The sequence below is a fragment of the Coregonus lavaretus genome (genome assembly GCF_964263955.1).
Source record: "Coregonus lavaretus genome assembly, chromosome: 29".
Taxonomy (NCBI): Eukaryota; Metazoa; Chordata; class Actinopteri; order Salmoniformes; family Salmonidae; genus Coregonus; species Coregonus lavaretus.
The window spans coordinates 33,857,857-33,918,804 of NC_140016.1; the positions used below are offsets into that span (position 1 = coordinate 33,857,857).

Consider the following 60,948-nt stretch of genomic DNA (forward strand, 5'->3'; position numbering starts at 1 on the left):
GGCCAAGGGAACCGCTCCCAATGACACAGAGTACAATATGAGCCACATGACTATGGGGGAACAAGTCCACCAATGACCCAATCATGCACTGTTCTATAGCCCCAGCCCTTAAGTTAGTCAAGAGTCAGATAGTGTTCTTGACTCACATGTAGGCTACATAATGACTGTCCATTTCTTTTCTAAATTCCTCAGTTGTAAACTGTAATTCAAAGTAAAGTGAATTTGGGGGACTCCACACCCTACACACTCCAGCCACGTCCCTCTTCCATGGTTTATAACCAGCGGGTTATGCCACGTGGGCAGGGTGGTGTTCTTAGCCATGTTTCCTATGGGGTGTAGAGATGTCGTGTGTTTTGTTGGCAGGGGTGAAATGAAGCATGAACCTGATGGCTGTAACATGAGGCAGTGACAAACGTGATGCGCCATGAGCCCAGATCCAAAACACCCTGTCAAGGGCTTTTAGTGACAGCCTTGTCATCAGTTTCACTCTCACAACAACTGAGTAGTCCTCTAACGTCAGTGGTTACAGAGATAGGCTGCCATGTCATGTGTCGCAACATGGTTTTAGATTGTCAGTGTTCTCTGAATATCACCCTCACAAGGAATTGAATTACCAAAACTAGTTTTCATTTCCCCCTAGTCTTCCGGATCGGCCTCACTCTCTGATGAAATTGCAGAAATTGAAATTGCTAGCTTCCAGTTTGTGCACATTTGATTTTAGATCCTAGTACTTTTCTCCTCCAAGCATGAGTTTTTGGCTTTCTGTCTCAAAAACCTTGCAGATTTTGCGAGCAGGCATTTCGGCATACCTCACAGCAAAACGACTCCACACAGTCTCTCAAGCTGGCAGTCGGCGATTGCATAATCTATTGGGAGGCTGGAATTCCCAGTACAATAACCATAAATGTTTTTCTCATAATTGTTTTGGATGGTGGCCTGGAGCCTTTGAATTAAAGTACATTTTATGAAAAATTGTCTGATTCATCTGGTAACATTTATGCACTTCAAATCAGATTGTTGGGGGGTTGATTCCAGTAAACAGCAACAAATATTTGAATAATTGACCACTATTCAATGTCCCAAATGTGTTAATTGTCTACTTTTATCGTGAGATCAGAACAGTCAAATCTGATGGTTTGGTGGGAAACGTTGTACTATTAGATACTACTACTAGCGGTGACATGGAGTTCAAGAAAATGTGAACAAATGCCCCCTTAGATTTATGATTTGTGTTCGCTCATAGATAAATAATTATGTGAAATACAATTCCTGCCATCGAAAGTCTAGTTGCTACGTAACTGAGAAAGGTCAGACAAACAGTTTTTTCACCAGAGAAGTCCATTTATCAAGTGCCGCTAACGTGCCAAACACACAAAGGACAACACATCATTTGCTGGCTTCATTTCCCTTTTTCTGTCTCTTTCTCTGCTATTTTCTTCTTTTGAACTCCATTGCAAAGGTTTCTTTAACACCTTAACTATCCCAACACAAAGATACAACCATATTTCTTCTTTGTGAGAAGCACATGGACTTTATTAGAGCACTAATATGTATATTTAGCTGTGATGAAAGAAGTTATTTAGGTCTGGTGTTTTCCTTTCTCTAGGAGAGACAACTTCCTACTGGGACTATCCTTCCTTTTCTACCAAACCAAACACGCTTTCAACTACTAGGCTAGTAGGCAGTTCTTAAACAAATGTAGCTGCTTTATATATTTAATTTCATTTAACTGCCATGAGGAACATTCAGGTTTCTCCATCTGTATTTCATTGAGGTACGAAATAAACTTTTCTTAATGGGTCCCTGAGCCCATGTTGAGAAATGCCATGAAACTATACTGCCGGAGGCAGGTGAAGACCGGAGTGGCACAACACAAAAATAAATGATTTATGATTGGGTTATCTGAAGCTCCAAGTTGGCCATGAAACATTATAGGTCATTAATGGAGTTGCCTTTTCATGCACGTTTCTCTTTCAGTTGATAACAATACGCAGCTGGGGAAAAAGTGTCACAAGACCTATTGGCTTTGACTTTATATGTGACAGAATATAAATTACTTTTATTACACGCCACATAGCAGAGAAAATGGTAAATTATGAAGTGTGAATTGTCATTATACTTCCCGAACGTGAGCGAAGATAATTATTTTAGAAAAGGTGACAGCACATCAAAGACAAATTTCACAACGACATGAGAGACAAAAAACACTGGGTTCAAAACACTGCCGGTCTGATGTGGCTTTTGTAGAGCCTGTTTATTTCCCACGGACTCAAGTCGAAAAGGGAACGTTTCCCATTTCATCCTACCGCTCCTTCTACCTCACGCCAAACTCAGACGAGAATCTCTGACCATGACACAGGGGGCACTCAAAGAAGCACAATGGCAAACCATCAACGAGCGTCTAAGTGGAGGGCGGTTTCAGTAGAAAGGAGGTAGTGAAAAAAAGGAGACCTCTTAAGTCAGCATAGCGCTCGCTAAACCCTTCTCTTTATTGACGCTTTTGTTCACCTTGGCCTGATTGCATCAGCGCCAGAATAACCTCTGCAGACACAGAGTATAGAAAAGAGAACAGCAGACACAGAGCGTTGGCTAAAGATGACATTTACAACACGACTCAATGAGGACAGGAAAAGGATCATTTAAAAAAGGGCCAAATCAGCTCACAATAACATGCTGGTTTTCATAATGGTTTTAAGGCTGCCCACTGAGCACAAACTGGTTGAATCCACATTGTTTCCATTTCAACAAAACATTTTATTGTGTTGACGAATCAACATGGAAAACGGATTGGATTTACAAAAAGTCATGAACTTTTACTCTAAATCCAATGAGATGGTTACATTTTGGCTGATTTCACTTTGAATTCACATTAGTTGACAACTCAATCAAATGTAAATAAAAACTAGAGGTTGAACTGACATCTGTGCCCAGTGGGTGCTGTTCAACAGGTAATTCTGCCAGCCTTAGATTACCATATTTTGGGACACGTTAGCCGAGTTTCATGCTCAGAACTGCCTTTATCCTTGAACTTTTCGGGAACTTGTATCAGAAAGGAAGAAGAAATTGTAAACAGCAAAAACTTCCAGTGAAAGGATGAGTGCGTAGAGAGACAGCAATCTTCAAGCTCTTATTAACTGATGGAGGCGCGGGCTTTGTGCACTTTCAAAAACCCATTCAGCAACACCTTACGCCTGTCTGCCTAGTCTGTCCTCTCCCTCAGAAAACCACCCTCTTATCTCTCATCTGTCAAGTCGCATCTCTCCGTCTTTCAATGTGTCAGAGAGACCAAGCCAGAGCACGCTCGGCCCTCCTCCCTCCAAACCCCCAGCACGTTAAATCCCCAGATCCATAAGAAACAAGCAGTCCGTTTCCAAACTGCGTGCCATGGGCGCTCAACTGATTGAAATCCTGATAAGCACAACAATATTGGGGGGGAAGAGAGCACTATTCGCTTTGGCTACTTCACTTCAACCGTTGAATTTGTTTTGACTCCATTTGATCTCCTGCTACAATAAAGGAACTGCGGATGATCAACATATCTTCTCTCCAGAAAGAGAGAGAAAATACTCTAAGCATGAAGCGCACTTCAAGTGCATGGATGCATGTGAAAATCTGGCAGCCTTTCACTCTCCACGAGGAGACACACCCATACACACAAGTACAGCAAAGTCAGGGGTGAGGATCAAACTCAAAGCTTTAGATGATTTCTCTGGCACCCTGATCACTTCGACAGGGCATTCAACACTGCCTGAGACATGCAGTACTGTGGGTGACGTCAGGAGCAGGGCTCCTCTTACCTGCCACCTGGAAGAAGAAAAAAACTTCAGAAGATCTAAGGTTTGATTAGAGGCAATGTAAAATAATTCAAAAGCCAGCCTTTGTTTGTCGTTTTAAGATATCTATAGAGAATCTCAATCTGACAGTCTTATGAGGGTGTGGAGCAGTTTTTATACATTCCCTTAGGGTTTGATCATGCCCCAGCTGCAGAATAGAGCAACACATGCACAGTACACGCACAGTACACGCATACTCATCGGCCAATGCTTACACTAGGCTTCTATGATGTCAGTGCATAGGAAAAAGAGACAAATCCTGCAGGTGCAACATCACAGGAGACAAACTCTGGTCCCTTTACCACAAATCAGCAGAGGCGGAAGTCACCCAACAGAAATATTACGATTTATAAAACTACCTAAAAGGCTCATAGCAGTACATAGCCGTGCACAGTTTCCCAGTGATAATTTCCATTCCCTCTGTCGTAGCGACCCTAAACTGTCAATTCCCATATCGGAGACTCAATTACTGCTCTGGGACTGATAGGCCGGATAGCCTGGATTATGGAGACAGCAGCTGTGGAGTCACGCAACACTGGAGCAAATGGTCATAGGGGATAATTGTCCCAGGGCGGCTTAAAGTGTGTGTTAGAAATTGGGTAGTGAGGGGAGACGTGAAACAAGCCCCATGTTATACCTTATGCATGATGGGATGAATGGCAAGTAGAAAAGCAAGAGATTCATTCATTATTTGGATGTTGGACATTTGCACCCGCCTGCTTCCTACGTCAACACTACTGAGGATGTTGTATGAATTTGTTACAATGGAAAGAGGAAGAGTAGGAAAAGGAAGAAGAACAAGATTAGGATGGAGAGTTGATATGTATTGTTGGGAATGCGGAAACGGTTGGGGACACGCTGAGTAACTGTGTGCATGATGTGTCTGTGATTACTCTTAAAGGGCTTTGTTACGAACCCCGTGGCTTTAAACGTCTAGGGTGGATGGACAAGAGACCCGTAACATAATTCATGCAAATTAGAATCGTGACATGGAACAGTGAGAACAAAAACTACACGACAACCATAAACTACCGTCAAACATAAAATGTTTATTTTTGAACACACGGTAAAGGTTTGGGAAAAAGGGCTGAGCAGGACCCAAGAAATGAAACAATAGTGTAAAAAAAACCTAAACTGATCTTGCCTGCCTCAAGAACCGCTGAGCTACTGCTAGTCATACAAAAATTACAGTGGGTAGTCCGCTCAGGTCTAACTAGTGTTTTTAGACAGTTTTCTTCGTACGGGTAATGTATGCCCAAGGGCAACTTGCTTAAATTCCCCTTTTCCCAGAAACACACAACAAAGTTACCAAACAGAGTAACCAGCAAATGAGTGAGTAAACAAAACACAGGACACCACAGTATCCATACTCACACACAGAAAACAGCCTTCCTCTACAAACACAACTGACCGGCTTTTAAACAATGGGATGTGTGATTGAAAAACCAGAAACAGGTGGTGCAATGCAGAGGAATGTCCACTGATTGGTCCACCTCAGCAATCAGCAGACACCCCAACGACCACCAATCAGGAACATACAGGACACCTGTGATTAGGGCAGAAGGAAAGGAAAAACACAAAAAGACACAGGATACCAAGCTTTGTGTGTATTTGTTCATGACCCCCCAGACTTACAAGATAAAACCCAGACATCTTGCCAGATAGAGACAGAAACAGAGAATCTCACCCATTTTTCATTCCGTTAGCACAGCAGACTAAACCAGACTAAACCAAAAGTATCTGCAATACATCTGTGAAGCTAGAACGATTTTGTTCTAAGTGTAAATTAATCTGGGAGATAATAGCCCATTACAGCCATTTCAAGACACCTCTGCCTGTTGCCTGTTGTACCAAGAAACCCTACATACTACTGCAGCAGTGATACTGTATACTGATGGTGACCTTATGGAAGAAATGGGACTGTGATTGTTCAGAGGCGAGGTGACTGAGTGAGAATCAAAGACTGGCAGAAAATTGCTGCCCTATCTTCCATCCAGGGCCTCGGGGAGCAGAGTACAGTTCTCAGTTGAATTTCAGAGCCACCGATAATGTTGCGATTAAAGGCAGATAAGTTAATCTGCCGGCCCTGTGATTCTTGACATTTGTGATATGAAGCACTGTGCAGCCTGAGGGGAGTATCGCGTTCGTTTAAAGTGTCTGTGAAGAAGCGGAGATCTCTGGCTCGGCTCCCTCAGATCATTTTAATAAGACACATACTCAAACAAGTCTTAATGAAGATGTCACAGTTCCCCCTTCGCATTACTGATCACAAGAGAACCACATCTTACTTACTGTCTTACTGGCAACTTGCATACAGTAGCAGGCTTTGTGCCTATGGTTGGTGAATGAGACTCCATCTTACTAGATCTCGATAGGTTCTCCATTTTACAGTAGGCTGATTATGATGGAGGCCTGGGGAATGTTGCCGTATGGTCAGGTATTCTCACCTCTGCACAACAACAATAACAAAAACAACAACAGCCCTCCGCTTCTGCTCATTCAATCATCGGGACAATTAAAACAAACATCCGCCCAATTAAGGTCAGACATTCTTTCAAGACAGGAGGTCTACCATAGGCATTTCCAGACTTTCAGACTTTTTAGAGTCTGATAGTAAACAGGAAACAAAATCTTGAATCAAGAAAATATTGCCAGAATTCTTCCACATAGATCGGTGACCTCATTTTATCTGTACATTAAAGAGCACTTGTTGATTTGTCCACAGTAACGATGGATAGAAATGGAAAAACATGCTTAAGAAGAAAAGTGCCTTTTTCCTCCACTTCTTCCAATTACACACATCAGAGGAATTATGGAATGCAAGTTTAACTATTAATAATACAAGTTAACAATCAGGAAAGTCATTTACAGACCACAAGGGCATCACCAGTGTCGTCATGGCTGACCAAATCCGGGCATTGATGGAATTCTTTTTATCAGATGGGTTTCCTGTCAACTTCCAAGTGCTTCCTGTGTCAGGGCAGATGTGGTTGTATTGCGGTGGTGTGACTCACTCCAGCTCCCGGGAGGTGCCCATCAGGCAGACCTCCACTGGCCCATCAGGCAGACCGTTACTGGCCGACACTCACGTCACCGCAACAGACCGCCTCCTGTGACTGCATTTTGGGTAAATCTCTCTCATTAGCTTTCCTTCACATTATAGCTTTTCTTCAAGTGAACATAATTAAAGACTCACACATTCTTATCTTAACTCAGGATGTTTTAACGATTTGTAAATCCACAAGCAGTCAGTTTCCGCAGCCAGATGCACCTGGATCACCGCAAGTATGCACAGCTCACTCAATACAAACAGACAAATCACTACTGATATCCGACAGTAGAAAAATGCATCTTAATACAGTCCTCCCAAAAGGCACAGAAATAAGTCCTAACATTTACATTTACATCATTTAGCAGGCGCTCTTATCCAGAGCGAATTACAAATTGGTGCATTCAACTTATGATAGCCAGTGGGACAACCACATTTATTTTTATTTATTTTATATATTTTTTTTATGGGGGGTGGGGGAAGAAGGATTACTTTATACTATTCCAGGTATTCCTTAAAGAGGTAGGGTTTCAAGTGTCTCCGGAAGGTGGTCAGTGACTCCGCTGTCCTGGCGTCGTGGGGGAGCTTGTTCCACCATTGGGGTGCCAGAGCAGCGAATAGCTTTGACTGGGCTGAGCGGGAACTGTGCTTCCGTAGAGGTAGGGGAGCTAGCAGTCCAGAGGTGGATGAACGTAGTGCCCTCGTTTGGGTGTAGGGTCTGATCAGAGCCTGAAGGTAAGGAGGTGCCGTTCCCCTCACAGCTCCGTAGGCAAGCACCATGGTCTTGTAGTAGATGCGAGCCTCAACTGGAAGCCAGTGGAGTGTGCGGAGGAGCGGGGTGACATGAGAGAACTTGGGAAGGTTGAACACCAGACGGGCTGCAGCGTTCTGGATAAGTTGTAGGGGTTTAATGGCACAGGCATTAAATCACGTAACAGGAAAAAAATGTACGCCCGACCCCAGACTGAGCAGGGAATAGACTATTTTACAAAATGTCAGTCATTGTGCAACTTCAGGGAAAAAACACCATGTTTTCTGTTAAAGTGATAATGAGAGCACCTACAGTGCATTCGGAAAGAATTCAGACACCTTTACTTTTTCCACATTTTGTTACATTACAGCCTTATTCTAAAATGTTTTTTTTTTTTTAATCCTCAGCGATCTACACACAATACCCCATAATGTCAAAGCGAAAACAGATTTTTAGAAATGTTTGCAAATTTATACAAAATAAAAAACAGAAATACCTTATTTACATAAGTATTCAGACCCTTTGCTATGAGGCTCGAAGTTGAGCTCAGGTGCATCCTGTTTCCATTGATCATCCTTGAGATGTTTCTACAACTTGATTGGAGTCCACCTGTGGTAAATTCAATTGATTGGACATGATTTGATAAGGCACACACCTGTCTATATAAGGTTCCACAGTTGACAGTGTATGTCAGAGCAAAAGTCGTAAGGTCGAAGGAATTGTCCGTAGAGCTCCGAGACAGGATTGTGTGGAGGCACAGATCTGGGGAAGGGTACCAAAACATTTCTGCAGCATTGAAGGTCCCCAAGAGCATGGTGGCCTCCATCATTCTTTAATGGAAGAAGTTTGGAACCACCAAGACTCTTCCTAGAGCTGGCCGCCCGGCCAAACTGAACAATCATGGGAGAAGGGCCTTGGTCAGGGATGTGACCAAGAACCCGATGGTCACTCTGACAGAGCTTTAGAGTTCATCTGTGGAGATGAGAGAACCTTCCAAAAGGACAACCATCTCTGCAGCACTCCCCCAATCAGGCCTTTATGGTAGAGTGGCCAGACGGAAGCCACTCCTCAGTAAAAGGCACATGACAGCCCGCTTGGAGTTTGCCAAAAGGCAGCTGAAGACTCTCAGACCACGAGAAACAAGATTCTCAGGTCTGATTAAACCAAGATTGAACTCTTTGGCCTGAATGCCAAGCGTCACGTCTGGAGGAAACCTGGCACCATCCCTACGGTGAAGCATGGTGATGGCAGCATCATGCTGTGGGGATGTTTTTCAGCGGCAGGGACTGGGAGACTAGTCAGGATCGAGGTAAAGATGAACAGAGCAAAGTACAGAGAGACCCTTCATGAAAACCTGCTCCAGAGTGCTCAGGACCTCAGACTGGGGCGAAGGTTCACCTTCCAACAGAACAACGACCCTAAGCACACAGCCAAGACAACGCAGGAGTGGCATCAGGACAAGTCTCTGAATGTCCTTGAGTGGCCCAGCCAGAGCCCGGACTTGAACCCGATCTAAAATCTCTGGAGAGACCTGAAAATAGCTGTGAAGCAACGCTCCCCATCCAACCTGACAGAGCTTGAGAAGATCTGCAGAGAAGAATGGGAGAAACTCCCCAAATACAGGTGTGCCAAGCTTGTAGCGTCATACCCAAGAAGACTCGAGGCTGTAATCGCTGCCAAAGGTGCTTCAACAAAGTACTGAGTAAAGGGTCTAAATACTTATGGAAATGTAATATTTCCGTTCTTTATTTTTAATAAATTAGCAAAAAATTATAAAAATCTGCTTTTACTTTGTCATTATGTGGTATTGTGTGTAGATAGATGAGGGGGAAAAAACAATTTAAACAATTTATGAATAAGGCTGTAACGTAACAAAATGTGGAAAACGTCAAGGGGTCTGAATACTTTCCGAATGCACTGTATATGGGATAATGCATGCCTTGGACTGATTCTTTGAATGAATTAACTCAAGGCAAAACAAAAAGGAAAGGCTGGTGGGAAAATATCCTTAGCCTGGGCCTCAGTCATCAGCCAGCCCCGAGGCTGAAGTGAATGTTTCAAGTGCTGTATGTAAAAATGGAAGGTGCTCCTGTTATTGGCTCTCAAGTGGGTGGCTCGGACATGCTGGCCCCTGGGACACGGGGGCTTCAAGAGGCAATGGCTGGGCTATGTGAGGTTTAGGGTTTGGGCCCTGGGGGCCATTCTCAGGTCTCTACAGAAGTAAAGTCACTTTTTTTTGTGACAGCACATAGAAAAGGTATCGTGGTTGTGACCAAGGGCAGACCGTCCATGATTTGTCACGGTTCCCCTTTAGTGACTCTCTAGCACTGTATGCCAGCCTCAGTTAGCTTATGTGAACCACCATATAGCAACCTACATATTATACCAAACATGGTTTGTCTTTGAATTATGGAATTGAAATGAAAAACAAAAACAGAATGTGTCCTGAGTAAAATGTAAAATAATGAGTTACGGTTTCCAATTTACGACATATGTTAACCATTTCCCTGTTTGATCGCTAACATTTATCATTCAGTAATATTTTGACTGCAGATTCTGTGTTCTGCTGAAAAGGGTGTACCTAAGAAAACACGTGCAAACCAAATGTAAAGGGGTTGGGTAAGGGTGAGATTTCGTAGATTTTCTGATCAGAACAAATATACGTATGTTTTTACCCAATAAATTATATATTCCTTTTTGAAAATCAACCAGCCGTATTTGTATTTGTATTTATTATGGATCCTCATTAACTGGTGCCAAGGCAGCAGCTACTCTTCCTGGGCTCCAGCAAAATTAAGGCAGTTATACCATTTTAAAAACATTACAATACATTCACAACAGATTTAACAAAACACATTAAGTGTGTGCCCTCAGGCCCCTACTCTACTACCACATATCTATAACACAAAATCCATGTGTACGTTTGTGTATAGTGCGTAGGTTATCGTGTGTGTGTATGCATGTGTCTCTGCCTATATTTGTGTTGTTTCACAGTCCCCGCTGTTCCATAAGATGTCATTTTATCAGTTTTTTAAATCAAATGTTACTGCTTGCATGAGTTATTGATGTGGAATAGATTTCCATGTAGTCATGGCTCTATGTAGTACTGGGCTTCCCATTGTCTGTTCTGGAATTGGGGACTGTGAAGAGACCTCTGGTGGCATGTCTTGTGGGGTACTTATTGCTCCAACAACGATAGCGAAACAGGTTGCCTTCAACATGATGTGACAAACTATTCCTCCTATCTATGGACAAAGCCGATAAGAGTACTTGTTACAGTTGTAGTGGTCCCACGGATAGTTCTCACAATTCAGCACAAGAAATGCAACCTTTCCTGTTTACCGTCTAATAAACAAATGAAAAAACAAGTGAATTTATTTCAGAGCCTTACAGGGAGGGTAGCTTTCTGGTTGCTTTGTTCACCAAAGAATAAAACATTGGAAACAAAACCAAACAAATGACTCAGAGTCAGTGAAACAAACAACTCAAGCGATGGGATCAAGCCAATGAGTCTGCTAAGTTTTTCCTCCGGGTACTCCCAATGTCACGGACACTGACTTGAAATACCACAAAACATTTAACACCATGCCCTTAGTCTCTAAGGACTGGAGTTTTAGACAGAGAATAATATAAGTGAGCTACATTCAAAGACTACTTTTTCAACAAGAGCATGTGTTTGGTTATTATGATAAACCTGGACACCCCCCATCACTCCTCCTTCCCAACCCCCGCCTGCCTTTCCTTCCCTCTCTTTCTTTAGTGGGAGGGTCCATGTGTGTGTTTGTGTGTGTGGGGGGGGGGGGGGGGGGCAACATTGGGGGTGGGGAGGCCCCCTTTTCAAGGACCCACAGAGTCAATGATACATAAGCCACATGACCGACTGGGCTCCTGTTATCCAAGGCAAACAGAGGACTTGCACACACAGACAGACAGTCCTGCTTCAAGCTGCAAGCTGACTCCCAGCACATTCACAGCTCTACTGAACTTGGCACCGGCTGCCGTATTCTCTGAAAAGGAACAAAAAGCTGCACACCTCCGTGGGAGAGCTCAGATAAAGACGTGCCTTCAGTCTTGGAGTGGCGTTGTCACACACTGATATACAAATACGCATTTAGACACACACATACAGAAATACACACACGCACCAGGCAGGCAGCCAGGCACACACACTCCCAGGCACACACAAACACACCAGGGTGCATACAGAGGCACGCGCACACTCACTCTTACACACACAGAGAGAAGCAAACAGTCTTCCTCTCTCCCTCTCTCTCTCTCCCTTGCTCGCTCAGTCGCTCTCTCTGCCTCTCTCTCTCCCTCCCTCCCTCCCATCCACACACACACACCACTACAGTATATCAGCTAGCGACTACCGGAGAGCCAGAGGGGAGCGCAGAAATGAATGTGAAGATCCTGACGCTGGTGATTGTGCTCTTGGTGTCTCTGCTGTGTTCTGCCAGTGCTGGTGAGTACGGGGCTCGCTCGGGCTTCTGCCTGTAGCCTCCCTACGCTTTCTATTTTCTCCCTCTTTATTGGCCCTAAGGCTCGGCCAAGGCAGCTGTAGTTGATCAGTTACCCAATGTGATTAGCCTTGTGTGCCACTAAAATGGAAGGAATATCAGTTCAGCACCTGACTGTGTACAGTACTGCAGTGCAGTGGTTTTCATGTTATTGTTGCTGGGGGCTGTATTTTGTATTGAAGTTTATAAGATGCTATTGGTTAATGGTCATATGCTTTCACTTGATTCAGCTTGAGGGACAGCAGAGATTGTGACTGATATGAAATATTTAGGGGCTTTTATTGATGGTCATTGCTGTCTATGCTGAGTGCTGTGGTTGAGTTGTTGTCAAGGATGTATTGCTATATGACTGTTGGGACTGTTATGAAATGGACAGTGGACATGGCATAGCACATTTACTGCAAGGTAGTGTGGGGAATTAAATCAACCATAGCTGGTAGAGGCATAACTGGTTGTACAATACTAATTCCACCTTACTAAATGCATTTATACTGTATTAGTGTATTGTTATAACTACATTATAGCAACAGCATGCCTGTTGTCATGGTAATCCAACTCTCTGATTCATTTGGTGTGGTGTTGATGATGATTGTATTTAGGATGTGTATGGGGGAGGCACATAATCCCAGTTGCATGGATGGATGGTCTCTTGAAGAGCTCAATTTGTGCTGCTTTGTCACAGTACATTTCCGTAAAGTGCTGCCGCAGCTCTGGAGCCATTGTGTTGGACTCCAGTGTGAAATGAGAATATCTGTGCGTACTAATTACAACAAGCCACAATGAACCAGGAGAATAGTATCTAGAGGTATTTTCTCAGTGGTGGGTCATGGGAGTAGGAGCCTTTAGTGCTGTGACAGGGGTGGGGGGGGGGGGGGGGGGGGGTCAGTTAGTTGACCATTGGCCAGCCTGCAGATGTGGTGCAGGTAACAGTGGAGTGTGAAAACACAACAGTGGGTCTTGGTTCAATGCTTCTAGCTACTTCTATGAGGATTGACATTTATCTATTAACCACCTCTGGTCAGCATGTGCGTGTACATAATTGTTTCTCTGTGTATATCTACCAGTATGTGCCTGACTGTATATACATCTGTGAGGTGTGCTGGCCACACTTGGTGTATAAAACTGCAAGGTGCAGCAGTGAGAGCTCAGGTCTCCCATGCTTCCGAGCGTTGCATTCATTATGGTGTGACATGCTATTTTTGTCTTGGCCACACGTGTAAATGGGAAGCAATTATCCTGCATTACGGTCAGTGTCGTTTTCCACGCCCCTGCGTGTGCCTGACCATGTTCCACGCCCGAGAGCTCACCACCGCGCTTTCACTTCTCTGTGCTCTGATGATGGAGGAAAAGAGGCTGTGTGGGCTCACAAAAGCTTATTCAAATTATTCTACAACGTCATTCAGGACATGCTGCCTGTATCTGCTCTATCTCCTTGCCTGTTTCCCTGGCTGGTACTGTAGTATTGTCTCCATTGAGAGGGAGAAAGGGAGGCTACTGTGTTGCAGCGTTAGTGGGTGTGGGGAGAGATGGATGCTGCCAGCTCGAGCTGGAGTCTGAGTCTGTGTCTGTGCAGCACCAGCCACTGCTATATGCGCTGTGCTGTCGCGGGAAGGTGTCGGGAGAAGGCTCTGTGTGTAGGAAGTGGGTGTGAAGCCTTTCATCTTGAGACAAATGCTTTTCCAGTTCACCAGGAGTTTTCCCGGGTTATCGGTTTTCTGGCGTGTGTGTGTGTGTGTTTAGGCTGAAGCACTAGCGTGGTCAGGCAGAGAAAGGGTGGGGACCTGTGTGTGTATGTGCCTGTGTGTGTGGCAGTCAGAGCTCATGGTGCAACAGGCGACAGAACCTCAATCTAACACTCCCCTTCGGCAGTCCTTCAGTGTCACTGAGTAGATTCAGTGACACCACAGTGGCCTTGCTGGTGCTATATCACCATCCCTGAACAGCATACCATACCTCAATTACCCATCTTCAAAAAGGCACACTCTACCTTGAGAGCAAGAGAGAGCAGGCAAAGCCTCAGATGTGGTATTCATCATTCATTCTGAAGGCGATCACTTGTCTTCCTCCCCCCTCTAACTCTTAAGGGCTGGTATGTAAACAATCCTTATTGTGGAAACAGTCTGGCCTCTCAGGCCTGTCAGCCGAGATATCAAAACCCCATCTTTCATAGGTACGGAAACACCTCCGCCCAAATCCCTAAACGCAGAGAGTTGCACAGGAGGAAAACAACAGATGCTGACACACACACACAAAGGCACAAAGCTGCTGAGGTGTGTGATGTTAGCCGCCTGGTTGACTCCCGGTTGACACCCAGGCACATTTGAACAGGTGAGGTGGTTGGTGGTTTTGTGAGGGGGGCATGATAGGGGGGGGGTCCTCTCACTGGAATTATATATGGGAGAAATCATCTGCCGTACAGTAGGGGGGCAATTTCACGCGAGCTGTCAGCAATGCTATTATTCCGTATTAAACTTTGATGTATTGTCGGTTCTCGGGATACGGCACCAGCATAGTCCCAACTCAGCTGCATCAGTGGTGCGTTCTGGGTCAGGGAGAGCCACAGAGAGGCCGGAGAAAATAAATACAGGCCCTCATTAATGCACCTACATCCACACAATGTTTCTTTTCAACAATTAAAAAAAAAGGAGGCGGCGGGGAAAAGCCAGGATATTTGGTGAAACAACATCAATGGGACCTATGCTAACAGTACCCAGGAAGCCTTAAATCATAATCCCAGCTCCTTCACACTGGCTCTGGTAATGTAAGGAGGTTGTTTGTCCGCTGCTGCTGCAGTGGTTATATGGGCTTTAGAGAGAACAAAAACAGGCAACCTTTTCCAGATGTCCTGCAATAACATAATAATGGTGGGCAAACGATTGCGACAGAGGGAGCGCAGTAGAGAGGTTATTAAGAGATTACGGGGAATCATTCAGAGGGTCTTTGAGGCACGGGGCTAGCTTAGTTGGGGCGAGCGAGTTGAAGCTGCGTTTCTCTTGTTCTCTCCCATACACACAGATACACATGCAGACACAAACACACACGGTCAGATGTTCAGATCTATTTTGTGAATAACCTGGATTTCCTCTCTACGCAACACTGGCAGGGAATCAGAGCCAAACCATCAGTTTCAAGAGTGGACAGCTAGTCTGAGAGACAGGACACTGAGACACTCACGGCTCTGTCTGTTTACAGAGGCAACCAGACAGGCTCAATAGACAGCAAGCATGTCTACACATAGCCATGTTTGACCATTGGCTACAGTAGGATGCTACATGCATGGTGGCAATCCTGAATGGATACATTATTTTACCCCCAAATCAGGAAGAGCAAATTATTTATCAGCAACCTCTACTAACTGCTAACTACTTGTTGCACTCGCCAGTCGCCTGCCATGTAAATTAATTACAAACATGGAGAAACCGAAATCAAGTCGTAAGTCGCTAGTAAAAATCCATAGCCTGCGAACATCAGACGTGATTTACTGTATTGAAAAACCAGTCTGGTCTTGGGACTTCAAGGAGAGGATTTTTATTCATGCTTTTTGGGATAAGCCACTTCATACTGTACATTGGTATAACTCCCACTCACAGTGGACTTCATATAAACCCTCCACAATTGCTTTAGGAGAGGGGAGAGATTTGGGAGGGAAATCATCAGTCATTTGGTAGGGATGTAAGGCTAAACTTCAGAGCTAACGCTCCAAGACATTGGCATATGCGGCTGCTGAGGCTCTTTAATGTCATTCAGAAGTCCTTAGAATGAATAATTCAACTCACTTAGAACTTCGGTCAGAAGTGTAGGCCAATGCATAAGGAGAAAGACACAGGGAGCGAAAAAGAGAACAAAAAAAGAGAGGAAAGACAGAGAGAGAGCGGCTATCTTGGAGCACAAGGGTCGTGTAAGCTTTCAGTGGCGAGGGGAGCACCATGCACGACACTGAAATATTCAAAAGCCTCTAAAAACTTCACAGCTGGTGGTCTCGCTTGCCTTCCCAAATTTTTGCAGGTGGACGAACAAGAGCAATAAAAGGTGGCATGCAACAGTAGTAAAACAACTGGTCTTGAAACGCTCTCTGCCTCTGCCTGACCATGACTCCATTATGTGGCCCTAGCTGTTCCTGAGTCTGTCTCCCTCATATGAGAGCTATGAGAATGCTGCCCTGGGGCAGATGGTTGGGGTTACCCACCGTGCTAGCCAGGCCTCTTCTGAGCACCACCAGACCCCAATGCACCACCAGATCCCTATCCCCAGGCCCAGTTACTCCCATTCTCGCACCCAATAGCTTAATCAAAGCCAGATATTTTCAAAAGCTGCTCTAGTTGCGCCAGGGGCTCAATATTAACGTGATTTATGACTCCCTGTTCAAACATTAAGTGTTACATTTAAAGTGGGTGTCAATCGTGATATGATCGGAGTGGACATTTTTATTAACAGCACACCAAAAACCACTGAATAAATATTCTGGAGTCATTGGAATGAATGAATGGAGCTTTAATTACTTTCACGGTCAATTTACACAAAACATGGAATGGCAAAATGTTACTCTTGAACAGTGGTGGTCACAGATATAATTTCCCATTATTTCCTGTGGCCAAACTTTGTTTTGTTTCATCTCGTTCTTTCATGACAGATATCCATAATTCAATGCTTGGAAATATAGGAGCAGCTGGACATCACTTTAGAATGCGGTAAAACAGAAAGAGAGTGGAATGAAAATATGACCAAAGGCATCCCTATTAATGCTAAAACCACATACAGTGCATTCAATATGGACACAGTCCATTTACCTGGTCCAAAGCAAGACACAGCTGGCACTTGTTAGGTACTGTTATATATAAGGAGGACTGGGGGGTTTCATGCGAGCTCTGAAGTAGTGGATAATGCATTGGGATGATGGGCCGTGCAGATGGGGCTTAGCAGAGTTTGGGAACACTTACCAGTGCCCCCATTGGGTTTAGTCTTACCTCCCAGGCCCTAGGCCACAGGATATCCTTGTCTCGGCTATACCTCTTCATTCTCTCAAAGACACACGTACAAAGTCAAGGTGGTGGAGGTGCACCTCCTTTCTCTCCCCCACACCTCTCGATTTAAATTAAATGCATGAAACTAGAAACCATTAGATCCCTTTTCCTTCCTATACCCAAGTGGGCTACACGTGGAATCATTCATTTATGAAACAATCAATTATTCATGGCGGGAGGAAGTTGTCATAGTGCATTGTTTGTTTACTAATGATATTTGACTATTTCACGCATGCAGAAGAGAGGGAGAGCTCTGTTCGATTCTGCTGCCTGTGACTGATAGTAGGAATCTCTCTATGTTTCCTAGTGGCTATTTTTGGTGCAGGGCTGGCCCTCCCACAGTGCCTCTTTCTGCATCTCATTTACTGATGAGGAGAGAGAAAGGTTCCCTCCTGTCCTTGCTGGCCCCTGACCATGAACAGATGTTTGTGAAAGAGGAAAACAGGAAGTAGGATTCATAAACATATACCTCGATCAGGCAAACAGTTTAGTCAAATAGCAGCGGAACATCTCACGGATGCTTCAGGACATACACTCACAGGTTAGCATGTGCAGTACATTTGTCAACACAACACAATAAGAAGCTTATATATTACACAATGTGACCCAAGGGACAGGTCTCTCTACCACAGTTTGTATATAAAACCCTTTTAGAATAGCATTACCCCTTGACTCGAAAGTTTATATTAACGTTGTTATAAATACAGGTGACATAAATCCTTCTACTACTAGGATGTCTGGCAGTCAGGTAAGAGTAGCTGACTTGGCTGTTCACCTATGTGTACATTTGCTGTTTACCTAACCATGTCTGACGTCAAAATGCCCTCATTAGCTGAGAAACAGCCTAGCCTGATGCAATGTTGAAGCTATTTTCGTTTAAATCCTACCCTATGGGAGAGGCACTGATCCCTAAAGTAGCAGAGCTGCAGTGAACCTTTGGCACCTCACACTCACACACACCTCCCCTATAACATGGGAGAGGGCACGTGGGTTCACAGCAGGGGGGCAGTGATGACACAAGAGAGGGGAGGGGCTAGTGCTAGCGCTTCACATTTGATTAGCATGCCCATGGAAACGAGCGGTTGGAGGATCCCTCTGCCCTTGCCATGCTGTCTCTGCAGATTAAGGCTACACGGATGGAAGCGCCCACCTCACCTCCCCGCTGATTAGCCTACCTACCGACCGATGTGCTGGGCCTCAGCCCACTACTGCTTACTGGAATATCCAGGTCTAAAACGCCATTTGCTTACAGCTACCTCCGGCCTCCTATTTGGGGTGTTAAATCCTCTTCCAGACAGCAGGCTGCTGCCCTCCTGGAAGCCAGTTCAGGGAGATATCTCACTTCAAATGCTTTGCATGATCGGCTCTCTGATTTTGCCTGTTTTTAAAGGCCCTAACCTGCAGTAACCTCCTAGCCACAGATTCAACCCAATCCAATCCATTGAGTTGGATGGTGGATGGATGAATGAAAGCAAGCAGGCAGGCAGGCAGGCGGTCCAGTGAGGGAGTCCATTGCTTCATTAGTTGGCCCTTCAGCGTCGCTGCCGCCGCCCCAGGCCCTTTGAACATGCAGAGCTCTGATCATAGCTACCAGAGCAGGCTGCCCCGTCTCACACCTCATCACAAAACACTCTTGCTAATTTGGGAGCATGTGTAGTTCACTCAAAGGGCTGCAACTTCACATCCGACATAGGGGGTAAGGGGGGTGGGGGCTCAAAGGGACATCTGCAGAAACAGAGCGGTCTGCGAAATTTGTTTTACATTTTTCTGAGCCCTCAACTTAAGTGAGTGATAATTAGCGGAGCTTAGAAAGGGGGCTAAGTTAGAGCTGGGAACATGCAGCGGGCACAATGTTTAATGCACTTTCGTTTCCTCTAGCCAGTGGTTATGGACAAAGCCAGCCTTCATTTCACCCCCACAAGCCCATTATTATCACAGACAAGCACCACAATGCTGCATATCAAACAGGGCCAAGCAGCGGTGGAACACAGTGCTTGGAACACTCTGCTCACCATGAAAGCAAAGGGCTGATACACACGCAGAGGGCCCAAGCCCTCTCGTCCATGGGGAAGGGTCAAAAAAAAAAAGCTGCCCAGTCAGGGTAATTATGCGCTGAAATTTGTCAACTGGGAAACCTGATCCATTCCAACTGACAATGTCATTCTTTTTGCTCCCTGAGTGCCTTTCACAGTAGCTGCCATGGTAACGTGGGTCTGAAAGTCCGCTAGAGATTGGTACCAGTTTCTGCCAAGGCCCAGAGTTACTGGTAGCCATGCGATTAGCAGCACACTGACAGACTCCGGCTTCAAAAGGCAGAACATTTCCAAATGGGAGCAGTCGATTCTGAATCCTGAACAGGGCAGGGGTGTCTGCTTCCTACACTGCATTTCCATATCTGAGGTAGCGGTAGATGTAAAGGCGAAAGCTAGACTAGCAGACGGCTAGCAAACCCACCCCCATACTTTAGCAGCATCAGCAGAAGCTTTGCTTATGCTAGGGCTAAAATAGCGAAGCTAGGAGAATGGGTTGGCTTGTATGTACTTGCACGATTAACATGTCTTCTGCCCAAACATTCTTGATCCCCTTATGTACTCCTGGAGGGTGCATCCCTGGGCACAGTATTCAGGGTGTGTCTGTGTGTGTCTGGGTCTGTAGGTTAGTGTGTCTGTGGGAGTGCTAAACATACAGGGAATCACTGGCTGCAGCTCCATGCCTCATTTTAGTGAATGAAGGAAGCATGTGATGGACACAGTGTGGGCTCATTCCTCTTACGTCACACTAATAACCATAGCTACACTCACTAGGGTATTTATTCTTACTCTCACGCAAACACTTCCCCAGCTGTGTTACCCATAAGGATTACCCAGGCACATGCACGTGATTCGGTACAAAGCAAACTGTCTGCATTTTCTGTATATACAGCTACAAACTATGTATATACAATGCTATGTATAAAATGCTGAAGATGATGTTGATGATATTACATACACATAATGAACTGCTGTCGCACATTCACTGAAGATGGCTCTTCCCTCAGCTAAGTGGACTACCATGAAACAGAAGTGGCTGTTCTACAGTGGTTATTACTTCCATGGAAAAGGGACATGCTGTACTGTAAATTGCACTGAACATGGGCCTCTGGCTCAGTAGGTTTTTGTCTGAATCGATGGAGCTCATTATCACATCCCGTCACCTGTGACATGAGGCACTTAGCCGTTGCCAGCATCAATTATGAGCCTGATGATGCCCCATGGAAGAGGTGGCATCAAGCGGCGAGGCACTGGGTTAGGCACTGGAGCCAGTGTTTTACCAGGCAAGGCTGCTGGTTCTCTTCTTTTCTGTTCTCTCCTGTTCTCTCCTTTACCTTCTGGTCTCACCCCTTCTGTTCTCCTCTCCTCTTTCCTCCACTCTCTTCTCTCCTGTTCTCTCATGTCCTCCACCCTCATCTCTCGCCATGGTTACTGCAGAGCAGAGCCCAGTTCCAGTCCGATACTCTCGTTTCCACTCTGTAGCAGCTGCTTGTTTACACATTAAGGGCCTCTCAGACTGCCTCATCCTCTGCTTCATGGAAGGGGAGAACTGAGAGCAATATGTAGGGTGTGGAGGAGCAGGAGGAAGGAGGGATAGAGGGACAGACAAAGAAAGAGAGAAAAACGAGCGAGAGGGAATGTTTTCCAATCGCTCTGCCAACCGTGAAAGTTAATCGATGAGACAGTGCACTGATTCATAATCAGTGTAGCTGAGCAATGAGCAAAGACTATTCCAGTTAAGAAACAGATAAGATTAGTTGAAACGGTGTATTAATTCACTGTTATGCACAGAAAATTTAACACAGCAAGGATTCAATTTCAGTGTGACACACTAGGAACCTTGTTGATTCTGTATCAATCCATAAATAACCAGTTCAGCCTTCTCACCTGTTGCTGGTTTACTCATGGACCTGGAAAGAGATCTAATCTCATATTTCCTGGCGACTGAGTTAAGTCTAAAGCCATTGGTAAATGTACAAGGCCAGAGATATGTTATGTGGGCCTCCTGGCATCCTACACAAACCAGCTCTTATCTCCAAAAGAAACAGTGCTCCTCATTACATTTTACATTTTAGTCATTTAGCAGACGCTCTTACCCAGAGCGACTTACAGTTAGTGAGTGCATACATTTTTCATACTGGCCCCCCATTCCCTGTGTGCTTCCCCCATCGGCGTGCCACGTCTCAGGCGGCAATGTGATATCCAATTCACCCGTGCGGCTATCGATCGACAGACTTGGCACCAGACAGCAAGCATCCATTTCTCCCTACTCTTCCCCTCTCTCTCTGACAGACAGACAAGCGCTGGGAGACGTACAACTCTGCCCGGGTGATGGGGCTGCAGGGGCATTGACAGGGAAGGGCTGTCAGAAACGCTGTGTATTGGCCGGTTCTGAAATGAGAGAGAGAGAGAGAGAGAGAGAGAGAGAGAGAGAGAGAGAGAGAGAGAGAGAGAGAGAGAGAGAGAGAGAGAGAGAGAGAGAGAGAGAGAGAGAGAGAGAGAGAGAGAGAGAGAGTTGGGTCTGTGAAAAAGGCAACTTAATAGATGGCAGCCTGAGAGTGTGGTGAAGCAGAGAGGAAGGAGAGATGAGATGAGCGAGCCGACGAGAGAGAAGTTGATCATTTAAGCCTGGAAGAGAGAGCCGAGTAGGTTGGGTCTGGAAAAGGCAACTTAATAGATGGCACCTAGCCTGGAAGCAGGCCCGTTTGTGACACAGCTCTGCTTCTCTCAGTCTTCCTCTCTCTCTCTTTCTCCCTCTCTCTCACCACTTCCCTCTCGGATAGGTCTGGAGAGGCAGCAGCGGTAGCTGCAATATTTCTTGCATTTTTGGTTGTGTTGAGGGCCTGGGCTCTGGGGTCAGATGTTGAGATAAGGAGGGGCGGTATCGTGAGAAATATCTAATCTCTGCCATATTGCTTCCTTATCATATACAGTACCAGTCAAAAGTTTGGACACACCTACTCATTCAAGGGTTTTTCTTTATTTTTACTATTTTCTACATTGTAGAATAATAATGAAGACATCAAAACTAAGAAATAACACATATGGAATCATGTACTAACCAAAAAAGTGTTAAATAAATCAAAATATATTTTATATTTGAGATTTTTCAAATTGCCACCCTTTGCCTTGATGACAGCTTTGCACACTTTTGGCATTCTCTCAACCAGCTTCACGAGGCAGTCACCTGGAATGCATTTCAATTAACAGATGTGCCTTCTTAAAAGTTAATTTGTGGAATTTCTTTCCTTCTTAAAGCGTTTGAGCCAATCAGTTGTGTTGCAAGGTTGGGGGGTATACAGAAGATAACCCTATTTGGTAAAAGACCAAGTCCATAATATGTCAAGAACAGCTCAAATAAGCAAAGAGAAACCACAGTCCATCATTACTTTAAGACATACGGAACATTTCAAGAACTTTGAAAGTTTCTTCAAGTGCAGTCGCAAAAACCATCAAGCGCTATGATGAAACTGGCTCTCACGAGGACCACCACAGGAATGGAAGACCCAGAGTTACCTCTGCTGCAGAGGATAAGTTCATTAGAGTTACCAGCCTCAGAAATTGCAGCCCAAATAAATGCTTCACAGAGTTCAAGTAACAGACACATCTCAACATCAACTGTTCAGAGGGGACTGTGTGAATCAGGCCTTCATGGTCGAATTGCTGCAAAGAAACCACTACTAACGGACACCAATAAGAAGAAGAGACCTGCTTGGATCAAGAAACACAAGCAATGGACCTTAGACCTGTGGAAATGTGTATTTTGGTCTGGAGTCCAAATTTGAGATTTTTGGTTCCAACCGCTGTGTCTTTGTGAGACGCGGTGTGGGTGAACGGATGATCTCCGCATGTGTATCTGCCACGGTAAAGCATGGAGGAGGAGGTGTTATGGTGTGGGGGTGCTTTGCTGGTGACACAGTCTGTGATTTATTTAGAATTCAAGGCACACTTAACCAGCATGGCTACCACAGCATTCTACAGCGATACGCCATCCCATCTGGTTTGGGCATAGAGGGACTATCATTTATTTTTCAACAGGACAATGACCAAACACACCTCCAGGCTGTGTAAGGGCTATTTTACCAAGAAGGAGAGTGATGGAGTGCTGCATCAGATGACCTGGCCTCCACAATCCCCTGACCTCAACCCAATTGAGATGGTTTGGGATGAGACGGACTGCAGAGTGAAGGAAAAGCAGCCAACAAGTGCTCAGCATATGTGGGAACTCCTTCAAGACTGTTGGTAAAGCATTCCAGGTGAAGCTTGTTGAGAGGACTCCAAGAGTGTGCAAAGCTGTCATCAAGGCAAAGGGTGGCTATTTGAAGAATCTCAAATATAACATATATTTTGATTTGTTTAACACTTTTTTGTTTACTACATGATTCCATATGTGTTTTTTCATCGTTTTGATTATTATTCTACAATGTAAAAAATAGTAAAAATAAAGAAAACCCCTTGAATGAGTAGGTGTGTCCAAATGTTTGACTGGTAGTGTATATGGGAATACCACAGTGGGGAAATATCAAATGGGATGCTACATATGCTGGATCCAAGTTCACAGCAATAAGATAGTGAATGTTTTTTTTTGTTTATGGAGATGAAATGTGCATTAACAAATTACTACTTTGAGTTGGGCCTCAATTACATGGTCTTATGTAATTTGGATGGCTGCACTCTCATCCCATCTATCCAGATATGGCTAAAGATACATGCCTGGAACTGGAAGTTGCTATATCATGTCTGGCCCAGCTTGATACCTTCTCTCTTGGTGGGAAGAGTCAATCCATAACTGCCAGTCTTATCACTGAGCCCTGGCTTATTTTTAGCAGCTTTCATTATACCTTTCTTTCCTGTGGCCAGACGGGAGGTAGGGCTGAGATCTGTCAAGAGATGTGCTCCCCTAAGAACTCAGCGCTGAGCAGTGGCTGACAGCTCGCCGTGGCAGGAAACATCTAAATTGTCTCATTACAGATCCGGGTTATGACAGACTGAGCAACCCAGAGAGGAGAGAGAAGCGGGTGATGAGTTGTGTTCAGCACAGCCGGCCCAGGTGTAATTATATTGTTTGTGTGTGTGCGTGTGCTCATATGTCAAAGTGCCAGTTTTAACAGCACAGCCTTCACACATCAGCCGTAGTAGGGTGGGGGGGGGGGGTTGGGGGGGTGAGTTGCCTGGTTAATGGTTGCACTGTCAGAATTATCATGGTCTGGACTCAGGCCTCATGGCTTCTGGTTCTCTATACTGTTTGAGAGGTAATTCACTGTAGGCTCATTACGGGGGGGTTCACATATGGAGACTAGTTAAACCCCCTAGATTAGAAAGAAATGAGCTGAACGCCAATTTAATGTGTAAACTTCCCTCATTCATTCTCTATCTGGTACAATAACAAGAGGATAATACATGGATTAGAGTGCCTAGGGGGGGAATATGGGTTTTAGATGCTGAAATATGCAACAGAGCCTTTTCCCCGGTGCAAAGGAATTAGCCCACTGTTTCCTGCAAATATGTTGTATGTGCCCAGAAGAAGATTAGCCCAGGAAATGGAACTTGAGACGTCAGGCATTTCATGGGGATATACATCGAAAACATTAGAAAATGAAACACTTGCCTTGTGGTACAATAACGGTGATTCACCATTGTGTAAAACCGTTCAAATTGTGGCGCTCTCTCTATTTCCCGATTCTAATGCAATTCTAAACTGTTTAGAACATGATCAATTAATATCAAGTGTCAAAGTACAGTGGGGGTTCAACCATAGTACATGGTATGTGTGCTGATATGTGTGCTTTCACTGTAATGGTATGTGGATATTGAATTCAGTTCAGGCAAAAGCTGTTACCCATTCAAATTAGTTTACCTTGTCAGCTGAAGAAGGGGTCCGCATGTGTGCAGCGGAGAGGTGTTAATTAAACTCTAGTCTGAAAGCTCCTTGACAGAAGATGACGATCCACCATCCACCACCCCACTGACAGCCCTTGCTAGTTCATTCATCAACCTCACTTTCTCTAGTTGTGTTTTGATGTGCTAGGTACAGGAAGTAGACATGGGTAGACAGGAATGATCTCCAGACACTTTCCATAAACCTAGTCAATTAGGAGAATCACTACAGCCTAGCGTAATCATGACTTTGACAGCTGCTCTATTGCAGCCCTTAAGTATCTCCGCTCCTTTTCCCACCTCTTTGGGAGGATGTGGATGAGTTGTCCAGTCTAGGAGAAGACATAAAACCCAAGGAAGGTTCTTCCCAGGAGAATTCTAAAAATGGTTCCACTCTCTCCCATGGGAAGAGCCTGGAATGTCACGACCCCATGTGAATGATTTCACTTTGGTTTTTGACAGGAAAAGCCTAATGGGAATTGTTGTTTATTTTTCAGGAAAGGTATTTATGTGTCTCTCAGCGAAAGATGCCTCTTTTAGGAACGGAGACGCATCTTTGGTTTCGGACAGACATGAAGTTGAGAATGGAAATGTGTGACGAATTCTGATGGACAAAGTGTAGCTTAGATTTAAAATCCAAAAAAATTCACTGTGTTGGAAATAACCCAGCTAGCACATTTGGTTCCTTGGAAGTTTTGGGAACATATGTTTTTCGTTTCACATTGGTTGTGGGAATGAAACCAGACGTTTCCTGACTGGTAAAACAGAACGATTTTAAAATGTTCTGAAAACAGAAGTGAACATTTCGCCTGTTCTGGGAATGTTTATTATTAGGTTGCAGGGGAGGCTCTAAGAACGTTTTACTATGGTTCCTTGAAGGTTTTCCTGGGAGATTTTATTAACGGTCTGAGAATGGAAATTATAGGTTAGTTGGAGGTGTTTGAATAACTTTCACTGAATATTTCAATAAGACTTTTAATAACAACTGCTAGGTTATTTTGGATCTACTTTTTTAAACTCCAATCACAGATAAGACACATGGAAATTAATTTCCTTAGGCATGAATCATGCAAACACGTATTTTTTATTGAGACACGGCATCAGTGAGATTGTTCTCTATCCATGGGATGAGTCCACTGCGCCATACAAAGCTGTTCATTTTATTCATATAGGCCACATTTCAAACGAAACAAGCACTCATTAACCCTTTACACTCGTACCCGTATACAGGTTGAATATGGCAGATTTGAACACTGATAAGTGCCTAAACTGGAACGCAGTGGCTGTACAGTAACATGCCATACATGATGTCAGAGCTCTGGTTCTCCGCTTCACAGCTCTGTGTGGGTTTTGACTGACAGCTGTCCTGAACTTGCCCCCATCCCTCCCACTAATTTGGCAACATTTGCAAATATTTTTGTCTGAGTGAGGGAAATGCTGTAAATTAAGAGGACTGAATGTATTTTGAAAGTAAGCCAAACACAGCCAAATGTGCACTTCAAATTTCCAAAATGCATGTAATATACAGGGTCAACGTTTATGATCACTATGTTTGATGTACAGTTACAAGATAATATGGCGTTATACCCTGGGTTGTCCTGAACAGAATGAGCCTGTTTGTTGTATTGTGAAAAAAATCTGCTGCGGACCATGCATCTGAATGCACTCATGACTCCAAAATTACGATCTGCTTCTCTGAATTGCCTTGTGAAACCCTAATACTGTAAGATCGCATTTTACAATTTAGCTAGTCATGTTGGCAATAGAACAAGCATTCAAATTACGTCCACCTGACTCAGATTGCAATTTATAATGGACTGTTCTTGGATTGTGTAAACAACAACAGTAATTGTGTGATGGCGGGAATGCAGGGCTGTGTTCCAAACAAAACAACTACAAGTGTGCTTGCTCTAGTTCCTCAACGGCACAGCTAAGAGAGCTCAAAAAAGCACCTTTTAGTTGAAGACTCTTCTTTGAGTCACAAAAGTGCATTGAAATTACTTAGGAACGGTGCACACTTTGGAGAGGTGTGTGGCCACTTGGAGACACCGGTTTGACCTCTCACTGAAACCCTTGTCATATTTGTGTCTTATCATGTTTTATGTAAAATGCACATAAAATCAACTGTGTAATGTTTGGATTCAGTCTTGTGTCAGTCTTGTATCCATATAGGCCAATTCCCGCAAGTGTAATGGGTTAGTGTAAAGGGTTAAGATCAGGTGTGGCCAATTACTGAGCGTGGCCAACACAGCTGAACACACTTAACAAGATAGAGGATAGACAGTTTTGTTGATGCTGAGAACGGAATGTTTATGTTCTAAAATAACATTCTTAGAATGTTCTCTGAATGTTACTAAAGTTTTCTTGTGTTTTTTTCTGGAAAGGTTTCTTAACATTCTCTGAAATATTCCCAATGTCCAACCAGTTAGAGAACATTTCTAGAACATTACCAACATTTTTATTAAATATAACCATGTTTGAACTTTTGGGAAACGTTCTGTTAAAGTCATGAAATACCAAGAAAATTACGTTTTTTGTCAAGTTCCTTAAATGTGCTGAGAATGTTCCAAAGTCAAGCAACTATCCTGCACCATTTCCAGTTGTGGGAAGATTATATGCAAAATAACTCACAGGACAACCACGCTTTCACAAAGCTCTAAGAAACATATGTTTCTCAGAACGTTATATGCTAGCTGGGAAGGGTTTTGATTGATGGATGACATCATGTTTTACGAGGTTGTCAAGTTGTTCAGTTAATTAGGTTAGCAAATTGTAAATTAATTGCATATAAGAGTCACCATGATCTTGCTCAGTTGATTTCGTTCATCTATTAGTTACTACAATTGTTTATTTTATTAATTTTTTTAACAAAGCCTTACTAGAATTTTCCACTGTGAGACATTCAATCTTTTTGACAGGCTCACATAAAAGTCCAACTAAGCTAAGTACTGACATTTCATGGGACTAAAGCAATGAATGGGTGTTGTGTGAAAGATCACCCACATTAAATATCATATAATGGTATCAAGCTACTCAACAAAAATCCCTTGGAAGTCTGTACTCCCTCAAGAACGTCTTAGAGTTTGCAAAAAGGTCGAAGAGGTTACGGAGACACTGAAGTGGATCAAACCATTTGGAGTAGAGAGGCTCAAAAGATCAAGCCACACTTATTGAGAAATGACTGGAAACATCTGGGTTCACTCTCTGACACACACACACACACACACACACACACACACACACACACACACCCGTGGGATGCATGCTACTATTTAGCCTGTCCGTAATCTTGGGTCAAACACAGGGTGCTGTGGTATGTACTTTCACCAAACCTGGTGTGTGAGACATCTGTAATCTTGAAGTGAGTCACAAGAGACATGAGACACTACGGTTTGAGTTTCTCACCGAGGTCGAGCTACATCTGCTGTGTTTTGGTTCCACCACATTGACTTGATGAACTTCAATGCATGGGTGGGCTAAGAGAGGCCCACACACATGTTATCTTTGCATATCTTCGATTGGCTCATCCGCTATAGCTCTTATACATATTTGTGTCTTCTGTACAAATGACAGAGTGAGATTGCGGAAGTCACAATCAAAATGAGGATCAGTCTAGCTGAAGATAGAAGTAGCGAAACTCATTGATAGGCTACATACAGTACATGTGCACACGGAGGCCATTTTAGGGTGCTAACATGCATCACCTCTGGTCCTACAGAAGTAGCAAAACTCATTGATAAAGTACGTGTAGTGGTGGCCATTTTGGGGTGCTAACAAGAGTTTCTTGTCATTTTACAGGTCCCATCATGGCCTCCACAGAGCATGGCACAGCACTAGAAGAGGCGGGCGGCGTGAGAAGGCTGGTCCAGCAGAACCCCGGCAGGGGTGGCCAGAGCCACAGACCGGCCGGCTGGAAGAGGAGACGCCCACGACCTCGTCTCTCCCACAAGGGGCCCATGCCATTCTAGAGCAAGGTGAGTTCCATACAGCACCACACGTCTCATGCATAGGCCATCAGTGAATCAACTTTGGCCCCTGTTGCCAAAGTTCATTCCCTTTCAAGAGAGTATCTTAACCTTTATCTGGTCATCAGGACTGATTATGAAAACTGAGGTCTAGTGTGAGATCCAGTCTTCATGACTGATCTCTCTTGGACGTATCACTCAGCATGTTTAGACAGTGTGTGGAAAAGTCCAACTGTAACAGGAAGAAAAGGACATCTGTAAATGGCTATCACGTCCTCCCCTCTCAACTCAACCACAACACAGGGACGTTATTGTTGGCACAGACAAAGCCTACTGGTTTAATGTATTCATCTTACTCCAGAAGTGTTGTTTACACAGTGAAACCTAATATATTGCTTTTTGAGGGAGGTCGATTATACTGCATTAGTCAACTCTAGAGGAACAAACGTTTTCCTTCAATCTGATAATGTCAATTAAAACCATTTACCAAAGATAATACTTAGTGGGGTTTTGTTCGTAGCAGTGCCACAGTAGTGTATCTTTCACATGAAATAATATTTGACTTTCCGTCAAGAAAAACAAGGCTTTGTGTGAAACGTCTTTCATCCCAAAATGTGTGAAAATATTGTCTTTTCACCTTCTACCGGCACTGTCTGCACACAATTTTCAACGCTATTACAAAAGCATACCCTGTGTCATTCAATTAACTCCAATCAGGTTTTACGGGAGAAAGAGCACTCATGAAAATTACACAACACCACAGCTAGCATCTGAGCAGACATTCAGTACCCTTGCTAAATATACATAATCAGAGCTGTAATTCTAAACCCTCCGTGTGCACTTGTTGACCTACTAGAGAAGTTAGGATCTACCATGATGGTCTTGAATGGAGGGCCATTCACCCAGGCATGTGCATGAACTGCCATGAATTGAGGAACCCAAGACCCATTCACATATCTCTCCCAGACACCATGAGAGACAGGGGCAGCTTGGCAGGATACTATACCCCTGCAGGAGGTGCCAACCACACAACGCCAGCCTGACATAAATTAATCCCGGTAATAGACGAGGCTGCTTGGGATGAGACAGATGTGTCATTCCCCTAAAGGCATGCTTAATCAGTTTAAAAGGGAAGTGGATAAAAGCCCTAGAAGGTGAGAAGCTCCACTTTCTTTAGTCCCCACATGGGTTTTACAATCTATAGCGAATTATGAACTGTTATTGTTTTTTGTAGCATTTTTGGAGAGAGATAATTATTTTGACTTTCCTCTCCGAGCCCAAGGGAACTTCAGATGCAGCGGCACAAAGGTGCAAGCAAGGAACAAGGCACACATGATTTGGGACAACCCAGGACCTCGAAGGTTCAATGCTCTGCACAGCCCAAAATTCTTTAGCATTCTCTCTGCGTGTTGAGCAGTCAATGGCTTATTTCCAGTGCCAGAATGGCGGCCGCACAATGAAGGAAGCCTCAGGAAGTTGGTGGTGCTCCATAAAAGAGAACGGCTCACTGGCTCAGTGCTTTCACCACAAACAGCACTTCAATCACAACAAGACAAAGATTTTTATTTTTGTTCACTTCCCTCTCTGGCTCCTCTCGCCTTGCTAAGTTCATAGTTCACCTCATTTAGAGCTTTTCCCCTGCAAAGTCCTATATCCTCATAACAAGGCATGCCAGTTAGCTCAACCTGACCAGTATGCCAATCAATCCATTAGTTTGCCCTGGTTGGAATGTTGAGAAAGTTAGAATACCCTATAGGAGGATGGCATTGTCTACTGTCCTCCATTGATCCCATGATAAAACCATCAAAGCCCTTTAGAAAGAAGAACCTCCTTTTATCAACATGTTCAACTGAACCAGAGAATATATAAGTCATTCTCCCCCAGCTGAGTGCAGTCTGGGAATTATCTCTTCACGAGGCCTGATAACCAGCAGGGATATAGCCGGCAGGCATCATTGAAACCGCTCTGTCTTTGTTCATGTCTCCTCCTTTATTTTCTGTGCTTCTTCTGATGGTAGGAAGCATGTCTTGAGAAAAAGCTGGAGCAGCACATTGTTTCACCCCGGAGGAAAGATCTAAGCTCAACCGAGTTCACCGGAGGCACGAGTTGGAGAAAAAATAGATTTCTCAATATGCCAGACTATGGATCCAAGTTATAATTGGCCATAATTAGTGTACGTTATGAGTAGGGAAGGTGCTTCACTTGACAATATCCATCACTCCACTTAAACCGCACCAGAACCACAACCTCCACCTCCCTCCATTTCAGTGTCAAAGGCAGCTCATCCATTATATTCTGACACCTCAGGCAAGAGGGAGGTGAACTTGACTTTTAGCACATTACACAAACCAAGATGTGTGGAAATATTAGAGAAGAGACTGGGACCCGGGTCATCCCTTTGAGATCCTGTTGAGTCTCCGAGCTGAAGAGGTGCTACAGGATTACGAACATTTAGAACAACAGTATTGCATCAGAAGCATGTTTTCAACAGTGCCTTAGGGAGTCTCCATGTGAGATAGCTTGGGCAAATGACTCCTACTGTTAGCTAAATATGCTTATTCGGAGTAAGTATTGCTAGTTAGCAAGCTCACAATCAAGCTGAAATGTTTTTATTAATTTATTCAAAAGTTCTCATCTACTCATTCATCATACCTCTTGGATATGGCTAGCACAAAATAACTTTGCTAGCTAGCATGCTAACAGGCACCTGCCATGGTGGATTGTGATAACGGTCAGACTTGCGGAAAAATCTTGATGTTGCCTCACGTAAACCACGCCTCTTGACCTTTTTGCAACAACTAATGATAACTCTTCTGCCCTAAGAATAGAGTTCGCTACACTTTATGTTAATCTGCACTTTGCCCCCCTGACACATTCAGAAGATCTTGCCATACTGAGATCATACCACAGAGAAAATAAACAACAGAGTACAGACACAAACAACAACCCAGAGGATGAGCAGATTCACATCACTGCACTGGCATTACAAAACCACAGAAATATGCCATCTAGAAACAAGAGCAGGCTCTCGTCAATCAATGAACCCTGTTGTCGAGCAACAAAGTTCACCGAGAGCACTAGCCAGCTAGAATCTCTCTGAATTATCATACAACAAAAAACATAAAAGGCCAGGGAAAGATAAAAGATTGTCCCATTGACAGGAACTTCTCCAATGCCGTAAGCATAGTACAAGAGAAACAAATAGTGTTCGTTTCCACAATGGTTTACGTAATTATTTTTCATTTTTTCCCTTCAGACAGTAAACTACAATCTTTGAGTTTGAATCAGCTGGTTATATCTTTGTGTTTGAGGGCGATTTGATTCAATTTGATTTGACATTACTTTCCAATCAAACATTGCATTATTTAACTCAAGAACAAATGTTGTGAAAAGTACACCAACCAACCCTGAATCCTAGAGGGCATTCTATTGTAAGGGGGAAATAAAATGGCTGCATGACTCACATAAATGTTCATGAACATTTCACTGGATTTATGTCACTTTTGTCATCTCTGTTTTTGTTTTGCAGGCACTGCTTCGAGCGCCCACCCCCAAGTTCTGATTTCTATGCTCTTCCTTTGCCTTGGGGGGCCTTGCAATGAAGGGCCTACGCTTGCCCAGCCTGAAGAGTGATGTCCCATAGCACCTGCTGGTTCTTCAAGCAACTCTTCTCTGTCCACAAAACAATCAGGACAAGCCACTCACCCTCAGCTCTAAGAAGAATTGGGGGCAGGGAAAGGGGGGGTGGGGGGTACTGAGCCCAAGCTATCAGATTCTATTTCGCTCTCTCTCTCTCACTCCCTATCTCTGTCTCCTCCCCCAAGTGTTTTCTATCATTTGCTTTCTAGAGCCCTGTCATAGCTGGTCTCGTCGGTGTTGCACACTTTGCATGATGTGTGGTTGACAGGGAGCCTGGTTCCAAACAGTCTTAGTCTTAAAGTGTCAGTCACTTCTCCATGGTGTGGTATTCCCATCCTCTCAGATCCAAGGTGACCACAGCCATTAGTTCCATTGCCGTGTAACTACTTCTGGCTTTACTAGTAAACGGGTGGTGATAGTGAGGAAAGGCAGAGTTCCACAAGTTGACTGCATTTATTCTACAACATGTTTCGCAGATCCATTAAAGCCAGGTTAGCAAATTCACTCAAGACATTCTCACCTGTCTGCAGCAAAACTCAATCCAAGGTTTTCCTTTCAGAAAGTAGAGAAAGGATCAAATCATTATCCCTTTTATTTCATGATCATTTCAGCAGAAGATGTGAAGTAAACAAAAATTGGACCCAAGTGAGGATTCCATTTTACATTTCGAAACAGCACGTAGTCAAAACAATCTGCTGTAAGCATCATGATAATTCCTTCACCTGAAAGATTCTTTAATCCAAAGCTCTTTACATGTTACTGACCCCATTACCACCTCGGGGGGGTTAAGCAATTTTCCCAACGTTACAGACACGGTGTCCCACCTGAGATAAGAGTCCTCTGATCCCAATTCCCAATCCTCAGCCTCCTTGCCACTCTGAAGCCCCCTGTAGCTTCTCTACACGACTGTTAACTGGCAGGGGTGGTCTGGTCTGCTCTCTGAACGACAGACTCCCTTGCCTTTTAATGAAGTGCCAAATAATAAAGTACTCCACAATGCTGCCAGGAACGAAGGAACGAAAGGAAGAGAGAAATGAGAAACACATTACCTCTTGTTTGAAGTCTCGATAACACTGACACATATGCATTATGATATGTTTCTAGACAACAAGAAAAATCCCATTTACAGGCAGTGGTAGCAAGGAGTACAGTTAAATTAGACCAAAAACACTTTTCAAGCAGACATGCTGTCAGCTCAGTAAATATACCACCATGTTCAGCCTACCAATAGTGCTCTCTTCTCTGACTGTTTAGCGCGAGGCTGTTTCGACCCTTTGACCGAGATCTTTGATTGATGGAATGTGCTATGCCTTTCCATCATACTGGAACATATTACTGTTTTGTTTAGATTTTTTGTTTCTATTTTCATTTATTTTTTCTCAGGGTGCTGTGATAGAAGCTTGTGCCAGAGCAGTCTCTATTTTGCACATTTATTTAAGAAACACAAACACACACATTTATATATGACAAGCATATTGATGTATACTGTATCTTTACTCTCCCTGCCTATGTATAACACCAGTATAGCCATGTATCCAGATTCAGTCCCTGCTAAGTCATTATGGTTCTTTATGCCTCTGTTGGGTACAGTTGCCTTTTTAGCTCACGCTTCCACAGCACAGGTGGTCATGGCTTTGATCATGATGTTCATCAAATCCCATGGCTAATCTCTCTCAGATGGGCCTCCCCATAGGCTGGCTGGGGCCACTCACAGGCTGAGCTTATTGTCTAATTGGTTTAGATTGGAACCACACCCTTCCCCCTCTCCAACCCTAAACCCCCTGCTGATTTATGTGACTATGTAACATACTACAATTAGGACATGTAGAGCAGATGCCTTTGCTATTAGGTGTGGGAGGGATGGGGGAAATCTGTTTTTCGGTTGGTCTCTTAATCCAAATCTGGTTTCAACTACAGTAATAATGGCTATCACTACTAGACTGTTTTTTTTTTTATGCGTCCAAGAGAGGAAATTGTAATGTGATGATTTTTTAACCTTCTTGGTTTCAACCAAGATTTCCAATATGTTATCTTTCCCCCATTGCTATTTCTCACCCAGAGATTAGAATTAAAAAGCAGTTTCCCGGCACCTCTGCCTCCCAGCATGAGACACTCTTAATAAGAGAGCATCTCAAATCACAGTGGTAACTCACCCAGCCAAGATCACCTTGATTAAAAATGTATTCAATCTTAAGGGCACTGTGAAGTCATAATTTCAGTCGCACCATGATTATTTCATACCCTCTCAGACAGAGCATTTATTAATGCTCCTTTGAAATAAGACAGCTTTTGCTCAGTATTTTTGCTCATGTATTATAATGGGGGGAGATAGCTAGTAGGGAGATAGGAGCTGGGGATGGGTATTCTAAGCCACAAGAGTTGGGCTGGATTGGCTCAAAATAATAGGTTTAAAATCACTATTTTCCGGTCTGAGAAGCTAGTGTTAAGGGAGCAGGGCAATGTCTGTATCCGCACTATTCTTCATGAATGTATCCCCACCATCTGCACCAGCCGAGCTGCCCCTCCAAATGCAAACCCAATGTTCATGTATAGAGTACAATTTGAGTCTTGGTCTCCCCAAACTGCCTAAATCACTGCTAGTCCACCCTGATGATGGTTATCAGTTGGATCCAAACTTCCAAAGCCAAATATCAATCACCTGGCTTTGCTCCAAGACTTCTTTGTACGGGCACGCAAGGCTGCACTTTTGCAATTCCATTATGCTGCTGGAAAAAGAAACCCTGAAAACCCTTGGTATAAAATGGCTTTCCAGTGTATTGTGACAATTTTTGGTCGTCTGATTCTTGTCTAGCTGGTTGTCCAAAGCTTACTTTTTTTAAATACAGTGTGGAATACAGCTGTATATTTTGTGGTCGTAAACAATAATATAACATTTTGTCTGCAGTACAATATGTCGTGGACAGGTGAGAGCTTCACGCATTCTTCTCCTATAAAACATACCCCACAGCCCTCCGATGCATTTTAGGTTAATGGAGCTTGTGGTGTAGAAGGATAAGCACATCCAGGCTCAAATTGAAATGGTAAACCAATACATTTTCCTTAATGGTCTTTTCCAGCAAAGCTTACGCAAGAGAAACGATTCCCATCCTCTCATCTTGTTTCCTCTCAATCTTCTTCTTTGTTACATCACAAGGCCTGAGTAATGTTCCTATGCACATGTTAGCATGTTTTCACTGGTTTGTTTGTTCCGAGAAGAACGTATCACATTTGTGTTCAGCTCATTTCCCACTTTTAGAAATGTGCACTTGGCTGGGAGTGTGTATGGAGTAGGAAGCAGTGGAGGGATAAATGTGTATGACTGGTGGAGAAAGGAGTCTGGCAGCTAGTAATGAAAACTAGAGCTTAGCCATGGGGTCACTGTCTCGCTCTAGCTTTAGGCAGTCCACACAAAGAGTCAATCAAAACCACTAGGTTTTTAATCTTTGATGTCGCTGTCACTTTCTCTCAGCTCTTGACAAGCTACAGTAAAAAACCCTTTTCAAACATAACACGACCCACCAAGGAGAAAGAAAAACGACTTAGCTAGCATGCAATACATTCCATGGTTTTACTTTATGCATCTAAGCCCTTCATATATCACACACACAGAGTGGGGGTATCTGCAGGATCAAGTGGCTAAGATTCAATCCCGATGCAGTCACACATTTCCACAGGCGGGACAATCCAAAGGATAACTAGATTTGATCTCCCGTGGGAGATGAGCATGATCTGTCATTATCTCGCTGCCTCAAATGAGACCTTCATACCCCAGAATAGAGAATGTCCCTCCTCCCATTGATTGTGACAATGTTCTCCATCTACATGGCAAACTGGGTCCACCATCAATACCATTCAGAGTAGTTGAAGGAGCTCCAGAGTGTGTAGGCTTACATGCCATTGCAACAGTGTTACTTACTAGGTCACAAGCAAACTGCAGTTAAAAAGACAATGTATTACACCTGAACTTCTTTACTACTGTCGAAGGTATGTGCTCATATTACTCACCAGGCCAAATGTACAGTCCCTGTCTCTGTTTTGATGTTGAACTGGGCAAAAATTAAATAAATGAATAAAACAAGTGTATCAGAAATGGTTGAAATACTGTGTACATATTTGAACTTTTGGTTTCTAATTTATAAAATATAAGCTTTAGCTCTTGGAGTACTTATTTTATTTTTTCCTTTCATGCGTAGCTTTGTGTTTTTATTTTCTATTTCTGTAAAGTGTGTAAATATATCTTTATGATAATAAGTCATATTAAAAAATCTTATTTTAAGAATCCATTGTGATTTGTCCTCTTTTCTGTGGTCCCTCCGAAACGAGGAATGTTAATGGGTGTTACTACTGAAAGCAATTGATAACATTGCAGCATTATTGCAGAGGAAACTGGGTTTGATAATTATAATATGTACATGAAATTATAACATAATTATAATATGTACATTAACATTTGACATTGAACAGATTTCAAGTCAGCTCTGTCATCAGCTCTTGTGCCAGTGTTTACCAGTCTTGTAACTCTGCTATAGAACAGAACTAACTTTGGTCCCAAGACAAGGCTGTCAGAAGCCTTGCCCCGGTTACACTTATAAGATCTGATCAAAATCACTACACAATGCATCTTTTAATAATCTGCACCTGTCTAAAAAATTTGAGCACAATCAAAATGAGGACAAGATCAGGGCAAAGGATGCATGTAAGAACCTGGTATTAACGTGGCTATAGCCAAAGCCAAGTAATAGGACACATGCAAAGAAATCCACCCACATCTCTGTTGGAATGCTATATCAATCCCATGACCATCAAGTAACACCTCGCCTGGACAGGTTCCTATAGATTCAATAATAATAATAATAAATAATAATAATATGCCATTTAGCAGACGCTTTTATCCAAAGCGACTTACAGTCATGCGTGCATACATTTTTGTGTATGGGTGGTCCCGGGGATCGAACCCACTACCTTGGCGTTACAAGCGCCGTGCTCTACCAGCTGAGCTACAGAGGACCATTCAACTCCTTATTGAGCATAATGCACATTAATATGGCATAATTTCTGAGTATGAATATCATGGATAAGTCCAGCTGTATTAACATTTAGCAATCATGCAACTTATTGCTACACAGGCCCCCCTGATTCTAAGATTACACTCAGCTGCTGGATAATCTTAAAGGAATCCAGCTAAAGCAATAACAGTTGACATACTGAGTCATAACATTTCTCTTTCTCCATGAAATATCTGCATATTATTCAACAGTCACCTTAGGCTTCAAGCTGCTCTCTTCTGGCTTATAAAAACAATAATGTCTTGAGACTGGTTTATATGACCACTTACATCAGTAACCCCTGCTTTGATGCTGTCCTTTAATTGACCCACATGAACACATATACCTATTAATATTGTCTATTATCACAAGAATAAAGGGTTTTACTACTAGGATTTTCTTTGGCCTTAAAAAAATTTCTCAATTAAAGTGACATCACTGACTCCAGTGAAGTTCTATCAATTGACTTGGAATGTAAGTGACTACTTTAACCCTCAAAGTGAAGTGTCCTACCAAAAAAGGAACATAATGTCAAATCTAGTTTATGAAGTACCCTCATTAAGTGTCTATCATGGTCTCACCAATCATGAAAAGAGTCTTTGAAAAGACCTCTGAAAGGAGTGTGTGGGTGAATAAGTTCAGGTATATGCCTAAGGTTCTGCGTCGGAGCCACTCTCCTTTCACTACGTCTAGTGGGACCACTCTGGGAAGTGCCTGGTTAGCATGCAGAGTTGACACGGCATGACAGACCCCCTCTGTGCTGTGGCACCCCCAAAAGCCGCCCAAGGTTATGTCATCAACCCCGGGTCAGCTGTATAATTGGTCTGGGGGTCACTGGGGCGATATGGAGTGTGACAATGAGGCTATAGAGTTACAGTGCAGTGCGGGGCAGAGAGCGTCACCAATGGGGTGTTACAGCCACCAGACGGCCCCTTTGAATGGTTCAAGGTTCAGTACAAAGAGTGGCTCCAGTCTGTTCACTGTCATTGCTGGAATGCATGTCACTGCCACTGCTTTTCAATCACAGAAGTGGTGAGGGGGCTAGGAGAAGAGGGGGAGGAAAGGTGCATCAGCTTCAATTGGGAGAGAAAAAGGTTTGAGGAGTAGAATATGATGAGCAAGGCACCATGGGAAATGAGTGTCAGACCCTGAGTCCCTTGTGGCTCTCTTAATTATTGACAATATCCCCACGGCAAGCGAGGGAGAGCAGGGGAATCGACTGTGGAGGAGAAGCACACAGTGTGCTGTGCCTAGCTGGCTATGGAACACAGAGGAGACAGGCTGCAGGAGGCAGAACATCTGTACTGCTTTTGGCACTGAGTCCCAGGATCACTTCTTCTGCCACATCATAAAAACCCCTTTACTGCAGTTGGCTGGTCCATTATACCACCAACAAAGCCCTCAGAACCACTGGCAGATAAAATACTGGTGGATTCTATCCAGTCCAAGGCTCTATTTCGCTCTCCTGGACTGGATCTAAGATCTCACTCATTTGTGATCAAGTGGATCTGGCCACACTGCTCACTGCTTGAAAGGCTCCAGTTCAAAGGTCAAAACTTCAAGGGGAACGAAAGAGAACACAACACCACGGGCAATTAACTACACAACAGCCTGTGAGAGATGCCACTTGGATGTGGTGAGGGGTGGTGTTGTGTCTGTGTCTGCTCTGAGATGAAGGGAAAACACTGCAGATTGCAAGCAGAGAGCCTGGAGCCAGGTAAGAGGCAGGAACAACAGTCTGTCTAATGCACCTCAGCTGTGTTAACACCAGCAGCCACTGCAGCAGGCCACGGATCACTGGAATGGTCATAAAAACAAGGCCAGCGCAAACACAGGACAGCCAGGGGAGTAGGGAGGGGAGGGTCAAACTGGGAGACTGGGAGAGAGAGTGACTTCTGGCTCCTTCTGTTGTTAAAGGTGGACAACAATATGACATCATAATAATTACTGACGTCAACCAAATTCAAATATGCCAAGACTGCCACAGCTTTTCATAATTTGAATCCTTCCTTTGGGGAATGTCCACATTGGGAATAGCCAATGGGGTGGCAGGTAGCCTAGTGGTTAAAGTGGTGCGCCAGCAACCGGATGGTTGCCAGTTTGAATCCTGGGTCCAACGGGAAGTTTCTGGCAGGAAGTGAGCTGGAGGGTTGCTTGTATCAAATTATAGATGCATTGTCTGCTGTTATGCCCTTGAGCAAGGCACTTAACCCACAACAACAACAGCACCCCACACCTCTCAAAACCTGTATGCGTGTCTTTCAGAGAGCTTTGGTTAAAAGCGGAAGTACATTTTTGGTTGGACCTTGTGTGCAATTGACCAATAAAGTGATGTTAATTTCTTAGTTGCAGTCTTGTAAGATTATAATTTTGTTGTTGTTGATTTCATTAAGGAGGAAATCGCCCTGCAGTAGATAATGATGTCATACTGCTGAGTCTGCCTTTAACGTGGAGATTCCCTCCAATGGAGTATGTACTGTAGAGTAGGTAGGAAGAGACGTGTCTTATGACATCATCCCAAGTTCCTTTGATGTTAGAGAGCACTTCTAAAATGGTACGGTGAGATTGCGGTGGGGGATGCCGGGTAATGTTGCACCTTTCCTTGAACTAATTTCCCTCCTGACTGAGCCAAAACTGTCCTCCAGGATTAAACTGCACATTGTACAGCTCAGCCACATTAGCCCTACATCGCAGACTGGGAACAAAGCAAGTGCACTGGCCCATAGGCTAATGTATTCAGGGTCATACTACACCTTTCTCATCATTATGTTGTTACACATTTGTGATGCGAGGGGATAGAGAAAGTCACCTTCCCCAGGCCTTGTCTAAAAGCACATTTGGAGGGCATTTGGAAAAAGGACAATTCCTTCCCACGGCATAGGGCTCTTTCTGTGCGTCTGTCGGCTGTGGTCAGAATAGCGTGGAGGAAGCGGTGTCCAGAGAGGCCTGAGGTTGTTGGGGGCCGATGCACACAGAAGCTGCAATCTTTACGCGTACATTTCTGGCAGTAAACACGAGTCCCCAAGCGGATCCGGTGACATTGCAAAATGGAGCAAGGCCTGGTGCTGTGCTGTCATGTTTAAAATAACCAAATAACCTTTTATAGATGTCTTTTCTGTTGTTGTTGGGAGTCTTGTAAGATTAACACTTGCTGGTTTTCAATGGTTTGTTTTAAGCAGGATGACACGTCAATAGACAAGAACAACATTTGAGGTGTCCGTTTGTCCTTGAGTTCCATGAAACAGGCCTATCTATAAACCCCAGAGGCAACACATACAAGAACCAACATAGGGCAGGGAGGAAGTCAGATCGCAAGGGTGTTACCCCAAAGCGAAGGTTATCAGTTGTGTGCATGGTAGAGATTGCCGGCTGACAATAGCACATCCTGGGCCCTAGAAAGACCGTTGATGAATACCATTCAAGCTCACACCAGTAAACCTTTCTCCCCCACCCACACAGCAGCCCACACAAAACCAAAACAACATTTACATCAATATTTTGCTGCTGTTCAGGGGGAGCCTTGCCATGTTATTATCTTGTTAGAGCCAGTTAATTAAGAGGTCTTTAAGGGGCCGAGGCAGGGCCTGTCAGGAAACCGTGAGGTCTGTGGGTGATGTGACCCGGGGCGCTACAGACAGACAGGCGAACAAAGAGGCAGGCAGGTAGAAAGAGAGTGACAGACAGACCGACAGACTGACATGCAGACCGACAGGCCAAAATTCAGACCGATAGAAGTGGGAAATGAATCTCCTTTCTCCTCCTAAATAGTTTGCAATATATAGGGTGATTGTTGGACCAAAATGAGGGAACTAAGTTATCAGGACATGACGAGGCAGTGAACTATCTCTGTTCCTGCTTTTGTGTTTTTTCATCCTTTTTTTCTGCTAACAGTGCAAAATGACTGGAAGGGCAGATATAATGAAGTTATATAGGCAGCTTCAAGCTGAAAGAATGGGACAGTGACAGTCCTTAAAATAACAGGGGGAAAAACCCATCGCAATGAAAACCCATTCAGCTTCTCCCTCCCCCAGTTCTCTTTGTAACTTAGCGGTATTCCAAAAACACATCACACAACAATGACTCTTGAGTACAGTGGCCATGTCCTTACCGGATGTCTTCCCACTCAAAATAGAATGGGAATAAACATATAACAGATTGCAGCGGGAGCCAGGGCACAAAAACATTAAAAACTGAAGACAATGATGCCACGACACTCACTAACCTATTATTGCACACAGCACAGGACGCGAGGCCAGCCATTGGCTGCCTCTCCAGGGCCCTGTGGCCTCCGAGGATGAAAGCCATCATGAAATTGCACAGGATCAGCAAATCACTGTCAGATGGCCACTGGCTAAACCATTCCAAAAAAAAAACTTTTTCCCATAAGCGTGAGGGAGTTTGCAAAGCACAAGGTAGGGAGAGAGCCAAGGATAGACTAGAATTTGTAGTGGCCTATTAGACAGATGTCAACGCAATGATCTTAAAACACAATCCCTGAATAGGCTCCATTAGCAAAGGAGAGGAGAAATTGAGCTTTTAAATCTCGATAGTGCTCCCCCACAATGACAACATTACCTCAAGCTGCTTGAGTGCATGAGGTTACTTGGAAAGTAGTGTAGTAGTACTCGAAAGATCTTGGCTCTGGAGCTTCATTCATCCGATGAGACAGAAACAGGTTGCCTTAGTGAATACTATATAGCTCATAAATGCATTAGCTTGGAGATGGAGACATTAAGTGAAGCAGCAAGTATTTGGGCGATGTCCAGACAGCTCTAATCTGCCAGCATGGATTAGATGAACCCTATTAAAACTGTAATAGCAGATTTCCCTAAATCACTGCCAAAGCGTTCCTCTTTAACAAGCTTTTGAAGAAATGAACTAAGATCAGCCCCTTTTAACCGTCAGGCTGTTGATGACGTCTTAATGCAGGTCAACTCTCAGGCTTCACAAACCAGCTGCAGAGAGAAGAGAGAAGAGCGATAGCTAAGAACACCAGAGGGAGAAAGAGTGTCATGCCGATAAATATTTGTTTATTGAATGGGAAGGAGCGAGAGAAGTAGAGATTAAGAACATGGAGTGGGCCCAGAAACCAGCCAGCTCCCCATTCATCCTCTATCTCTCTCTCCCTCTCTCTGACAGACACAGCATTTTCAGGCCCAGCCAGTCTTTTCTGGCACCTTTCTCTCACTAAGGAGAAGACTGTGTAGACCCATCTACACCTCAGTGTGAAGCCAATGCTGCACACATCCACATCAGTCAGGCAGCAGCAGTGGCAGGTGCATCATTTATGGCAGACAACCACTCTAATCGTGCCAAGAGGAACCGTACTGTGCTGGCTCAGATATTTTCTCTTAACATTGTCCAGTTCCAACAACAATGGTGGATGCGTAACCAGGCCAGCACAATACAGCTTGGCTTGGCTCACTAGTATGGAAAGGGTATTAGACAGCCACTCAAACTGTTTATACTGCAGATCACTGTATACATGAGTGTAAATATGAGCCATATGCAAATATAAGAGAATTGTCCTTGCCCCCACAATCCCAGTGGAGTAAATCTGCATTTTCTAATTTCTCCCTTTAAGTCCTTAATTGATTAAAAAATAATATGGTATGGTAATATCAGACAGGCTTTTAACTGTGACTGGTTCGGAGGCGATATATGAAGTTGGAGTCCCTGTGGTTAATCAAAGTGGTGTCTTATCTGCTAATTATTTTCTCAGAATTGTTTATCAAACACAAACCCTGAAGACATTCCTTTCCTCCTCCACTCTGGGCATGTGTGACATCTCTGGTTAGCATTCCGAGCCCAGGGTTAGTAAACACAGATGGGAGGAATATACAGAGCAGATTAAAGAAAAGACACGCTTGGGGTGCTAAGGGCTAGCATAGTGAGGCTATGACTACTAACGCATAGCATGCTAGTAACGCATAGCATGCTAGTAACGCATACCAATCTAATGGATAGCATAGATACAGTGCCTAGTGAAAGTCTACACACCCCTTGCACAGCTTCACATTTTGCTGCCTTAACATTTTATCTAAAAATGGATTACATACAAAAATAAAATCTACCAATGTACATAACCTACTCCACATTTCCAAAGTCAAAGAAAAATAATATAAAGCTTTCTAAATTACTAAAAAATAAAAAATGAAGATGTCTTGATTGCATATGTCTTCACACCTCAGAGTTAATAATTGGTGGAAGCACCTTTGGCAGCCATTACAGCTGCAAAACATTTTGAAAAATATTCTACCATCTTAGCGCAACTTTTAGGGCAAAATATATCCATGTTTTTAAGCTCAGTGAATTTGGTTGGGAGTCATTGATGGACAACAATTTTCCAACCTTGTCTCTGATTTTCAAGCAGATTTATTAAGTCAGGACTGAGACTGGACCATTCAGGAACACTCAACATTTATTGGAAAGCCATTCTGGGGTGTCTTTTGCATTAACATTTGTGTAATTTTTGCACTGAAAAATAAAACTCTATCCCAGGGTTAGGTATTCAGAAGACTATGGCAAGGTTTTCCTTTAACTTTTGATCTGTTCTTTGCTCCTTTCATATTTATTTTGACCCTGACAAACTCCACAGTCCCAGGCGGTGACAAGCATTCCTATAGCATGATGCTGCCACCACAATACTTGAAAATACAGAGGATCAACAACATTGCATTCACTCCACATTACTGGCCTGTATGACAAAATGGCTTTCGAAGAGGTGTTGAGTGTTCCTGAGTGGTCCAGCCTCAGACCTGACTTGAAAATTTGCTTGAAAATCAGAGACAAGGTTTGCTGTCCATCAATGACTCACAACCAAATGTACTGAGCTTGAGCAATTTTGACAAAAAACAACGGATAAATGTTGTGCAAAGTTGGTAGAATCTTATTGAGAATGATTCACAGCTGTAATGGCTGCCAAAGGTGCATCAAAGACATACGCAAACAATACATTTTTGTTTTTTGGTACATTTTCTATAATTTTTCCTTTACTTTGAGTAGGTTGTGTAGATCGGTAGGAAAACATCTAATTTATTCCCTTTTGAGATGTTAATTTAATGCAGCAAAATGTGAAGACTGTGCAAGGGATGTGTAGAATTTCACTAGTGAATAGGGGATGTGGTTGATGTGCTACAGGGATACACAACATGGAGGTACAACCTGGGATACTAGTCTCATTCTGAGCCCCTGAGTTCTTAGAGTTCCCAAGGTTCCTGGGGAATGGATCGGTCCACCGCGGGGGACTGCCAAGGCCACACGACTGGCGTGCTATCAGGCAATGGACCAACCCAAACCTAGCCAATCATAGCTCAGACAAACACAGAGGATTATCATATGTACACATACAGAGATAAGGGTAGCACTGGATGGGGCTATTTGGCAGGCTAGCTAGACCTTTTCTTCAAAGGTCACGTGTGTGTTAACCATTACGTAAATTGTGGAGAAAACCATAACATGATCACAAACATAATCTAGCATTGTATTGGAAGTCATTACAATGTTATTACTGAGAAATATCAGAAGTATTTTATATATATATCTGTGTTCAGCATTGTCTATGACCTTTTGGGAAATCAATATTGACAAGCCCAATATTCTCGAGTTAACTACTCGCAGCTGTAAACTTGGCTACAGTAATAGTCACACACTTACTATGATTTGAATAATGTTCATCGCACCGCGTCAAAGCACTTCAACTCAATAGTCTCACAGTGTATGGAGAGAAAATTCCCAAGGTTTTGAACATTAACAGCCAAATCACTTTTCTCTCTTTTCCCAGGAAAGTTTATCCACATGGGCGTCATCTCCTCAACAGCTCCTTTAGTTGTGTAAACATGACGTCTGGTACACTAACAGCCTGAAATATTGTAAATGTAATCTAATTTCAAGAGGAACACAATGTAAAAACCAGGCCATACACTTTGTGAAAAAAACTGTTGGTTGCTAAATTCGGCGTGAACTAGGACCATGAAAAAACGGCTTCCTGGAGCTCATCTGAGCAGTTGGCTGGATATGCCCTCACCCGCTACTTAATGCTGATTGGTTTTGGTTCTGCCCACTATAGTGCTGTCCGGTTAGAACGTGAGGTTGAGGCCCATACTGTAACTTGGTCACCACACAGACACAGCTGCTTCCATTAGAAGGGTTTTATGTAAGTGTGGTTCTAAAAAGGGAGAGCAATACAATCATTAGGATCCACTTACAAGAGGCTATTGAGATAAATAAATGCAATACAACAATAGACATGCAAATTATAAATGGAGATCAGGATGTGTTAACATATGCCCTGATAAAAGCATATCAACGAATGCAATAATAATGCAGGCTAACACAGGGATATTCACACATCAGCAATGTAAACATATTGCCAGAGAGGGAGAGAGAACTGAGCCTAGGGCTATTAAGATGTATGGCCCTTTCTGGCCTGGCTAAAGATCTTATCTGAGTCAATTAGTAACTGCACATGTGCGGGCGCACGAGAGAGGCTATACTTTGCAGCGGTAGCATGTAACCACTATAACCATTGCTAATACACTTAAAAATGAGTAAGCTAGTTGCACTCAATAAACACTCTTGTAGCAATGAATAAACAATACTAACTGGACGAGGTAGCATGCACAGGGTACATATAACCAGACAGTGCTAGCATTAGCTCAGAGCTAGCAACAACAATTCAAACTTCTTACTTAAAAACAGTTACATTAGACAGTAAGGTAACCATCACTCACTAATATTACACCTAATCTTATCCTATTAACATTTCCAACACTTAAGCCTCGTTCACATTACCCATGAGCACTCCGTTACGTTGAGCCGGATATCATGCATTTTAATGGATACGTCCACAATGGAGTGGAATCGCAATGCCCCCTTTCGGTTGAAGGCTCCGTTGCGAAACTTTACGTCATCTTCAGTCCAGCCAGAGTCCGTCGAAGAACAGAAGTTACCAAACCACAGAAGAAGATGAAAATATGTGGTTTTTGGTGATGGCTTTATGGGATAGCTAGCAACTTGTAAACAATTACCCATTCCTATAATTGAGTACTATTTTAATAGTAATGTTAAATAATACACATTGGCTGTTAAGCCAGTTATATTATGACAGTTGCCACCCATTTATTGTGATGATGTTTGTTTTTGATAACAATTATTAGGTGGAGGTCGCTAGATACAGTGGTATCTTCAAACTAGCTTAGCTTTTAGCTAGCTAACTAGCTAGTTGCTCTGCAGTGCAAGCTTGACTTGCTATAAAGTTAGAGTAACAAGTTGAGGAAAAAGTAACTAAACATAACATGTTTTACTATCACCTGAAACAATATATTTATCCTGTAATGTAATATATTGCAATCTCCCAAAATAAATGCAATCCCTGACGAGAGATCACGGGGCAAGACTCCTGGCTCAGCTGGTGCAGGGTGCTCAGCTGGTGTAGGGTGCTCAGCTGTTGCAGGTCGCCTCCTTGGAAGCTGAGTACGGTGCCGGAGGCTGGCCATGGCTGGAGGAAGTGGCTCGCCTACTGCGACGGAGGAATGTGGCACGCCGGCGACAACTGTCGTTAGCAGCTCACTGACTGCGGCTGAGGTTGGTGACTCTCTCACCAATGCTGAAGGGGATGGCTCCCACGGTGGAGCAGGTGGGAACCCCTGGGTGAGGCTCATCAGGGATCTGAAGGTAGGGACAGGTTGAGCCTCAGAGACAAGGTCAGGTGGTTTCCCAGGTGCAAGGGACGGAAGGTCTTCCAGTGCAGGAGGCGGGCGGTCCCCCCAGGGATTTAGAACTTACTACTAAGGTTGGAGGCTTAGAGCCAAGTACGGTAGTAGACTGTGAACCAAGCTGAACTTTGTCAACTGGGTAAGGCAGCGTTTCCCAAACTCGGACCCCAAGGGGTGCACATTCTGTTACACAGCTGATTCAAACATTCACCGAGTTTGGGAAATGCTAGGCTAGGGGCAGGGACTGCAGACCTTGCTAAACAGCTGACTCAGAGCCTAGCAGAACAGGAGATCCAGGGCCTGGAATTAGTGATGGGGACTTGGCATGTAGCACTAAGAGAGCTTACTGCTTACCGACTGAGGTTGGGGGCTGCTAACCAACTGAGGGAAGAGCCTGTGGATCTAGTGGGGCAGGGAACCGAAAGCCTGGCGGAGCAGAGGACCGTGGGCTGACTAGGGCTGGAGACAGCGAAGCTAGAATGGCTGAAGGGTGGAAGCCTAGTGCTGATAGCTTTGGGCCTGACAGGGAGGCTGACTCTAGACCTGACAGGGAAACTGAATCTGAACCAGGAAGGCATGGAACTCTAGACCTACCGCAGGGGCAGGATACACTAGACCTACTTGAGGGGGAGGACACTCAAAGCCTGGACACTTTACACCTGCCAGGTAGGCAGGAAACTTAAACTCTGACCCTACCAGGAAGGAAGGTAACTCTGACCCTACCAGGAGGGAAGGGAGCTCTGACCCTACCAGGAAGGAAGGGAACTCTGACCCTACCAGGAGGGATGGAAACTCTGACCCTACCAGCAAGGGAACTCTGACCCTACCGTGGAGGAAGGGGACTCTAACCCTACCGTGGGGGCAGGGAACTTTGACCCTAGCGTGAAGGAAGGGAACTCTGACCCTACCGTGGTGGCAGGGAACTGGACGTCTAGGTCAGGGGAGACATCAGGGGTGACTTCTGGTGGGTCACCCAAGATGATGGCCGTAGTGTCCCCTGAGGTGAGATCTGAAAGGTCTGGAGGTAGCAGGGCCTAGCACAGTGCTAGCAGGCAGGGCTGGAGAGGCCCCAGCTTCAGGCTGTGGCTCTATCCTATGAACAGGCAAATAATCCACCACTGGCTTGGGCTCCGGGACTGCAGGTTCCAGGGCAGCAGACAGTCGAACCTCCGGCACCCGAGCGTCAGTGGAATTATGTTTTTCTAAATTTTTACAAATTAATTACAAATGAAAAGCTGAAATGTCTTGAGTCAATAAGTATTCAACCCCTTTGTTATTGCAAGCCTAAATAAGTTCAGGAGTGAAAATTTGATTAACAAGTCACATAATAAGTTGCATGGACTAATAATAGTGTTTAACATGATTTTTGAATGACTACCTCATCGCTGTACCCCACATATACAATTATCTGTAAGGTCCCTCAGTCGAGCAGTGAATTTCAAACACAGATTCAACCACAAAGACCAGCGAGGTTTTCCAATGCCTCACAATGAAGGGCACCTTCAGGTTAAAAAAAAAAAAGAATAAAAAAAAAAAAGAATACATTGAATATATCTTTGAGCATGGTGAAGTTATTAATTACACTTTGGATGGTGTATCAATGCACCCAGTCACTGCAAAGATACAGGCATCCTTCCTAACTCAGTTGCCGGAGATGAAGGAAACCACTCAGGGATTTCACCATGAGGCCAATGGTGACTTTAACACAGTTACAGAGTTTAATGGCTGTGATAGGACAAAACTGAGGATGGATCAACAACATTGTAGTTACTCCACAATACTAACCTAAAAGATAGAATGAAAAGAAGGAAACCTGTACAGAATACAAATATTCCAAAACATGCATCCTGTTTGCAACAAGGCACTAAAGTAATACAGCAAAACATATGGCAAAGCAATTAGCTTTTTGTCCTGAATACAAAGTGTTATGTTTGGGGCAAATCCAATACAACACATTACTGAGTACCACTCTCCATATTTTCAAGCATAGTGGTGGCTGCATCATGTTATGGGTATGCTTGTAATCGTTAAGGACTGGGGAGTTTTTCAGGATAATAAATAAACGGAATGCACAGGCAAAATCCTAGCGGAAAACCTGGTTCAGTCTGCTTTCTACCAGACATTGGGGGATGAATTCACCTTATAGCAGGACAATAACGTAGAACACAAGGCCAAATCTACACTGGAGTTGCTTACCAAGAAGACAGTGAATGGCCGAGTTACATTTTTGACTTAAATCTACATGAAAATCTATGGCAAGACCTGAAAATGGTTGTCTAGCAATGATCAACAACCAATTTGAAAGAGCTTGAAGAATAATGGGCAAATATTGCACAATGCAGGTGTGGAAAGGTCTTAGAGACGTACCCAGAAAGACTCACCGCTGTAATCACTGCCAAAGGTGCTTCTACAAAGTATTGACTCTGGGGTGTGAATACTTATGTAAACGAGATATTTCAGCATTTCATTTTCAATCTTCAAAATGTTCTTACATTTTTTATTTTATGACTGTGTTTGTCTTTCTGCTTGCACTTTGTATATATATTTTGATATGTGTATTTTCTATAATTTATGTAATTTAGGGCTCATCTGTAAAAGAGACCTTGGTCTCAGTATGACTCCCTGATAAAATAAAGGTTAAATAAAAATACATGTTTTCATTTTGTCATTATGGGGTATTGTGTGTAAATGTGTGAGATATTTTTGTTGTTGTTTTAATACATTTTGAATTCAGGCTGTAAAACAACAAAATGTGAATTATCAAGGGGTATGAATACTTTCTGAAGGCACTGTATAAGGATTTGTTACATTGACTACCATAATGAGTCTTCTATGTAAACACAAGCAGTGGGTAAAATAGAGCTTGAAAGAATTGTGTGTGTTTTGTTAATCTGATTAGCCACCAGCAGCTCTGTGGTCCCAGTAAGACGTAAGCAGTAAGGAGGACCTCACAACGCAGTGGCCCTAGTCTCGCTGGCTTCTATCCATGGACTTTGCAACGTGCCAACAACACAATTCAAAAGGCAAGAAGGAGAGAAACACAAACAAAACCAAAAGCCCTGTGAATTAGTCTTGGTCAACATCTGCTGGACAACAATGCTGCTCTATGCTTGACTGGGGTATCTGACACATTATTAGCCCATTCGCTGCACTTAACTTACAGTCGGGTAAGCAATCAAAAGCTTAAGGAGGCCACAACAGAAAGACAGATAGAGACCTGGTAATATTCATGGTAACTAACAAGGGTCATTCCCAGACTTGTTTTGTGGACCTCAGGAAGACTAGTGGTCACTAAAGCGTCAGCTAATGGGGAGTAAAATAAATAATAAAGTTCATACTATGGTCAAATATAGCCAGAGCAGAGCTATATGGCCAATAGCCTGGAATCCAAACGCATAATGCTCTGTTTCACTATCCAGAGCTTAAGCAAATAATTGGTACAAATGAGAACAAATACTATGGTTCTGGTGGGGAAAACACCCATCAGTTCATGCAGTATCCAAATGTGTAGCCTGTTCCTCATAGATGTGCTGTTTACAGCTTCTGTCATCGTTAAGCCATTGTAATGGGAGGCATGCAGAGGTAATGTGAAACATGTTCTAATGTGTTGAGGTCTTGTGTAGGTCTGGTCCCATAACATATCTTCACATATGCTATACAGCACCTAACTGACAGAAGGGAACATTGTTGAGTTAAATATGACAGGATATAGGCCTATGTTCGGGTCCTCACAAGAGTTTGAACCCAAGTCACCTGCGAGCCACAAGACTGTGTTAGCCCGCTGAGTTTAAGTTTGGGCATTCACTAGTGGAGCATATGCAAGTCTTCAGGTCTCGGGCAAGGTCAGTCATCACTGAACCATATCTGTTACACAAAGTGAAATAAAGTGCCATGCTCACAATTCTAGATAATTGAATTAAAGCAGCCTACGTGCGATCTCAGTTGTTTCTGGTTGTTCGTTGCGATGTTGGATTCCGTGAATGAAATGCAAACCATGCATCTGCTTGCTTTACATTACATTGCCTTAAATTATTTTCCTTTCTTGTTGGTTGTGTAACAATGTGCAGCAACAAGACATTTGTGTGTGCAAACATGAGGCACAATACTCTCATTAGCATGTGTCTACATCAGCTCCCCATGCAGAACACTGGGTCTGCACACCGGCAGGGTCCCTTCCTTTCCTTCCTATTTATAATAAATTGTGCCCTTGTATATTCCCTGTAGACCTCCCCTTGGATAGGGAGTCTGATGTTTATGCAGTTGCCATGGCAAGGGCTGTCCTTTGGAGAGGAGCAATGGAGGTGTCACATAATCCACATCATCAGACAAGCCTGGGTGTCAACCACAGAAATACCATCTCTCCTCTCTCTGCAGTCTGGATGAGTGCGGTGGTGAGAGAGGAATGAAGAGAAGACGCGTCACAATCAATCCAGAGAGAATTCATGTTTTTTGCATTCATTGTAATGCCACCCAGAAGCGAGTTAATGACAGCTAGTGAAATCGCCGAAATACAAATATCCCCATAATTGTGTAACAGGTCCCACTGTAACAAATGTCATATGAATTCTGTATTTTTGACTCTTTATTTGTTTGCATTTCAAAAGTCCAAAATCTTCTCTGCTTTCGTTAGAGATTGCATTCCCTGTGAGACTATATGAATAGAATGTATGCCAGAAGAATACGCTTTCTCATAGACACAAGCAGAAACAGATACAAATGTTTTAAGGGAATGGAAATGGTTATGACTGCTTTGTCTATACACTGAGTTTACAAAACATTAGGAATACCAGGTGAACGCTATGATCCCTTATTGATGTCACTTGTTAAATCCCCTTCAATCAGTATAGATGAAGGGAGGGAGACAGGTTAAAGAAGGATTTTAAGCCTTGAGACAATTGAGACATTGTGTATGTGTGTCATTCAGAGGGTGAACGGGAAAGACAAAATATTTAAGTGCCTTTGAACAAGGTTTGGTAGTAGGTGCCAGGTGCACAAGGTTTGAGTGTGTCAAGAACTACAACACTGCTGGGTTTTTCACGCTCAAAAGTTTCCTGTGTGTATCAAGAATGGTCCACCACCCAAAGGACATCCAACCAACTTGACACAACTGTGGGAAGCAATGGAGTCAACATGGGCCAGCATTCCTGTGGAATGCTTTCGTCACCTCGTTGAGTGCATGCCCCGACGAATTGAGGCTGTTCTGAGGGCAAAAGGGGGTGCAACTCAATATTAGGAAGGTGTTCCTAATGTTTTGTGCACTCTGTGTATGTATGTCCTTAGACATTCAACAGTACTTTATGAGGTCATGTCATATTAAAGGCCCTGCAATTGGACTAATTATCCATTAACAGAGTTAATGCTCTCTGGCTTAAAGTGTTTATGTACGCAGGGAAATTTGACTGTACGCCATTATAAGAAAGGTTTGAGTCTCCCACACTCAAGTAATTTCCTATAAAAGTTGCAATGCATTAATCTTTACTGTCCTTTCAATGGTAAAACAACATTTATTTTTGGATACGCACATGAAACCGATTAAAAACATTTTAAAAAGCACTCAATATCGCTTCCATTTCGCCAAAGGGGCTTGGCAAAAGTAGAATGAAATGTGCACCTTGGACATGTTGTGTTTGGTGTAGACCCATAAAATCAAGGGGTTTAAAAAAAATATGCTCCTTAATTCGTGGTGCACATTTGGCACTACCTCTCCGCCCTGTTTCTCTGCACATTTGTCTTCATCTCTGGCTGGCTGCAGAGTTGGGCCTGGCCGTCAGCTCCTCTCTGATCGTTTGATGATTAAATACATCTTGATTTGCCGAGCTAGCTGTGTTGTAAACTTCCTGTGCGGTTGTAACCAGTCAGGTCTGCGTTCGTTCTCCACCTCCACTCCCCAAAGGCCTTCTGGGAACGCTATTATTATCCCTTCAAATTAGCCTGGTTAACCACGCTTCTGCTCCGGATCCGCTCTTTTTCAACCCCTCATTTTTCACTGTGTCTGGACTCTGGACCTGGGGATCGAGAAGGGGGTGTGGGGATTCTTCTAGCTAGACCCTGTGAATATTAAACAGCAGTGACTGCAGGAATGCTAGCCTGCTAAATTGGCAGCAGATGTTGTTGGGGGGGATTGGGTTAAAAAGTGATTATTTTTCTACAACAGAACTGTAAAACATTGCAGGGCAGACAACTCCTCAGGTGGAACCTCTTATTGGTGGCTAAACCACCAGGCATTTAATGGTCTCTGATGAGGGGTCTTCAGGAAACAAAATCAAATCAAATGTCATTTGTCACATGCGCCGAATACAACAGGTGTAGACCTTACAGTGAAATGCTTACTTACAAGCCCTTAACCAACAATGCAGTTTTAAGAAAAAAATCACACAAAAAATACAATATAAAATAATACGAAATAAAAGTAACAAATAATTAAAGAGCAGAAGTAAAATAACAATAGCGAGGCTATATACAGGGGGTACCAGGACAGAGTCAATGTGCATGGGCACAGGTTAGTCGAGGTAATTGAGGTAATATGTACATGTAGGTAGAGTTATTAAAGTGACTATGCATGGGTAATGAACAGAGTAGCTGCAGCAGCGTAAAAGAGGGGGTGTGGGGCCAATGCAAATAATCTGGGTAGCCATTTGATTAGATGTTCAGGAGTCTTATGGTTTGGGGATAGAAGCTGTTTAGAAGCATCTTGGACCTAGACTTGGCGCTCCAGTACCGCTTGCCGTGCGGTTGCAGAGAGAACAGTCTATAACTAGGGTGGCTGGAGTCTTTGACAATTTTTAGGGCCTTCCTCTGACACCGCCTGGTATAGAGGTCCTGGATGGCAGGAAGCTTGGCCCCAGTGATGTACTGGGCCATATGCAATACCCTCTGTAGTGCCTTGCGGTCGGAGGCAGAGCAGTTGCCATACCAGGCAGTGATGCAACCAGTCAGGATGCTCTCGATGGTGCAGCTGTAGAACCTTTTGAGGATCTAAGGACCCATGCCAAATATTTTCAGTCTCCTTAGGGGGAATAGGTTTGTCATGCCCTCTTCACGACTGACTTGGTGTGCTTGGACCATGATAGTTTGTTGGTGATGTGGACACCAAGGAACTTGAAGCTCTCAACCTGCTCTAATACAGCCCCCTCGATGAGAATGGGGGCGTGCTCGGTACTCTTCTTTTTCCTGTAGTCCACAATCATCTCCTTTGTCTTGGTCACGTTGAGGGAGAGGTTGTTGTCCTGGCACCACACGGCCAGGTCTCTGACCTGCTCGTCGGCAAACTTAATGATGGTGTTGGAGTCGTGCCTTGCCATGCTGTCATGAGTGAACAGGGAGTACAGGATGGGACTGAGCACGCACCCATGAGGGGCCCCCGTGTTGAGGATCAGCATGGCAGATGTGTTGTTACCTACCCTTACCACCTGGGGGCAGCCCGTCAGGAAATCCAGGATCCAGTTGCAGAGGGAGATGTTTAGTCCCAGGGTCCTTAGCTTAGTGATGTGCTTTGAGGGCGCTATGGTGTTGAATGCTGAGCTGTAGTCAATGAATAGCATTCTCACGTAGGTGTTCCTCTTGTCCAGGTGGGAAAGGGCAGTGTGGAGTGCAATAGAGATTCCATCATCTGTGGATCTGTTGGGGCGGTATTTAATTTTTTTTTAAAGGTCTTACTCACATCGGCTACGGAGAGCATGATCAAACAAGTTCCGAAGGGAGAGACTCCTTTAAAAGTCTGAATAGAACAGGGATTGAGTCTATGCTATGTAGAGCACTTGAGCCTTGCCCTGCCCCCGTTGTAGGTGATAGTGGAAAAATAATTCCGAGATTAATTGGTGGATAACCTTCTTACTACCACAATGAAGGGATCTCAATGTGCTCCATATGTTGACCCCCTTTATGTAGGTCTACTAAGCTTTTATCCGGATAATTAAAGACATGTCGCTTTTGTCTGCACAGTTTGCGTATTTTCAGCTTAGATGTCTTACGTCAGGTAACTGGAAGTCCCATTTGGGATTAGATGGGCACCAACATGTATACTGTATTCGCAAAGCTACATGGGATTCAAGTTGAAACAAATGGAACATTTAAGTTACCTGCTTGGTCTGTCAATGCTGAGAGGAACCAGACATAGGTGTCTGGGACAAGATTAATGACTGGAACTCCAAGAAAAGGATTTTGTAGATTGTTCCAAATACTAACAACCAGCCATACCTCCAGGCTATAGCTGCCTACATTAACTGTAACGTGTCATTTGTTGGTTTCAAGCTGGACTTCTGGTGTTCTGGCTCCATGTCTTATGAGGCGGAAGAAAAGGAATTGATAAATTTACTTAAATAAAAGTCAACGAGTGTATTTCAGAAACATACAGTACCAGTCTAGTTTCTACATTGTAGAATAATAGTGAAGACATCAAAACTATGAAATAACACATATGGAATCATGTAGTAACCAAAAAAGTGTTAAACAAATCAAAATATATTTTATATTTGAGATTCTGCAAATAGCCACCCTTTGCCTTGATGACAGCTTTGCACACTCTTGGCATTCTCTTAACGAGCTTCACCTGTAATGCTTTTCCAACAATCTTGAAGGAATTCCCCACATATGCTGAGCACTTGTTGGCTGCTTTTCCTTCACTCTGCCTGTCCGACTCATCCCAAACCATCTCAATTGGGTTGAGGTCAGGGGATTGTAGAGGCCAGGTCATCTGATGCAGCCCTCCATCACTCCTTCTTGGTAAAATAGCCCTTACACAGCTTGGAGGTGTGTTGGGTCATTGTCCTGTTGAAAAACAAATGATAGTCCCACTAAGCCCAAACCAGATGTGATGGCGTATCGCTGCAGAATGCTGTGGTAGCCATACTGGTTAAGTGTGCCTTGAATTCTAAATAAATCACAGACAGTGTCAACAGCAAATCACCCCCACACCATAACACCTCCTCCTATGGTCGGAACTACACATGCGGATATCATCCGTTCACCCACACCGCGTCTCACAAAGACACGGCGGTTGGAACCAAAAATCTCCAATTTGGACTCCAGACCAAAAGGACACATTTCCACTGGTATATTGTCCATTGCTCGTGTTTCTTTGCCCAAGCAGGTCTCTTCTTCTTATTGGTGTCCTTTAGTAGTGGTTTCTTTGCAGCAATTCGACCATGAAGGCCTGATTCACACAGTCCCCTCTGAACAGTTGAGGTTGAGATGTGTCTGTGACTTGAACTCTGTGAAGCATTTATTTGGGCTGCAATTTCTGAGGCTGATAACTCTAATGAACTTATCTTCTGCAGCAGAGGTAACTCTGGGTCTTCCATTGCTGTGGCGGTCCTCATGAGAGCCACTTTCATCATAGCGCTTGATGGGTTTTGCGACTGCACTTGAATAAACTTTCAAAGTTCTTGACATTTTCTGTATTGACTGACCATGTCTTAAATTAATGATGGACTTTCAATTCTCTTTGCTTATTTGAGCTGTTCTTGCCATAATATGGACTTGGTCTTTTACCAAATAGGGCTATCTTCTGTATACCCCCTACCTTGTCACAACACAACTGATTGGCTCAAATGCATTAAGGAAATAAATTCCACAAATTAACTTTTAAGAAGGCACACCTGTTCATTGAAATGCATTCCAGATGACTACCTCATGAAGCTGGTTGAGAGAATGCCAAGAGTGTGCAAAACAGTTATTAAGGCAAAGGGTGGCTATTTGAAGAATCTCAAATACAAAATATATTTTGATTTGTTTAACACTTTTTTTGGTTACTACATGATTCCATATGTGTTATTTCATAGTTTTGATGTCTTCACTATTATTCTACAATGTAAAAAATAGTAAAAATAAAGAAAAACCATTGAATATGTAGGTGTGTCCAAACTTTTGACTGGTGGTGTATATTGAAATGCATTCCATTGGCAATACAGGCATATCACAGCATCCTAGCCTAAGCTTGGATATCCACTGCAAGGACATGGTACGAGGACATTTAGGTAGAAGATGAGGCTTAACATGGGTCCTCGATGTTCAACTCCAGGGAACGAATGATCCTTTCAGGCCATCTGCCAAGAGTCCAATAAGGAAAATGGATGGATCTATGTAAGCCCTGGCCTTACAAAGTCACTATGCTGAAAACGTTGCTAACACCCTGTAATGCAAATGAAAGCCACAGCTAAAGCGCAATACAATTCCTGCCCATTTACAAGTGTTCCCGTAGTCAAGACTGTTATCCGCCTCCATCCATTACGCCCTTCTGAAGTTGATTAACTGAACACTTGAAAAAAAGAGTAACCTTTAATCGGCTTTGATCAAGACCGATTCGCTTTGTAGAGGTGGTGGGAAATCAAGCGAAAATATGCAGAAATGCCGCTTCTTATCATTAGATCAGAGGCAACATTATAATCATTAGGATAATTTCCATAGAAAATACAGACATTATTTATAAAAGGGCCTACTATTAATGGGAAAGTAACCAGGGTCTCAAAACAGCAAAATACTCAAGATTCAAACACAGAACATGAATGAGTGGTAGTGTACTGTTTGCCACCTGCTATGGGAGAGACATATACAGTGGGGGAAAAAAGTATTTAGTCAGCCACCAATTGTGCAAGTTCTCCCACTTAAAAAGATGAGAGAGGCCTGTAATTTTCATCATAGGTACACGTCAACTATGACAGACAAATTGAGGAAAAAAAATCCAGAAAATCACATTGTAGGATTTTTAATGAATTTATTTGCAAATTATGGTGGAAAATAAGTATTTGGTCACCTACAAACAAGCAAGATTTCTGGCTCTCACAGACCTGTAACTTCTTCTTTAAGAGGCTCCTCTGTCCTCCACTCGTTACCTGTATTAATGGCACCTATTTGAACTTGTTATCAGTATAAAAAACACCTGTCCACAACCTCAAACAGTCACACTCCAAACTCCACTATTGCCAAGACCAAAGAGCTGTCAAAGGACACCAGAAACAAAATTGTAGACCTGCACCAGGCTGGGAAGACTGAATCTGCAATAGGTAAGCAGCTTGGTTTGAAGAAATCAACTGTGGGAGCAATTATTAGGAAATGGAAGACATACAAGACCACTGATAATCTCCCTCGATCTGGGGCTCCACGCAAGATCTTACCCCGTGGGGTCAAAATGATCACAAGAACGGTGAGCAAAAATCCCAGAACCACACGGGGGGACCTAGTGAATGACCTGCAGAGAGCTGGGACCAAAGTAACAAAGCCTACCATCAGTAACACACTACGCCGCCAGGGACTCAAATCCTGCAGTGCCAGACGTGTCCCCCTGCTTAAGCCAGTACATGTCCAGGCCCGTCTGAAGTTTGCTAGAGTGCATTTGGATGATCCAGAAGAGGATTGGGAGAATGTCATATGGTCAGATGAAACCAAAATAGAACTTTTTGGTAAAAACTCAACTCGTCGTGTTTGGAGGACAAAGAATGCTGAGTTGCATCCAAAGAACACCATACCTACTGTGAAGCATGGGGGTGGAAACATCATGCTTTGGGGCTGTTTTTCTGCAAAGGGACCAGGACGACTGATCCGTGTAAAGGAAAGAATGAATGGGGCCATGTATCGTGAGATTTTGAGTGAAAACCTCCTTCCATCAGCAAGGGCATTGAAGATGAAACGTGGCTGGGTCTTTCAGCATGACAATGATCCCAAACACACCGCCCGGGCAACGAAGGAGTGGCTTCGTAAGAAGCATTTCAAGGTCCTGGAGTGGCCTAGCCAGTCTCCAGATCTCAACCCCATAGAAAATCTTTGGAGGGAGTTGAAAGTCTGTGTTGCCCAGCGACAGCCCCAAAACATCACTGCTCTAGAGGAGATCTGCATGGAGGAATGGGCCAAAATACCAGCAACAGTGTGTGAAAACCTTGTGAAGACTTACAGAAAACGTTTGACCTGTGTCATTGCCAACAAAGGGTATATAACAAAGTATTGAGAAACTTTTGTTATTGACCAAATACTTATGTTCCACCATAATTTGCAAATAAATTCATTAAAAATCCTACAATGTGATTTTCTGGAGAAAAAAAATCTAATTTTGTCTGTCATAGTTGATGTGTACCTATGATGAAAATTACAGGCCTCTCTCATCTTTTTAAGTGGGAGAACTTGCACATTTGGTGGCTGACTAAATACTTTTTTCCCCACTCTAGGTAGTGTGGGATAAATGAGGGGCTGTGGCTGTCAACAGTATCTCAGTTATACACACCAAGTGGAGACTGAAGACACGACGGGCCACAAAAACACATTGACGACAGGATGGACACCCCTAGGCCACATGACTAAACCACTGCCATCACAATGTGGTCAGGGCAAAGTTGTGTGCAAGAGGTTGGAAGGGGGGGCATGGGGTCACATTCCCTTATGGAGACAATGCTAGAGTAATGGTATTTTCTCAGGGACTCGGGGACTAGTCCTATGTACTTTGACGCTGGTCTTCTTCTCCCACAGTGGATCTAAGTCCATGACCCCTATAAAGAGAGAGGGATGCCCACGTCCTTCTACCCTGGGGCCTGCCAGTCACACCCCCCAGGGAGAGGGGCCCCATCATTTATTATTTGTTCCCCTTTTGTTAAGGAAATACTTTCTCAATAGCCTCCTCAGGTTTGTATATTTGTACAGTCTTTATTTTCTTCCTTGATTCAACCCCCTTTTTCTCCTATTTATTTGCTGTATAAACACCAACTCGGTCCCCAGCTTCCACCCAGGGTTGATTTTTTTTTAATGATGTTTGACTGTGTTTATTTGCCCGGGCGATCTGGTTGGGATAAGGGTATTTTGGGGGTACCTATGACTAGACGAGAGCTGAATTGAAGCATACAAGCTGACCTGGTTACCATTACCTCAGGTTCTAATCAAATTCCTCAGCTGCAGATGGGAGAGATATGTTGACTGATCCAGCTCCTGCTGTTGGTCTCAAATGTCATAATTCATAGGCAAAGGCCCTGTCTTGCTTTTTTTTTAAATCTATTATGGTCAGGCATTCCTTCACCATGTGATGTTAATTTCATGTTATGGCCACTATATGTACTGTGTAAAATGACAAAACAGTTTATATCAGCATGACTAAGTAATTTGGTCATATTTACAGATTCAATATTCAATTTCAACATTACACTCAATTTCAATAACCCACCCTGTAGTTTGGGTAAAAGAGCCAAATAGTCAATTATGTTAAATTATTCCTTGGTCTGTTGATGTAGTTGTTGCGCTTTCTCACCTCCCCCTCCTTGAAACTCATCAAGGGCAACAGGATTAAAAGGCCAACCAAGTCACTGACCACTGACCCGTGACACAGCTTTGATGACCCCTACAACACCCCACCTTCCCTTAAAGTTAAATTGTCCAGTTTTCGAGGGCTGCGCTAGGCCCCTTCAATAGCTAGGTTTCCATCCAATTGGCGACAGATCTCCATGCGAATATTATAAAATCGCATAAAGAAAATATGTGCATTTTCCCACCAGAGGTGTTTCAACCAAACAGACTTGTGGATAAAAGTC

At 43.6% G+C, this 60,948-nt stretch overlaps 1 protein-coding gene across 1 annotated transcript; it reads left to right on the top strand.

Annotated features, from left to right (window-relative positions):
• The first annotated feature begins 11,551 nt into the window (after positions 1-11,551).
• On the top strand, positions 11,552-36,966 carry apln (apelin). The gene is made up of 3 exons (XM_084147358.1): positions 11,552-12,098; positions 28,880-29,055; positions 32,576-36,966. Exons 1-2 carry the CDS (start codon positions 12,032-12,034, stop codon positions 29,047-29,049), a joined length of 237 nt encoding a protein of 78 aa, XP_084003484.1. The 5' UTR covers positions 11,552-12,031; the 3' UTR covers positions 29,050-29,055; positions 32,576-36,966.
• Positions 36,967-60,948: the final 23,982 nt, after the last annotated feature.

What these genes read in the sequence shown, in the direction of transcription:
- apln (XM_084147358.1), top strand. Translation starts at nt 12,032, where the DNA reads ATGAATGTGAAGATCCTGACGCTGGTGATTGTGCTCTTGGTGTCTCTG. An exon ending in GCTGTGTTCTGCCAGTGCTG is followed by an intron (nt 12,099 to 28,879) that starts GTGAGTACGGGG and finishes GTCATTTTACAG; the next exon opens with GTCCCATCATGGCCTCCACA.